At 55.7% G+C, this 71,114-nt stretch overlaps 1 protein-coding gene across 1 annotated transcript; it reads left to right on the plus strand.

Moving 5' to 3' along the window:
- The first annotated feature begins 11,537 nt into the window (after positions 1–11,537).
- SHOX (short stature homeobox) lies at positions 11,538–23,555 on the plus strand. Its single transcript, XM_054715383.1, has 5 exons — positions 11,538–11,853; positions 15,792–16,000; positions 21,375–21,432; positions 21,547–21,635; positions 23,310–23,555. Exons 1-5 carry the CDS (start codon positions 11,538–11,540, stop codon positions 23,553–23,555), a joined length of 918 nt encoding a protein of 305 aa, XP_054571358.1.
- Positions 23,556–71,114: the final 47,559 nt, after the last annotated feature.

The following is a 71,114-nucleotide window of genomic DNA, read 5'->3' on the forward strand; positions in this document are numbered from 1 at the left end:
GCGCCCCTCCCCTGCACAGTCCGCGCTGGAGCGGGGGTGGGGGGCGGGGGGGGGTGGTTGGGGGTGCGGAGCGCAGCGCAGAGGTGGGCTCCTGGCCTGTGTCCAGCTCAGCCCTCTAGCCCCAAGCTTCGCCTCAGGCCAGAGGCAGGCGCGGGTAGCCTTCCCTCCCTCCTCGCTCTGGGGGGGGGGGGGCACCCCCGCTCTCTGGCGGCGGGAGGGGGGGAGGAGTCTGCGCCGAGGCTCCCCAATTAACCTGCCCCCCACATCCCCCCAAACCTGCGTCCCACCTGCTCCTGCCTCCTCCCCGCTCCAGGCCTGCAGACAACCCATTCTTTGCCATCTCTGGCTACTCAGAGTGTTTAGGGCAGGGGGCACACTCCTGACCCCCCTCCCCCCCCCGCCCCCATACACTCACTATCAACCCTGGCCAGTCAGCGTCGATGCCTCATTAGTGGGGGGCGGGGCTTGAACGGGTCCCTGGAGAGAGGCCCTAAAGCCCCCTTATCACCAAGGCTCTGATGAATGACCCATACCCCTGTTTTATTTTTTTAGGGAGGGACCCATGGGGTAAGCGAGTCCTGTGGTTTGACAGTGAACTTGGGGGGGGGGGGGCGCGCTCGCAATGTGTGGGTGGCAGAGACAAGCTGTGACCTCCTGGTGCGCCCTGGGAGGCCGCTGAAGTGGGGGGGGGGGCAGGGGGCCTGGGCTTTCCGGGGTGGGGTGCTTGGGCCCCAAGCATTCTTAGCCCCCCCCTCCCCTCCCCAGCGCCCTGACGCTTGTGAAATCCCAGTCTGCTTCCTGAGGGGACGTTGGGGTCCAGGGCAGCCCCCCGAGGTGGAGGAGGGTGGACAGATGGCCCTTTCCTGGAATATTTTTTTTCTCTCTAAAGATATTGGCGCCTGGAAGTCAAGACACGGCGGCTGGAGAGCGCAGAGGGCGCGCGCCTGGCCCTTCAGCGTAACCATCGGGGCTTCCTTAAGTTGGGAGGGATCCCCTGCAAAGTTTGGGGAGGCGGGGGGGGGGAGCCCCGCAAGACTGCACAGAGAGAAGTTCAATATTCGTTGGCACGGGGGGGCGGGGGGGCGGGAAGGGGGGGGGCGCGCGCGGGCACCGTTCCAACACGGCCCGCGGGGACAGCGCCCTGGGCGCGCCGCGTGCGCACCGGGGAGACCCGCGACCCCCCGCTGTCAGCACCCCCGGGCCTGGCGGATGCCAGCTTCCCACCCGGGGGGGGGTGGGGGGCTCCGCTGTCCGAGGGAAGAAAGAAAAGTCTGGCCGGCTCGCTCTGGCTCGCTCGCGGGCGCGCGCGTCTGCGTCGCTTTCATTTGCATTTTGGAACCGGAGGGAGCGCTGGGGGGACTCTGTGCGCCCAGGGGAGGCCGATTTGGGGAGGTGCTGCGGGAAGAAGTTAGGACTGAGGCCTGGTGCCAGAGAGAGAGAGAGAGGGGGGGGAGAGAGAGAGAGAGAGATTCAAATCCAACCCCCCCCCCCACGCTGATGGAATTCCTCGGGACATTAATGACCGAGAAAATGCTCCCTGCGCGCGCGCGCGTGTCCGCGGGGAGAGGGCTGAATCGCTGGTTTAGCGCGGGACGGAGGGGGCCTCCAGAAAAATAATTTAAAAACCTAAAAAAAACCCCCAAAAAACACGACCCTTCCTTGAGGTGTCGTCCGCGCTCCACAGCCTGGCTCCCTGCAAAAAAAAAAAAAAATGTTTTTTCTTCAATAAAAGCGAAAGTGAGGGCCCCGTGGTTCCATGGGAAGCAGAGAAGTTTAAAGCCCGCCATACGTTCCCAAGAACAGGGGGCGAGGGAGGGGGAGAAGGGGGGGCAGGAACATTTCACAGAAAGCAAATCGCGTAGCTGCCCACGACGTATATTTTAATCATGTATTTTATTTTTATTTTATTTTTATCATGTATTTTATTTTATTTTATTTTATATTTATATTTTTATTTTATATTTTATTTTATTATTATTTTTATTTTATTTTTATTTTATATATTTTTATTTTTTATTTTATATTTTATTTTATATTTTATTGTATATTTTTATTTTATTTTATATTTTATTTTATTTTATATTTATATTTTATTTTATATTTTACTTTATTTCATTTCATTTTATATTTTATTTTATTATTTTATTATATTTTATATTTATATATTTTTTATTTTATTTTATTTTATTTTATTATTTTATTTTATTTTATTTTATATTTTATTTATTTTATTTTATTTTATTTTATTTTATTTTATTTTATTTTATTTTATTTTATTTTATTGGCATGGGTGGCCAGTGCAGGACCCCCCTCTCCCCTCCTACCCCCTCCTGACACACATCCATCCCGGGATTTCTGGCCAAAGTGAGTGAGACCCAATGAAAGAATAATAACCGTTCGTTTTTTGTGTTTTGTTTTTCTAGGCAAAGCCCACCCGCTAGCCAGACGCGGGCTGCGAGCCTGTCCCGTGAATATTACAGATACCGGCTGGCCGTGGCCCACAGCCTCCCTCTCACCCCTTCAGGACTAGGATACAGGGTCCCCCACAACCCCCGTTTGAAAACACGGATTTTTGGGGGTCATTGGATACCCAGCAAGACAAGACGGGTGACAAACGCAGGTTTTTTACACAGAAAAGAAAAGAAAAAAAAAATAAAATCAGGGAGGAGGGACGAGACGGAAGCCGCTTAGAAAAATATGTGGAGACTCTCTGTGAATTGCTGACCCGGATCGATGGGGATAAATATTTAATGGGCGGGGACGGCTGGGTGGTGATTGTTGTTAAAAAGGCTCATGGATCAGCAGGAAAAGAAAAAAAAAACACACACAAAAAACAAGCCCATTGGACATACACGCTCCTCTTTGTTGCTTTTTTATTAATAAGAAAAAGGGTCGTTGGAATTACAGGCTGCGAGCCAGGCCCTGGGGGGGAAGGGGTATTCCTGGGTATTTGTTTCCTGGATTTCTGGGGAAACGAGAGAGAGAGAGAGAGAGAGAGAGAGAGAGAATGTGGGGAGGGAGGGGGGTCCTGGTTGGGGACAGGGGTCTGAGTGGGTGGGGGTGCTGGGGGGACAGGGACTGGGCCGGGGACCCCCCCCCCACGCCCAGTCCTGTGGGATCAAATGCCTGCTGTTAGGAGCTCAGGGCGTGGGGTTCGAATGAAAGGAAGTACATTCCGGGTCAAGAGCAGCTTTTCGTTCCACTGGGCCGGACGGAGGAGGACGGAGGGAGGACGCTCATACGTGGCAGGAATGAAATAAAGCAAATGTTAAATATTGAAGTATTCCTTGCGTCTTTCTCTTAGCATTGTAAATAAGAGAGAGGGAGGGGGAGGGAGAGAGAGAGAGAGAGAGAGAGAGAGAGAGAGAGAGAAACAGAGACAGAGAGAGATGAAGAGATGAGAGAGAGAGACACACACAGAGAAAGAGAGAGAGAGAGAGAGAGAGAGACAGACAGACAGAGAGAGAGACAGAGAGAGAGAGACAGAGAGAGAGACAGACAGAGAGACAGAGAGAGAGAGACAGAGAGAGAGAGAGGAGACAGAGAGAGAGAAACAGAGACAGAGAGAGATGAAGAGATGAGAGAGAGACACACACACAGAGAAAGAGAGAGAGAGAGAGAGAGGGAGAGAGAGAGACAGAGAGACAGACAGAGAGACAGAGACAGAGAGAGAGAGAGAGAGAGGGAAGCAGTATTCATTAAAATTCCACCTAATCCCCATATCCAAAGCCAGATGGTTCTACAAAATCCCAAAAAACACGCCCATGTCCACTGCGTCTCCCCAACCCACGTCTGCCCCTTGGGGTGTGTCTCCCCTGCCCCCCGTGTGCCCCTCTCCCCGGGGGGGAGCCTGGGGGGGGGGTCTGGTGCCCTGGGGTCGGCCGTGCCCACAGTTTCCTGGGGATTTGATTTTAAAGGAAGAACATGTGAATCTCGTTCTGTTTTCCAGGGAGGAGGTCCCGTGAGTGTTGTGGCCCATTTCTCTCCTGCAGATGGGGACGAGCGGGGGGTGGGTGGGGGGGAACCCCCAAACGAAAGAGGGAAGGAGACCACCCCTTCCCCACCAGCAGCACCCGGGGCCCTGCCTGCCCTCACCGCTCCGGCCAGCGGGGTGCATCCGGGAATGGCCCCTTTAAGCCATTTTCAGGGGCTCCTGGGACCAGCATGGCCATGCCTTCTGGCCCTGCCCTGGGTCCTCGGGGTGAGGGGGTGGGGGCGCACGTCCAGCTTGGAAACAGCCAGCCTGACCAGGGCCTCATCTGAGCAAAGGTCTCCAGAATTTGGGGGGGTCGGGGGGGAGAGGGAGACTGAGCCAGGTTGGAGAAGGGGGGGCAGGTACCTGCGAGCAGTATGGATGGGGTGTCTGGAGTGACCTCCCTCCCCATTCCTGTGGGGCTGTGCTGGTCTCCGGCCTGGGGTGCACTCCATGAGGAGCCTCAGAACCTCATTCTGGTCCTGACTGATGTGGCTCAGTGGATAGAGCGTCGGGCTGCGGACTGAAGGGTCCCGGGTTCGATTCCGGTCAAGGGCATGGATCTTGGTTGCGGGCACATCCCCAGTGGGGGGCGTGCAGGAGGCAGCTGATGGATGTTTCGCTCTCATCGATGTTCCTAACTCTCTCTCTCTCTCCCTTCCTCTCTGTAAAAAATCAATTATATATATATATATATAATCTTTCTTTTTATTGCATTTTTTTGTGTGGCATCTCCACGGTGAAGCGTGCAGGCCTCAAGGACTCCACGTGTCTCTGGACAGGCAGTCGCGTCAAGGCCGGAACCTTAGCGTAAGTCCCCGCTGTGAACTCACAACCGGTACGAATTCCGGGTGTGTGTGTGCAAGGCAGTGTATTCCAGAAAGTAGACCCTGTGAATTAGTCTCTTCCCCCCTCTCTGCTCCCCAGAACGTCTTTCTAGGGTGGCGGGTGGTTTTGTTACCGAGAACCCCCCACCCCCAATTTGGGCTCGGGCCGCCTGTCGCTGTGTCTGATCATGAAGGTCGGGTTGCATCCTATCAGGTGTTTATTGAGGAGGCCAGCTCACCGAGAAGACAGGGCGCTTAAAGCATTCAAATCCTCTCTCCCAGCAAGGTGTGGGGGACAGGGTGAGAAAGGGGGAGGGGCTGGGGTGCCACATGCAGCCCTGGGGGTCCACAGATGCCAGCCACTGTCCTTGGTCCTCAGGCGATGAGATGATGTGGATGAGATGATGGTGTGGAGATGATGTGGACGAGATGATGTGGGTGAGATGATGTGGGTGAGATGATGTGGACGAGATGATGTGGATGAGATGATGTGGGTGAGATGATGTGGACGAGATGATGTGGACGAGATGATGTGGACGAGATGATGTGGGTGAGATGATGTGGACGAGATGATGTGGACGAGATGATGTGGATGAGATGATGTGGGTGAGATGATGTGGACGAGATGATGTGGATGAGATGATGTGGGTGAGATGATGTGGGTGAGATGATGTGGACGAGATGATGTGGGCGAGATGATGTGGACGAGATGATGTGGATGAGATGATGTGGGTGAGATGATGTGGGTGAGATGATGTGGACGAGATGATGTGGACGAGATGATGTGGATGAGATGATGTGGGTGAGATGATGTGGGTGAGATGATGTGGACGAGATGATGTGGGTGAGATGATGTGGGTGAGATGATGTGGACGAGATGATGTGGACGAGATGATGTGGATGAGATGATGTGGGTGAGATGATGTGGACGAGATGATGTGGACGAGATGATGTGGACGAGATGATGTGGGTGAGATGATGTGGACGAGATGATGTGGACGAGATGATGTGGATGAGATGATGTGGGTGAGATGATGTGGACGAGATGATGTGGACGAGATGATGTGGATGAGATGATGTGGGTGAGATGATGTGGACGAGATGATGTGGACGAGATGATGTGGACGAGATGATGTGGGTGAGATGATGTGGGTGAGATGATGTGGGTGAGATGATGTGGACGAGATGATGTGGACGAGATGATGTGGACGAGATGATGTGGACGAGATGATGTGGACGAGATGATGTGGACGAGATGATGTGGAAGAGATGATGTGGACGAGATGATGTGGACGAGATGATGTGGACGAGATGATGTGGACGAGATGATGTGGACGAGATGATGTGGACGAGATGATGTGGACGAGATGATGTGGACGAGATGATGTGGACGAGATGATGTGGGTGAGATGATGTGGACGAGATGATGTGGACGAGATGATGCGGACGAGATGATGCGGGTGAGATGATGCGGGTGAGATGATGCGGGTGAGATGATGCGGGTGAGATAATGCGGGTGAGATGATGCGGGTGAGATGATGTGGGTGAGATGAGATGATGTGGGTGAGATGATGTGGACGAGATGATGTGGATGAGATGATGTGGGTGAGATGATGTGGACGAGATGATGTGGGTGAGATGATGTGGGTGAGATGATGTGGGTGAGATGATGTGGGTGAGATGATGTGGACGAGATGATGTGGACGAGATGATGTGGGTGAGATGATGTGGGTGAGATGATGTGGGTGAGATGATGTGGACGAGATGATGTGGGTGAGATGATGTGGGTGAGATGATGTGGGTGAGATGATGTGGGTGAGATGATGTGGACGAGATGATGTGGGTGAGATGATGTGGGTGAGATGATGTGGGTGAGATGATGTGGACGAGATGATGTGGACGAGATGATGTGGGTGAGATGATGTGGACGAGATGATGTGGGTGAGATGATGTGGACGAGATGATGTGGGTGAGATGATGTGGGTGAGATGATGTGGGTGAGATGATGTGGGTGAGATGATGTGGATGAGATGATGTGGGTGAGATGATGTGGACGAGATGATGTGGATGAGATGATGTGGGTGAGATGATGTGGACGAGATGATGTGGATGAGATGATGTGGGTGAGATGATGTGGGTGAGATGATGTGGGTGAGATGATGTGGGTGAGATGATGTGGGTGAGATGATGTGGACGAGATGATGTGGGTGAGATGATGTGGGTGAGATGGTGTGGACGAGATGGTGTGGACGAGATGATGTGGACGAGATGATGTGGGTGAGATGATGTGGGTGAGATGATGTGGACGAGATGATGTGGACGAGATGATGTGGGTGAGATGATGTGGACGAGATGATGTGGACGAGATGATGTGGGTGAGATGATGTGGGTGAGATGATGTGGGTGAGATGATGTGGGTGAGATGATGTGGGTGAGATGATGTGGATGAGATGGTGTGGGTGAGATGATGTGGGTGAGATGGTGTGGGTGAGATGATGTGGACGAGATGATGTGGGTGAGATGATGTGGACGAGATGATGTGGACGAGATGATGTGGACGAGATGATGTGGACGAGATGATGTGGACGAGATGATGTGGACGAGATGATGTGGACGAGATGATGTGGGTGAGATGATGTGGACGAGATGATGTGGGTGAGATGATGTGGGTGAGATGATGTTTTGACTCCTGGTGGGTCGGCCTGACCTTGGGTATGAGTTCTCCTTGCTGGATTCACAGCTGGGTCACCTCCCCCATCGCTTCGCACAGGCCTGGGAAAGGAAACTTAAGAAAAACTCACCCCCCTCTTCCCAAATGCCAAACGTAACTCCCTCCCTCTTCACATACTAAGTACATGTGTTCTAAGATTTAAAATAGTGGATTTTTTCCCCCAGATTCATCCAGGGGCTCTGTCTATCAGATTATACGTCGATCATTTTGAGGAATCAAAGATGCTCTCATTTCAAGGCCCTGGAGACACCCCAGTGTCCACGTTCTCACCAGACCCTACGAGGTTGTGCATTGCTATCCTGGCCTCCATCCTGGTCCTTCCTCCCTGTCCCCAGAAGGGCCTGAGAAGTTCCAACAAACACCCCTTCTCCCTCCACCAGGGAGGGGTGTTTTCCCTTCCCCTCTCGCCTCGCCCCCCCCCCCCGTCCGCCCCCCACAAATGTACCCACCCGGTGACCTCAGGGAGCGCCTTCAATTAGCAAATCTAAGTGGCAGGGAGGGTCCCTGCTTGGGCTAAAATATAAAGAACATGAATAGTTGCCGTTTGGCGTCTGTCTTGATTTTTATTTGTTTATTTTTAGAAATATGTTATTTATTAATTTGGGATGGCAAACCCACTTCTGCTTTTATTTTATTTTTTAAAATATATCTTTATGGATTTCAGAGAGAGCAAGGGAGAGAGAGAGAGAGAGAGAGAGAATCATGGATCGGCTGCCCCCTGCACGCCCCCTACTGGCGATCGAGCGCCCTGACCGGGAATCGAACCATGACCTCCTGGTTCATCTAGGCTGACATTCAACCACTGAGCCACCCCAGCCGGGCGTGTGTCTGTCTTTAAAAGGGGGGTAAACTGGGGAAGCTTACACGCCACGGGCCCAGGAGAGGAGGAGGAGGATGTTAGGGGTTCGGGGGGCGGGGGGGTGTCCATCTGGCGCTGGTTGGGGAAGATTCCTGGAGGCGCCAGATCCAGGTCTGAGCAGGGTTCCCTAGTGAGTGTGGGTGGGGGTCGGGGCCAAGGTCGGGGTCCCCACCTCACGCCTGGCAGGGTCCAGGCCCTATGGCTCTCCAGGGAAGGCCGGGTCCCTGTAGTTTTTTTTTGGGGGGGGGAGGGGCAGCAGTTTGGGGGTTCACTCCCAGGTCCCTGGAGATCTGGCCTTTACCCCCTGAGGCTGGAGGGCAGGCTCGGTGCTGGGGAGAAAAGGAATCCTGCCCACTGAGCACCCCAGGAATTTGCCCTGGCCTAGAGTCCCCTGCCTAAGAGTTCTGTGTCCCCCAAAAAGAAGACCTCCCTTGCAGGAGGGTTCCCCAAGACTCCGTTGGGGCCCAAGTGGGGTGGCCAGGGTAGGAGACTCCCCGCCTGCCGCCGCCACGTGCCCGCCTCCCGCGCGCCCTGCCCGGCGCACCCCGCTCCGGAGGGAGGCATCGGCCTGGCGCGCGCGCCTCGGGGCGGCCCGCTCACCCGCCTGCATAATGGATGAGCGACGATTTGTAATTCCTTCTGATACCCCCGCGTGCCGCCTCCCTCGCTTTGATTCGCGGGGCCGCGGCGACAAAGACCTGTTTGTTCCGTCGTCTCCCCGGGTCTTTCAAGTCGGGGAGACGGCGGCCGTCTGCTCCCCCAATTCCCCCCGGCGGCTCCCTCCGTGCGCGCGCGCGCGCCCGCCCGTCGGTCCATCCGCAGCACGCGGGGCTGAGCAGCTGGGACCCAGAGCGCACACAGCGCTCCCGGAGCAAGGAAGAGGGCGGACGAGAGAGAGAGAGAGAGAGAGAGAGAGAGAGAGAGAGAGAGAGAGAGAGAGAGAGAGAGAGAGAGAAGGAGAGAGGGAGGAAGGAAAAGCGGAAAATTTAGGGTCTGTGCCTTCCATCCCTTGGCCCTCCTCCTTCCTCCCTCGCCTCTGGAGCGCGCGAAATCTCTTGGGGAGACCCTCCTGCCCCCGCTCCCCCGTCTCCCACCCCCGACCCCCGACCTCTCTCCACACTTGGCTGAGAGAAACTGGATCGGTGGGTCCAAAGAGCAAGGCGCCTCGGTATTTCCTCTCTTTGTAATAATAATAAAAAAGTATACATTGTAGCCGTTGCCAGCTGAGAAATGTAACCAATTTGTTGCCTGGGATGGATCGTTTGTGAATGGCCCGGTTCCTACAGCGGTACCCCCTCCCCACATCCACCCTACCCCCCTCCATGGGACCACCCCTGCCCAGTTTGGAAAACTCTCCTAATCCTGACTATTCCCCCTTTCCCCCAGATCAAGACACCCCCCCCACACACACACATACATGCACGCGACCCCCAGGCCCCGTGATATTCCGGAGAAATCAAATCCTTCCCTTTCCCTTCGCGAGTCTCGCCAAAAGGATACGATGTTTGGCTTCGGGAGGTGAGATGGCCCGGATGCTGGGTCTAAGGACACAGACCCGTCCCAACTTCAGAAAAGGCGAAAATCAAACTCTCCAAAGAAAACAAAAAACAAAATACACACCATCCCCCTTTTCCCCCAAAACCTCGTCCTACTTCCAGCGTGGGAATGGGGGGCGGAGGAGGGAGAAAGAGGAGGAGAAAGAAAGGGGGGGGGGGGGGGAGGGAAGAGAAAAAAAAAAAAAGAGGGAAAAGGAGAAAAAAAGTCAACTTTCTTTCCAGATGGAGTTTTGCGCCCCGACGAGCTTGGCTTGGGCTTTCGGCGACTGTTGAATGCATTTCTGTTTCGCCGGCCGTGGCGCGAAGTGGTTTCATCCGAAGCGCTTTGGAGAGGGTGGGGTGCGCGGGAAGGGGCTTGCCGGAGACAACCGTGACACAGCCCAAATGTTATATAAATATATATATATGTTTTCCCCCAAATAAATATCCGAGACACCAGTTTGACAGCTTTAAAGAAGGAGGCACCGGGTCCGGGCCGGCGGGATTGGACACGCGCGCGCGCGCGCGTGCCAGAACGATTCTCGTAGACAAATTAGTTGTGTGTTTTTTTCCCCCGCGACCGGCGGGCATGTCCACGTCTCCACAGAAGCGCCCCCAAAGCCGGTGGCTGGGCAGCAGCGGCCCCTGAGAAGCCACATCTCCCGGTAGAACGGGGAGGGGAAGGGGGCGTCTTTCTCTCCCGTTCGGGGGTCCCGCAATCACGCATCGCGCGCGCGCGCGCGCTCTCCACGGCTCCTCCGGTTCTCGCCTCGGCCAGCGCGGGCAGGTCCAGCCAGGCTTCCGCCCGCTTCATCGCCGCGTCCCCGCCGCCCGGAAGCCCTCGGTCTCTCTCCGCGTGGCTTCCTTCGCGCGGACCCAACCCCGCCTGGGTACCTCCTAGGCGCGCGCGCGCGCGCCGAGCTGCGCTCCAACCCGGGCCGGCCCGCTGGCTAGGACCTCCTCGCAACCATCCAGAAACTCCTCCTCGAGTTTCGTTTCCGCCAGCCGCGGAGAGGGAATGCGGGATACCTGTTTTTTTGGGGGGCCCCCCGCTGACGCCTGCGCCGGCCCGCCCGCCCGCTCTCTCGCTGGCTGGCTGGCGCGCGCGCGCCCTCTCTCTCTCTCTCTCCCTCCTCTCTCTCTCTCCCTCTCTCCCTTCCACAAATTCGATGCGTACCTCTGCGCACCGAGGTGCAACGAACGCCCAGCCCGTGATGAAATGAACAGAAAGCCAATTGCCGATGTGGAGGTGGGGGGTGGGGGGGTGGGGGGGGGGCGGATTGCGTCTCGGCGTGCGCCCCGCCGCCCCGGAGTCTTAATTGCTGCCGACAGGGGCGCGCGGGGAGGGGGGGCGGGAAGAAGGGGGGGGGGCCGGCTGGGCGGAGGTAGCCGCGTATAAATAGTGAGACCTCCAATGGAAAGGCATAAATCACCGCAGGAGGGACCTACTCTCACACGGATCCTCGGATCCTCGCCGTCGTCTCCGGCGCGCGCGGGGAGGTGAGCGCACGCCAGCCCCGGCTCCCAGCCAGAGCCCCGCCGCCGAGCCCCCCGCGGACCCCCGCCAGCGCCCCCCGCTCCCCCCCGCCACCACCCCCCCGCCTGGATCGCTATGGAGGAGCTTACGGCGTTCGTGTCCAAATCTTTTGACCAGAAGACGAAGGAGAGCGGAGGCGGCGGCGGAGGAGGAGGAGGCGGCGGCGGCGGCGGCGGCGGCGCCAAGAAAGACTCCATCACGTACCGGGAAGTTTTGGAGAGCGGACTGGCGCGCGCCCGGGAGTTGGGGGCCTCGGACTCCAACCTCCAGGACATGACGGAGGGCGGCGGCGGCGGCGGCCACTGCCCGGTGCACTTGTTCAGGGACCACGTGGATGGCGTGGACAAGGACAAGCTGAAGGAGTTTGGCGCCGCGGGGAGGATTTCCGAAGGTAAGATCCCCTGGGCCCCTCTCGGGGGGGGGGGGCGGGGGGGCCTCGCCTCCTCGCCGCCCCGGAGCCTGCACCGCCTGCCCCTTCGCTCCTCCGTGCGCGCGCGCGCGCGGAACCGCGGCTTCAGCTCTCCGTTCTTCCCCCGCAAACGGACAGCCACGGCTCGGATGGGAAGGATCTGGCTTTTTTTTTTTCCCCGTTCGAGAGAAAGAAAGAAAAAACAAAAACAAAAAAACGGGGGGTCCAGTGCGGAGGCGGAGAGGGAAGAGGCCAGGCCGAGGAGGGAGGCTGGGCAGGGGCCGGATCCCCGCGCGCCGCCCGCCGCCGCCCCGCTGGCGGACTCCCTTCTCCCGGCTGCCGGTGAACTTGCCCGGGATGGGGTCCATCAGAGAGGACGGGGTGTGTGTGTGTGCCTAAAACCCGAAATCAGCCCCCCCTTTCCCCCCCCCCCCCGCCCGGCTGCCAGTCTTCCTTCAATGCGGGCACCCTCGTGCGCACAGAGCGGAGATCCCCACGCGCGCCCTGCGCTCCGCGGCTGCCCGGAGCTAGAATCCGGCCATCCGCCTCCTTAAACCTCTCCGTAGTTTTCGCTCCGGAGGGAAAAAAAAAAAAAACTCTCTCCCTCGCCCCCCCCCCCCCTGCCCCCAACCCGCTCCCTTGAACCTGGAGATTGGATCCTGGCTGAGCCGGGCCTGGAAATTAAAACCACTCGTGCGCCCCGCAGGTGGCCAGCGTCTGGATGTGGCTTTGAAGGGCGCCCGGGGAAGCTGGCGGTGGCGGCAACGGGCGGGCGGCCCTACCCGAGGCTGTAAGAGCGCAGCCGGCCTGCCGTGCGCAGGCGAGAGATCTGCGCCCTGGGGTCGCGGCTCCCCCCCCCACCCGGTTGCTGAGTCCTGGGGGGAGAGGGGATGAGGGGAAAGGGGGCGCGCAAAAATCAGGATTAGGGGGGCTTTCCCAGAGGTGGTCCGGACAGCGCGCCCTCCGTTCCCGGCAACAAATTGGTTACATTGCGCAGCGAGCCTCTTTGCAAGCGGCCACAATGTTTCATTTTCGTGATGGTCACAATGTTTCATTTTTATGACCAAGGCAGGGAAGGGTGTAGGGCGTTTGCCATTTGAACACAGGGGTCTCCTTTCTCTCATTTGAGTGTTGAGAGAGGTCCGGGGTGGGGTGGGGGGTCTCCCTAAAAAGTGGTCCTTCCTCCCCCCCCCCTCGTTCCGCTTCTCCAACACCCACGTCTCTCTCTCTCCGGTTCCTTGGGACCCTTTCACGGTGGCGGCTGAGTTGAATGGTGCCCCGTGGCCTTGAAGTCCCAGGAGACCCTCTGTGCATGAGGGGCTTGACCTTCTAGAAAATAAGCCCCCCAATTACTGGCTTGCTTTGCCTCCGGGGTTTAGGTCTCCCACACCTGGCTCTGTAATTCATACAATGACTGTTCGCTTTGACGAGGGGGAGAGAGAGAGAGAGAGCTGCTGGCTGAGCAAACTAAGGGCTGACGGTTCATTTTTTTTTGGGTGGGGGGGGCTCCTGGCTGGCTCCCCCACTTCTTCCGAGACTCCAACCCCCCCCTCTTGTCCCAGGAAAGCCGAGCCGGCACCCCAGGAATATTTGCCAACACAGCCGAGTGCAACTGTCCAGGGCCTTTCCGAAAAGCGAGAGGGACATTTAAGAGCGGTTTCGTAGGAAAGAGAGAGAAGCAGAGGACAGATGGAATCTATGTTCCCTCTTGCACCTTTCCCCCCTCCTCCTCAGCTTGGGGGTGCAGACCCCCACCAGGCTGAGGTTCCCCCCTCCAGGCTGGTATTCGGAGGGAGGTCAGGGCACCCTTGGGCTCCCCGAGAAACCCGGAGGTCGCTCAGTCGGTCCTGGGCGCTAAAGCCGTGTGCCCGCCGCTGGCCGGCCGGGTCCGTGTCTGTGTGTGTGTTTCGCTGCTACCCTCGCTGGCTTGAAAGCACTGGGGAAGCCAGGGCGTCTCAGCTGGGATCCATCCTGGGAGGTTCAGAGTTCAGAGGCATAAAATTCAGCATGTGGTCTCCTCCTCCGGGAAGGGGAAGGAATTTTTACTGCCTGCCGGGGGAAGGGACCGGGAGCTCGCTCGGAAAGACCTGCTGTTTTCTGGGTTAAAAAAAAAAAAAAAAAAAGAAAGAAACTTGGGGTTTAGCATCGACCTAGGAACCGGGAGGGCGGTTGTGGTTTGATCCCGGGTGCGAGGAGCGTGCAGGGGGCAACCGGTCTGTGATTCTCTCTCATCGTTGGTGTTTCTATCTCTCTCTCTCTCCCTTCCTCTCCGAAATCAATAATAAAAATGCATTTAAAGAGAATAAAATGCAGGTGTGGGGAGCGTGCAGGGGGCAGCCGGTCCGTGATTCTCTCTCCTCCTTGGTGTTTCTCTCTCTCTCTCTCTCTCTTCCTCTCTTTCTCTCTCTCTCCCTTCCTCTCCAAAATCAAGAATAAAAAAAATGTATTGGAAGAAAATAAAATGCAGCACGCTTGACGGGGAGACGCTCGGGCAGGGTCCAGAATGGGCGTCTGGTGTCCAGCTCACGGAGCCGGGGGCGGGGGGGGGGGTGGTCCCCACTTCTCCTCTCCCCACAGAAGTCCTGAACCCCCCCTCCCCCACCCCACCCCCTCATTTGAAAGTTTCTGACTTGATGAGTTGATGGTGCTTATTCGAGATGGTTCCGGAATTGGTAGAACGCGGGAGTGTCTGGAAAGTCAGTATCTTTAAAAAAAAAACAAACAAACCCCACACACACACACACACACACCAAAACGATTAATTTCAGAGAGAGAAAGAGAGAGAGATAGAAACATCCACGATGAGAGAGAATCATGGACCGGCTGCCTCCCGCACGCCCCTCACTGGGGATGGAGCCCGCCACCCTGGCCTGTGACCTCCTGGTTCACAGGTCGATGCTCAACCACTGAGCCACGCAGGCCGGGCCAGGCCGGAAGCTCACCATCTTGTCCTTGGCCCCCCCAGGGGACATACGGGGCTCAGCCACCCCAAGATGGGGAGCAGAGGGGAAGGGACATGTTGGGGACACAGCTCACGGCAGTGTTGAGTGGATTTTAAATCCCTGAGCTTGGCAAGAAAGGGCTCCATTTCCAAAAAAGTGAGGCGAAGTGTCTGCTTGAGACGCTCCTAAAAGCTGACTGAATTGCCCCGGGGACACAGACCTTCCCTCGCGCCCCCCCCCCGACCCCCTCCCCAGCCACTCACTCTTCCCAGCAAATACAGACGCTGCCATAATTTTTTGGAAATAAGAAAATGCCACGCTTGGCGCCCTACTGGGGCGTGTTCCGGACCCGCGTGGGTGCGAAAGAGAGAGAGAGAGAGAGAGAGAGAGAAGCTGAGGGGCTGATGCGCATGGAGACCAGGGTGGGGGGTCGTGCCCCCAGGTTCATGGTGTGCGGAGGGAGGGAGTCTCCGGCTCCTAGGGCTGGGCTGGCGCTTAAGGAGAGAGCGAACGAGAGAGAGAGAGAGAGAGAGAGAGAGAGAGAGAGAGAGAGAGAGAGACAGGCTATGTTCATCTGTCAACAGATACAAAGTAAAAAAATTAAGGGAACCATTTGGCGATCCGCGCCTCCCCCCCGCGGCCAGGGCCTGAGTTGTTACAAAATAGCGAGTCTTCCCCCCCTGAGTTGCTTTTATCGACTTTGACCCAGACTTTGCGTCCAAGGCGCGCGTGGATGCCAAGGCCCCGCGCGCGCACACGCTTCCGGGGGGACGCAAAAGCGTCCACCCGCCCCGCGCGCCGGCGCGCGAGCGCGTGGGCCATCCGTCAGGGGCCCAGGGCGCACGGGCCCCCGGAGGCACCCAAGCGGTGGGTGGTGGAGGGATTCCGGGGGCGGGCGGCCCAGGGAGTTGGTGGTGGTGGTGGTGGCGACTCGGGGAGGCCCCAGCTCTGAGCCCTGCGCGCCCGCCCGCCCAGCAGGTATCTACGACTGCAAGGAGAAGCGCGAGGACGTCAAGTCGGAGGACGAGGACGGACAGACGAAGCTGAAGCAAAGGCGCAGCCGCACCAACTTCACGCTGGAGCAGCTCAACGAGCTGGAGAGGCTCTTCGACGAGACGCACTACCCGGACGCCTTCATGCGCGAGGAACTCAGCCAGCGCCTGGGGCTCTCCGAGGCGCGCGTGCAGGTAGGACCTCACCACCGCGCCCCCTCGCCTCCGGGCCCCTGGGGGCGCACCAGGGCGCCTGGGCACCTTCAAGGAGCTCGGGGCGGGGGGACCCTGGAGGCCGGGCTGGAACCAGGCCCTTTTGGAGATGCCCCGGGTCCTGGCGCGCGCGCACCGGGGGGGGCGCACGGTTCGCGCGCACGAACGGAGGCCCAGAGAGAGAGAGAGAGAGAGAGAGAGAGAGAGAGAGAGAACTATCTTACTCTGTCTAAGCGATCTTCATATGTCCAGATTGTCAGGAATTTGGATCCTTTTTTCCCCTTTTCTTCCTCCTCTTCTTCTTCTTCCTCTTGGCCAGCCTCCTCGCTCCATTCCAGGGAACAGAAAGATGGGGAGGGGGGGGGATTTGGGGAGCGAGGGTTTGCACATCCGGCATGTGGATGAGCTGGGTGGCTGCCCGCGCGGGGGCCCGGATTAGCCCCAGCGCGCTCGCTCGCTCGCTCGCTGGCTCCCGGGGCTCCAGGAGGGAGGAGGAGGGAGGGGGGGGGGGGAACCGGGCCAAAGTCGGGTGCCCCATCTGGCGAGCCACTGTCGGAGGCGCCCTGGGTGTTCGGCGCAGCACGTGCGAGGAGGAGGAGGAGGAGGAGGAGGAGGAGGGCGCCTGAGCGAGCGAGCCTTTCCGGGGGTATTGCGAACGCGAAATTAATAAGTAATAATTTATGGATGAGGGCAGGCGAGCCAAGATCCGGTCCCTTTGCGCGTGAGCGGGGCTGACCCCGCCCCCCCCCGCCCCGCGCCCCCAGGAGGTCGGCCTTCCGTCTGTCCCTCGGTCCGTCCTGTTGTGACCGTTCCGAGAAAGACAGGAGGGCCGGGGAGCGGAGGGCAGGATCCGGGGGGCCTCTGGGGACTGGTTTTACATACACGGAATTAATTTTGCCGACCGGGGAAGCAGGCGGCTTTAAAGGGGCCGCCGCCGCCGTCTTATTGGTCTTATTGGGGGGTGTCGTCCGCTCCCCAGAACCGAACTTTGTCCCGAATGTTTGTGTTCCGAACGAAAAACCATCAAATGCGTGTGTTTTTTTTTTTTAATAGAGGGAGGGTGTTGTCCGAAAATCTGCCAATCCAAGAAAGCGTGTATATGTCTATTTATTCTTTTATTTTTAAAATATGTTTTTATTTGATTTCAGAGAGGAAGGGAGAAGGGAGAGAGAGAGATAGAAACATCCACGAGGAGGGAGAAATCATGGATTCCGCTGCCTCCTGCACGCCCCACACTGGGGATGGGGCCCCCCAAAAAACCCGGGCTTGTGCCCTGACCTGGAATCGAACCCAGGACCTCCTGGTTCCTAGGCCGATGCTCAATCACCGAGCCACGCCAGCTGGAGTATATATATATTTATATATATTTTTATTCTTTTGCTCCCAACCGTGTTCCATTTTTTTTCTTTTTTTGGACTTCGGAAAGCGAGGGTGACTTAAGATGAAACGCATCCAATGGACCGTCTTCTGTCGGTTTTCAGAACCATCGGTGCCACCCCAATGGGCAGAGGCGGTCTGGGGACCCTCTTCCTTTTTGGGGTGTCTCCGGGGGAGAAGGCTTTTTTTTTTTCTTTTTCTTTTTGCCGGCCACCCTTCTCCGGGAAGATGAATTGGGCTGCGCCCTATAAATTAATGAAAAGATTAAACTTTGGCCGAAGGGGACATCAACTCTTATGTCATTTCCCCCCCCCCCCGCCCCCGCGCGTGTGTGTCTGTCTATGTGTCTCTCCGAGCCCGGCCTCGGTAATATCTCTCAGGCCTTGATGTAGTGTTTCGATAAAAATAAATTACTTGTAATTGAATTCCGCACTATTTCACTCCGAAGTCTATTACTCCCAGGCCGGGCCGCGGAGAGCACAGCCGAAGCGCACAGCCACGCGCGCGCGCGCGCGCGCCGCGGAAGGTGGGGGGGGGGGGCGGACAATTGCTGGGTGGGGTGCCCGCAGACCTTCCCAAAACGCCCCTTCTCCCCCCCCCATCCCCCTCCTCCCCCCCCAGGGAGTCAATTATTTACAGCCGTTACTTTGTTACTAGGCAGGCAGGCGAGTTACAATGTAACAACTGTAGGAGTTACAAGGTAACGACTGTTAAATAACAATAAAAAACGAGCGCGCGCCGTCACCCAAAAGCCGTGCGTCTGGGCACGCAGGGACGAGGCCCGCGTGGCACAGGAGGTGGAAATCGGTTCAATGGAAACGCGTAGGTCTCGCGCGTGTGCAAAAATCACGGATTGGGGGGGGGTGGCAGGGGGAGAAATAAACAAAACAAAACAAAAAAAACCAAAAAAAAACGGGGAAGGGGGAGAGGCGAATAACAGGAGATGGATTTCTCCTCCAGCCTCGGCCCCGCAGCGCGCGCGCGCGCGCGCCTAGCCGTCCGCCGGTGCGCGCCGTTCCAAGCTCCAGCTTCCATTTCGTTGGGGGTGGTGGGGGTGGTGGTGGTGGTTGGTGGTGGGGGGACCGGGATTTGTTCTAAATAAATTGCGGCTCCGACGACGAAGCTGTTGCTGATTAACCTTTTATTTCGGAGTGTTGTCTCCGGCTCCCAGCTGCCAGGGTTTGTAAATGGAAAGTTATGAGACCGGCGCGCGGGAGGAACGGGGGGGGGAGGGGGGGCGGTAATTTAATTACCAACAAATCTCTTCTCCGGGTGGATGGCGGGCGGGCGAGAGCGGCTAAATTAAATGTCATTATTCACTGTCGCTAATGGAAATCAAAAAGGAAATCCGATTACGGGTGTTTGGGAGGAAGATGGGTGACTGGGCGCGCCCCCCCTCCTCCCCCCCCCCAACTCCGCCTAAATGAAGAAGTAAGTGTCTAACGCAGTGTCGGCCGCGTTACTTAGCATTTTCACGACTAATTGGAATTGATCGAAAGTTACCCCAAGCTTGATGGATGGCCTCGCGCCCCGGCTAATTCATCACTTTTATTCCTCATAATGTTTTTGTGTTGTGTGTGTTTTTTTTTTCTTCCCCCTCTACCCCCCGCCCAACCTTCCCCCTTCCTTGCTGCCCTTGAAGGGTACGAAGTAAGCTTGGCTTTTCCTGGATTTAACTAGGATGGTGCTTTTTGGAAATTGCGCTCGCGGGGTTGCAGGGCCCCCGGGGAGGAAGGGAGGGGGCGCGCGCGCGCGTTGGGAATGGGCCCTCCTTCAGATGAATTTATGCTCCCCCAGAACAGGGGGTGTGGGGAACCCCCTCCCCAGGAGAGGGGGGCGCCCCAGCCGGTGAGAAATGTCCAGGCCACCCGAACGAACGAGGGGCAAGAGCAAGAGGAATTCGATCCATCCCAAACCCAAACAGGCAGCCACAATGGGGAGACAAAGAAACAGACCCCCCCCCCCACACACACACCTCCCCTAAAGGAAAGAACCAGAGAACTCTCCAGAAGAAGAGAGAGAGGCAATGGCGATCGATCAGACCTGTGTGTGCATCGGGATCGGATACAGAGTTGAGAATAACGAATGTCCAAGTTGCTCCACAGCCGGAGAAAAAGATAACGGTAGCCACGAACGCGGAACTAAAGGGTGACCGAGCACAGATAGAAAACACTGGAAGGAATACAAACGAGTAGGTTGGGAAAGGATGGGGGGGAGGGTCCTTTTTTTAGGGGAGGGGATGGATTTTCAGCAGAACTATGCACATTTTTTGTTTCCTCCCCCCTTGCCTCCCTGCAGCCTGGCGAGATGAATTTTTGGAAACTTGTGGAAAGCCAGTTCCCACCAGGGGGTGGCATGGGGTGGGGAGGTGGGGGGCGGGGATGGCGCGGCCCCGGGTGGAAATCTTGTTTGTGAAAAGCCTTAGCGTGGAGAAGTTCAGATTTCAAAGACTTTCAGGTGCTTCCAACCCGCCGGGTTTCGCCCAGGGGTCCGGGGTTCGGGGTGGGCGCGTGGAATAGGACGCACGCACGTGCGCGCGCGCGCGCCCAGCGCAGGGTCCCCGCGAGCCACCCGGGCCGAGTGGGGGGCGGGGAGGGGACAATTCCTTTGTGTCCTGGTCTCCCGTGGCGTGGAAACTAGTTAAAAAAGGAATTAACTAACTGGGAACTTTTTTTTTCTGGGGGTGGGGGTTGTCCAGATTTGTCTGCGCGCCTGAGGGCCTCCAGTTGACCGATTGGGGGGTGTGTGTGTGCTGTGCAGCGCAGGGGAGGGGGCTTTGGGGAGTTGGATGCTGAAGATTTTTGCCTTTGACCAGCGAACCCAGCTGGGCGAGGCCTGCCTCCCACCGCCCTTCTCCCCCCACCCCACTCTTCACCAGGCACCCCAAGAATTAGGCGTCTTTGGAGAAGCTAAGCCCCTGCAGAGGGCAAAACGTGCGTTTGAGGGGCGCCCACCCGCCGGGTCCCCACAGATCCAGGAGGTTCAGGACTCTGTAATATTTAAAAAAAAACAAATTTGTAGCCCTGACCAGTGTGGCTCAGTGGATAGAGCGCCGGCCTGCGGACTGAAGGGTCTCGGGTTCGATTCCGGTCAAGGGCATGTACCTTGGTTGCGGGCACATCCCCAGGTGGGGGGCGTGCAGGAGGCAGCTGATGGATGTTTCTCTCCCATCGATGTTTCTAACTCTCTCTCCCTCTTCCTCTCTGTAAAAAAAAAAAATCAATAAAATATATTTAAAAAATACCTTTGTGTTGATTCAGACAGAAAGGGAGAGGGAGAGAGAGAAACATCCATGAGGAGAGAGAATCATGGATCGGCTGCCTCCTGCACGCCCCCCACTGGAGATGGAGCCCCCAACCCTGGCAAGTGCGCTGACCTGGAATCGAACCCGGGACCCTTCAGTCCGCAGGCCGACGCTCTATCCACTGAGCCACACCGGCCAGGGCAGGACTCCGTAGTATCAACTGGACATGGAACTTGATCCAGCCTCGGCCTGCGGACTGAAGGGTCCTGGGTTCGATTCCCGGTCAAGGGCACATGCCGGGGTTGCGGGCTCCATCCCCAGTAGGGGGCGTGCACGAGGCAGCCGATCCATGGTTCCCTCTCATCATGGATGTTTCTCTCTCCTTCTCCCTTCCCCGTCTGAAATCAATAAAAATATATTAAAAAGTAAATCAATGTTTGAACGCCCACGATCCTCTCTCGGGCCCAGAGTGAGCTTGGCGAACCCCACCCTAGGGAGCGGGGCGGGGGGGGGGGGGAGAGCCAGTTTGGAGCGTGTGGTTAGGGCAGGGGATTAGATGCGGGTAGTAGGGGCCTCGCCCTGGGCGGGCGCTCCACGCCAGAGCGCGTGGTGGAGCGAGGAGGTGGTGAAGGGTGGGTGGGGGTGGTGGAGACGCCCTCCGTCTCCCTGGTTCACCAGATTCTCTTCTCTCTCTCTCTCTCTCTCTCTCTCTCTCTCTCTCTCTCTCTCTCTCAGGTCTGGTTCCAGAACAGGAGAGCTAAGTGCCGCAAACAGGAGAATCAGATGCATAAAGGTAGGTGCGCGCGCGCACGCGGGCGCACGGGTGGCGGCGGGGGCGCGCGCCGAGGCGCAGACGCGCGCGCGCACACGCTCGGCCTGTTCACGCCTCCCCCGTCTTCCCTCGCAGGGGTGATCCTGGGCACCGCCAGCCACCTGGACGCCTGCAGGGTGGCCCCCTACGTGAACATGGGCGCCTTGCGGATGCCTTTCCAACAGGTAGCGGGTGTTTTTCCTTTCCTTTTTCTTCTCGCTCGGCCCTCGCCTCCGCCTCCGCCTCCGCCTCCTCCTCCCCGTCCCGCTCCCTTCCCCTCGGCTCCTCCCGCCCCCCCTCCCCGCGCGCAAGAAAGGAGGCCGCTTCTACAAAAGCGCATTTATAGACCCGTTGGCACGCATTAAATTCACGCCGTAAAAACTCCCAAGGTTCACCTTCGGGGGAGGCCCAGGCCATAAACTTAAGCACCAGAGTTACCAAAATCGGAGAGCGGGGGGCGGAAAACAAAATCCCACCTACCCAAGGAGCCACCCACAGACTCACCTCCAGGAGCCTGGGGGCGGGGAGGGGGGGGAGCGGAGGGTTGGCGGGCACTTGAGTGTGAGGGCGGGGTCGACGCCCCAACCGTACCCCCCCCCCCTTCTCGCGCGCTAAGGGCCCAGGCTAGAGTTGTCTGCCGGGCCGCTGGACCCAGCCTTGCCCCACACCTCGGAGTTGGTTGGGGGAGGCCCAGCTCCGAACACTGTCCGGAGCGCGCAGAGCGCAGCTTGTCCTACATGGACAGGGAGCGGCCGCGGGGTTGAAGGGCGCACGGAGTCGTAGTGTCCAAAGGGCCTACGTCCGGTTCGGTTCGGTTCGGGACCAGAGCTGGGTATAGGGTGGGGGGTATCCTGAGAACGCAGCGCCCCCCCGCTCCCCAACCCTGCGCCCTACCTCGCGTGCGCGCAAAACCAACTTGGCACCCGGTTGGAGCCCCCACGTTGGGGGGGTCGCGGGGAGTGTGCGCACTGGAATAACTTGGGTGCCCTGGGCCGAGCAGAGGCGTGGCCACGACGCAAACCTGTTTTGCCCCAAAGATGCGGCCCCAAGGTTATATTGGGACCAGTGTTTGCTTGGGGGCAGGGGCAGAGGTCCGGGGGGGTCTGGCCTGGGTCCTGGCTGGTCAGCTAGGACGCGGGTGTTGGGGGAGGTGTAACGGGACGCCTGGGAGACGGATGAGGGGCGAGTTGCCTGATTTCAGGGTTAACCTGCCCAAGGCCCGAAGGACCTCCAGGGCCACGGAGCTGGGCGTGGGGTGCACAGACATGGGTGTGGGGGGTTCAAGCCCCCCCCCCCTTGCCTGAGCTTCTCACAGCTCAGCCTCTCTTCCCCAGGACAGACAGGGTGGCCCCTCAGCCTCCCGGGTACCCCGACGTGGGGTCAGCCACGAGGCCCTGATGAAATGAGCCTGAGGATTTGGCTGTGCGCCCCACGGATTTGGGAGGTCCCTGGGGAGGGTTGTGTGTGGCGGGGGTGGTGGAGAGAGACCTCTGTCAAAACCCAGTGGAGCCTGATTCTGGGACTCGTGTGAGGTCAAAGAGAGAATTTGGGGGGGGGCTCTGGTGAGGAGGGGGTGGCCCAGCTGTCGACACCCCAATGTTGGAAAGGACTTGAGAGTGGGTATCACCCAGCTCGGGGTTGGGAGGGGGCGTGGAGATCTGGGGGGTTCCCCAGTTCAGGATGGGGCGCACACGGTGAGGAGAAGACAGCCCCGAATCCCCCAGCGGAGTGGGTGGGGGTCCCCAGGAGTGGTGGGGGGGGGCAAGGGGGAGAGGAGAGAAGCAGTCCTTGGGGTTCATTTGGGTAGAAAAATCCCGGAGCCCTAACGCGCCCGACTCGCCCCTCTCCCCACCCCGCAGGTCCAGGCGCAGCTGCAGCTGGAAGGCGTGGCTCACGCCCACCCGCACCTGCACCCGCACCTGGCGGCGCACGCGCCCTACCTGATGTTCCCGCCGCCGCCCTTCGGCCTACCCATCGCGTCGCTGGCCGAGTCCGCGTCGGCCGCCGCCGTCGTGGCCGCCGCCGCCAAGAGCAACAGTAAAAACTCCAGCATCGCCGACCTCCGGCTCAAGGCGCGCAAACACGCCGAGGCCTTAGGGCTCTGACCCGCCGCGCGCGCCCCCCCTCCCCGCGCGCCCGCGCCCGGCCCCGCACCCCGCCGCCGCCGCCCGCCCACGCTGCGTCCTGCACTCGACCCCCCTGCGCGCGCCCCCCTCGGCCACACGGACTCCGGACCCGGCCCTGGCGCAGCGGCCTCCCCACCTCTTCCTCGCCAGGGGCGGGGGGGACCCCACGCTTGGCTTGGAGAGGGGGCCTCCCGGGGGAACGCACGACCCCGCCAGACCCATCGCAGAAACTGGGCAGAGACCTGGTGACTGGGAGACCCTCCGACCGACCCAGCGAGCCCTCGGACCTGGAACCCTTGGCCACGGGGCGCGCTCGGACACGCTTCTGTCTTCCTGGCGCGCGCGCGCGCGCGCGCCTGAACCCCGTGCATGCGGCCTCCTCCATCCACACCTGTTCGAAGATTTTGAACCTATTAAGAGTCTCTTTCACCCACAAAAAAAGAAAGACTGGGGCTGGTCTCCGCGGAAGATGCGCGTTTTTCTCGGTCTGCAACGATCTGGGACTCACGGGCCGGACACTTGCTTCTCTATCCATCCCAAGAGCCGGCTGGAAACCGTGTGGATTTCAGGGTGGACACGGGTCGCCTCCGAAGCTGGGAAGGTGCGCCCCGCCCCCCGCCCCCCCCCCCCCCCCCCCCGCCGCCGGCAGCAATAACCCAGCGCACCTGGTGACCTCGCCAAGGTGGGGGCGGGGAGGACCCGATCTTCCGGTTCAGGTGGGCACCCTCCCCCAACCCCCAACTCCCCCGCCCCCCTCCCCCCCAGCGCCGAGTTTAGGATGTTCCTTGCGCAACTGTGTAACCTTGTTGCCACGGTCTCTAATGTTTCCAGAAGAGGGAAAACTGTAACGTTTTCAGACTCTGTCTCCCCAGCCATGGACACTCTTTGCAGGCGCGCGCGCGCGCGAGGAGAGACCCAGGGGCGCGCGCGCGCGCGCGCGCGGGGGTGGGGTTTGAACGCAACCACCACCGAGGTCAGAAGGAAGCCTAGGGGGTCGGGGGTCGGCGGGAAGTGGGGGGGGGGGGCGGGGGACAAATGCAATGAAATCAGCGAAGTGCAATACTGTAAATACGATAGATTTTAAAAGAAAAAAAAAAAAATTAGCCGTGCATTCTGGACCGGTCTGTCTCTCGGATGTAGGAGGGCGTGGGTGATGGGTGGTGACGCCTGCATGCTGTCTGTCCAAGGGAAGGGAGGGAGGGGTTCAGGGTGCACCGGATTGGGTGCAAATGGGGGTGCGTGGCGGCGTGGGATGGAGGGGGGCAGGATGGGGGTGCCCGGAGGTGACCCCGTGGCGGAGCTGGTTCTGGGGACTGGGAGAGTCGTGCAAACACCCGTTTTTGTAGGCCAGGCGGTTTTTTCCAACTTTTTGTTCTTCTGTTTTTTGGTGGTTTCCCCCCCCCCCTCTTTCTTTTCTTCTCTATTCTTTTATGGCTCCTAGCCCAGTGGTCGGCAAACTCATGCGTCCACGGAGCCAAATACCAACAGGACGACGATTGAAATTTCTCTGGGGAGCCCCATTTTTTAAACGTAAACCTCTTCGAACGCCACTTCTTCAACACAGACTCGCCCGGGCCGTGGTGTTTTGTGGAAGAGCCACCCTCCGGGGGCCAGAGAGCCGCCCGTGGCTCGCGAGCCGCCGCTGTGACCTAGCCGGTCGCCCAACGGCAGGGGACGCGGGGAGGGACCGTCCGTGACAAAATCGTCCCCCAAGGGTTGGGGTTCACCATGACCCACCTGCCTTTGGGGGTGTTGGTTGTAGTAGCAGGTGCTGTGTGTGTGTGTGTGTGTGTGTGTGTGGGGGGGGATTTGGGGGGCCTGAGGCCTCGGTGCCCGGCTCCTGTCCTGTGTCACGGAGGCCTGGCGGGTCCGAACCGCCTTCTCCATCCTTTTCGTCTCCCCTACCCGGACTGTCCAGCTCGCATTGTCCGATGGATGGCTGTTCTTTCTCCATTTATCGGTGGCCATCTCCTTCCCTTATTCCCGTCGCCCCCCGACCCCCTGCTCCGGCCCAAGGTGGGTATTTTTAAGGGGTATTTTCTCCTCCAAGACACACACACACAATTCCTTTTCTGGCTCACGCCTCACTTAAGTGTCTCTAACATCCCGATGCCCCCTACTCCACCGTGACATAGAATTCTTTTTTTTTTAAAAATATATATATTTTATTGATTTTTTTACAGAGAGGAAGGGAGAGGGAGAGAGAGTTAGAAACATCCACGATGAGAGAGAAACATCCATCAGCTGCCTCCTGCACGCCCCCCGCCTGGGGATGTGCCCGCCACCGAGGTCCAGGCCCTTGACGGGAATCGAACCCGGGACCCTTCGGTGTGCAGGCCGGCGCTCTGTCCGCTGAGCCCCACCGGTCAGGGCTAGAATGCTTAGTATCCAAAAAAGGCAAACTCCGCTTCACTCGGTCTACCCTCGCGTCCAACGAACACGGCACACGGGAAAGAGAGAGAGAGAGAGAGAGAGAGAGAGAAGAGAAAAAAAAAACAACCCAAAAGAATGAAAGGACGTGGAGATATGGAGGAAGAAATCACTAAGACACTGTTTTAAAAAAAATAATAAATAATCGTACGAAGGGATAAAGGGGGGAAAAAAATAGCAAAGAAAACGTAGACCGGAGAACCGAAATGCATACACGTATGTCAGGCCACGGAGTTACATCCTGGGTCGGAGACCCGCAGCCCGGCGGTCGGCGAAGGCATGAGCCCACAGGGCCAAATACTGACATGTCCTCGGAGAGCCGAATCTCTCAAACCTAAACGCCTCCGAACGCCACGTCGTCAGCACAGACGCGCCCGGGGCCGTGGAATTTTGTGGGAGAGCCACCCTCCGGGGGCCGGAGAGCCGCCTGTGGCTCGTGAGCCACGGTTTGCCGACCGCAGGGGCCCTCGAACCCTAAGAAATGCCCCCAGATTCCCCTGCATAACTCGTTCTCCAACGCCCTTCCCCCTTAAAAATCAAACTGCACCCCCCTCCACCCCGTGGGCACCCCTCGTCCACGGGGAACGGAATGTGGATCTCTGGGGCCGGATCGTCGACGTGTGTTCGGACCGTGTTCCTTCGTCTCGTCTGAAACTCCTTCTCGGAATCAAAAGACGCTTTCACCTTTTTTTCTTTTTCTTTTTCTTTCTTCTTTCTTTCTCTTTCTTTCTCTCTCTCTTTCTTTCTCTCTCTCTCTCTCTCTCTCTCTCTCTCTCTCTCTCTCTCCCTCTCTCTCCTCTCTTTCTTTCTTTCTTTCTTTCTTTCTTTCTTTCTTTCTTTCTCTTTCTTTCTCTCTTTCTCTTTTTCTTTCTTTCTCTCTCTCTTTCTCTCTCTCCTCTCTTTCTTTCTTTCTTTCTCTTTCTTTCTTTCTCTCTCTCTTTCTTTCTCTCTCTCTCCCTCTCTCTCCTCTCTTTCTCTCTCTTTCTTCTTTCTTTCTTTCTTTCTCTCTCTCTTTCTCTTTCTTTCTTTCTTTCTTTTTCTTTCTTTCTTTCTCTCTCTCTCTCTCTCTCTCTCTCTCCCTCTCTCTCTCTCTTTCTCTCTCTTTCTTTCTTTCTTTCTTTCTTTCTTTCTTTCTTTCTTTCTTTCTTTCTTCTTTCTTTCTCTCCCTTGTTTCCTGGTTGAAATGTTAGTCAAAGCTCTAAAATGACAGAGAGAGGAGAGACAGACAGAGAGAGAGACAGAGAGAGAGCCGGGTCCGTGTTTTCAAAGCCCTCGCCGCCTCCCCCCCCCCCCCAGACGATCACGGTTGCCCGTGAGCTTTTCAGCAGCTGTGGGGCGCAGACAAGCGGATCCTGTGTCTGTTCGAAGGCAAAAAAAAAAAAAAAAGCAAAGGGAAAAAAATCTTTTGGCCCCTTTTACGAGTAGCTGCGTTGATCTGAAATTTTAACACTCGGCTGACGTGGGAGGGAAATGTATGTCCCCTCGTTCCCACACCCCCCTCCGCCCGCCCGCCCGCCCTCTCTCTCTCTCTCTCCGTCTCTCTCTCTCTTTTTTTTTTCCCTCTAAAAGGTTTATGATACTTTTTATCGAGACACGGCCGTCTGTCACCACCCGCTCCCCGGCTAACAAAAAACTCACTCAGCGTGAGCACGAATCCGGCGGGCCCGGATTCTGCAGAAGCCGAGGTTTCGAATCACAGCTTGGGGCCGTCAGCGTCAACGCCGGTGGCTCCAAGCCCGCCTGCCGGGTTAGAGGGGGGTGCCGAGGGGGGGATGCAGGCGTTCCCCAAATCTTGCTTTAAAAAAATATATATATATCTATATACACGGAGGGGCCAGATGATGATGATCTCTGGATGCATAATAATCTGGCCACTCCGTGTGTGTATATATATATATATTTATTTTAGAGGCCCGGTGCATGAATCCGTGCATGGGTGGGGTCCGGCCAGCCTGGCCAGGGCGAGGGGACGTGGGCGGTCGGCCGGCCTGCCTGCCGGTCGAACTCCCGGTCGAGGGGACCATTTGCATATGAGCCTTTTATTCTATAGGATCGACACGGAGTGGCCGGATGGTTATGCGTTCAGAGATCATCATCATCTGGCCATTTTAAATCATATTTTAAAAAATGGATTTCAGCGAGGAAGGGAGAGGGCGAGAGAGAGAGAGACAGAAACATCCATGAGGAGAGAGAATCACGGACCGGCTGCCTCCCGCACGCCCCCTGCTGGGGATCGAGCCCACAACCCGGGCCTGTGCCCTTGACCGGGAATCGAACCCGGGACCCGTCAGTCCGCAGGCCGACGCTCTGTCCGCTGAGCCACACCGGCCAGGGCAACATGCAACGTGAGCAAGCCAGAGGTAGCTGGACACCCCCAAACGGTGTGAGTGGCCAGGCCACGGGGCCGAGCCGGCTTTGCTTCCTTCTTGGGAGCCAATTCTACAAGAGACCCAGCCCCCGGGTCCCCCCCGGACACCCCAGGACGGACGTGAGGGAGAATCCGGCCTCTGCTGTCACGTTGGGTGGCCTGAGATATTTTTTTTTTTCTCTCCACGTCGTCTCTGCTCTCGGGCTGTGAGCTGGGGTGCTGGGTGCTGGGGGTGGGGGGTGGCCTTGCATATGCATGGTCTGTGGGTCTTGCTTCCCCAGGGGGGGGGCACGGGGGTCCCCATTACCTTCCCACCAACAGCAGTGGGGATGGCCCAGGCTCCCCGAGGCGTCCGACGTGACCCGGGGGGGACGGACGCCTGCCTGTCGGCCGCCTCCTCCCCAACACGGGACCCTTTTCAACTCCCTGCGTGTGGTTTCCACGTGGCGTTTTGGGGAGCGAGCCGGGGAGGTCGGAGGTCAGCTGGGAACGGCGGCGGGGGGGGGACCCGTGGGCCCGGACGGCCCGGCGTGCTGGCCGGGGTGCGGCTGATTTCTCGAGATTTGTTTCAACCCCGACACACGGAAAAGCTTTTCCCTTTTTTTTTCTTTTTCTGGGAATCTACCCGCTTTGGGACACCCATTTCTTCTCTCCTCTCTCTCTCTCTCTCTCTCTCTCTCTCTCTCTCTCTCTCTCTCTCTCTCTTTTTTTAAACAGGAAGGTTTTTTAAAAATATTTATATTTTATTGATTTTTTACAGAGAGGAAGGGAGAGGGAGAGAGAGTCAGAAACATCGATGAGAGAGAAACATCCATCAGCTGCCTCCTGCACGCCCCCCACTGGGGATGTGCCCGCCACCAAGGTCCGTGCCCTTGATCGGAATCGAACCCGGGACCCTCCAGTCCGCAGGCCGACGCTCTATCCACTGAGCCACACCGGTGAGGGCTCTTCCGTCTCTTTCTCAATCCCATTCGCCTCTCCCCCGCCCCCCAATTGGGGAAGGTTTTGGGAGGATCCGGGATCTCAAACCCCGTACTCGGAATTGCTAAGAGTTCCAAGATCGGGGCGGGGGGCGGGGGGAGGAGGACAGGGCTGTGTGTGCAGGGTCTGGTTTATTTTTAATTTTTAATTTTTATTTTAAATATAGTTTTATGGGTGTCAGAGAGAGGAAGGGAGAGAGAGAGAGAAACAGCCATGAGGAGAGAGAATCATGGACCGGCTGCCTCCTGCACACCCCCGACTGGGGATGGAGCCCGCAACCCGGGCCTGTGCCCTCGACCGGGAATCGAACCCTGACCTCCTGGTTCCTAGGTCGACGCTCCACCCCGGAGGCGCGTGCCCTCGGCGTCCACCGTGGGGAGTCTGGACAACGTGGGGGGAAAAAAAATCTAGATTTTTTTATTTTTATTTTTTTTTGCGCCGTCCGGAGCTCACACACACGCCCAACCCTCTCATGAAGGTTCCCACCCTGAGGGCCGAAAAATCCCCTTTTTCCTCTGCTTTTTTGTGTTTTTTTTTTGCCTCCGAAACGGGGACCCTGGGAGATAGTGAGGCAAACACAAGGAGACACGTTTTTAAGGCACTTTTTAATTTAATTTTATTTTTTTACTTGTTTCCGTCCGAACGTGGGAGGCCGGGCCGGGGGACATATTTGACATTTGAAAAATAAAAACACACAATCACACACACAGACACACACACACACACACATACAGACACACGGACACACACACACAGACACAGACACACACACATACACACACACACGGACACACATACACACGGACACACACACACACAGACACACACACACAGACACACACACACAGACACACGGACACACACACACACAGACAGATACACACACGGACACATGGACACACACACGGACACACACACAGACACACACGGACACACACACAGACAGGTACACACACGGACACATGGACACACACACACACACGGACACACACACAGACACACACACAGACACACAGACACACACACACAGACACACACACAGACACACACGGACTCACAGACACACACACACACACACACGGACACACACACAGACACACACACAGACACACACACGGACACACACACGGACACACACACACACGGACACACACACGGACACACACACACAGACACACACACGTACACACACACAGACACACACAGACACACACACGGACACACACACAGACACACACACGGACACACACACAGACACAGACACACACACACAGACACACACACACAGACACACACAGACACACACACGGACACACACACACACACGGACACACACACACACAGACACACACACAGACACACACGGACACACACACACGGACACACACACACACAGACACACACACAGACACACGGACACACACGGACACACACACACACACGGACACACACAGACACACACACACACACACACATGGACACACACGGACACACACACACAGACACACACACACACACAGACACACACAAATCCCCCCCAAAACCGGTGCCTAATTTATTAGGAACGAGCTGAAAGGGATTTGCTGGTGTTTGTTGGTTATTTTGGTTGTTTTTTGGGTTTTATTTTGTGGGTTTTTTCTTCGATTCACGCGAGGACGGGTGGCCGAGGACGGATGTTTTGTGGAGACGGGATTTTCAGGGGGAAGGCCCCCCCCCCCCCCGAGGGAATGTGTGAAAGTCCTCGGGTTTCCAGGCGCGAGAAGGGAGACGGGACGCATTCATTTATTGAAAATCGATCCTTTTGTGAACCCCAGTTCCCTGCCTCCCCCCTCCCAGCCCCCCGTCCCCCCCGACCGTCTGCGTGTCCCTCGTCCCGGGTGTGTGTGTGCGGGGACTCGGCTGCCGGCCTCTCTCGGCTCCTTCCCCGTGTGCATATGTATTATTTCCATCGTTATTATTATTATTCATCATGATTATTATTTTTTAAAATTTCCTGTTTTGTCTGGGGGGGTCCAGGGCGGCCGGGGGTGTAAATTTGACACGGTTGTGGGTTTATTTTTTCTATTTGGGGACCCTTGTTGCTTTGACGCCTGCCACCCTCTCTCTCCCCCCCCCCCCCTGCGCCCCTCGATTTACGAGCAGCGAGGATGATTTACGATGCACGTTGGGGGGGGGTGATGCTTGCACACACGTGTGTGTGTGTGTGTGTGTGTGTGTGTGTGTGTGTGTCTGGAGTTCCAGACGCGTCCAGGGCTTCTGTGTTCCCGAAATCACACCTCCTGCCGCCCCCCCAAAACCGGAAAAATCCCTCCCGTGGGCTCCCGTCGGTGGGTCTGTCGTTTTGGGGGGGCGGTTGAGGGACCCAGGCCGGGCAGCCGGCGGGGGGAAGGGGGTCCCAGACACCCCCAGCGACCCCCTGCCTCTTCGTTCTGGTCCCAACATGCAATTTGCTGGGATCCAGCCTCTGAATGGACACCCTTGTCCCCACGGAGATAAAAATAAACGTACAAATATTTGTAGTCAGGTGTGAAAAGAGGGGAGGAGGGAAAAAAAAACACCCCAAAAAAACCACCCCTCAGCTCTCACCCCCCCCCCACCCCCCTCCTGTCTCCCAGGAGCAGATCAGGGAGGGGAATTAAAAAGGGATTTCGTCCCCCATCGAAGGCAGAGGGACGTGTCGGGGTCCACGGGGTGCGAGGTCCGTGTTTTGGGGGGTTCCTCCCCTCGCCCCCATCCAGAGTGTGCGCCTCGGACGCGTCCCCGCAAATGTCCTTTTAATTGAGGGGGGTTGCTGTCTGGGTCCCGTTCACCCCCCCCAAAAAAAGGGGGGACAGTGAGACAGACAAGCATCAGCGTTTCGGGGGGCGTTGGCGAGGAAAAGCCCAAAACGCTTTCGTTTTACGTGTTTTATTTTTAATTTTGTTTTCTCTCTCTCTCTCTCTCTCTCTCTCTCTCTCTCTCTCTCTCTCTTTCTTTTTTGGGGGTGACAGAATGAATTCCCCACCACAATGCTTGAGCCATTTGGACCAAAAAAAAAAAAAAAGAAAAAGAAAGAAAGAATAAATGGGGGGAAAAAAAATCCACTTTTTGAAATCGAGAATGTCTGTGGCATTTGCTCTCTCTCTCTCTCTCTCTCTCTCTCTCTCTCTCTCTCTCTCTCTGTGGAGAGTGAAGTTAATGGGCTGGTGGAGCCGCTGGGCTGACAGCGTCCGGGCCTCCATCAAAACCACATGTCGGGGAGGGGGTGGCGGGCCTGGCCGGTGTGGCTCAGTGGATAGAGCGTCGGCCTGCAGACGGAAGGGTCCCGGGTTCGATTCCCGGTCAAGGGCACAGGCCCGGGTTGCAGGCTCGATCCCCAGGGCGGGGCGTGCAGGAGGCAGCCGGTCCGTGATTCTCTCTCATCCTGGATGTTTCTCTTTCTCTCTCTCTTCTCTCTTTCTCTCTCTCTTTTTTCTTTCTCTCTCTGTCTTTCTGTTCCCTCTCTCTCTCTCTCCCTTCCTTTTTTTTTTTTTTTTGCATTTTTTAACCATAAAGGTCTATTTATTTTATTATTAAAAAGGAGCATCCTCTAGCTCTGCCGGCGTGCTCAGTGGTTGAGCGTCAACCTAGAACCAGGAGGTCAGGGTTCGATTCCCGGTCCAGGGCACACGCCCGGCGAGCGGGCTCCATCCCCGGTGTGAGCTGGTGCAGGAGGCAGCCGGTCCGCGATTCTCTCTCCTCATGGATGTTTCTACCTCCCCCCGCGCAACCACCTTTCTGTCTCCCTCCCTTCCTCTCTGACATCAAAATATATTTAAAAAAATAAAATAAAAGGAACATCGTCCCAGTGTGCAAAATTCCCACGCCCGGTCGGGGCACCTACAAGAATTCACCCTCATCCGCGGAACCACAAACCCATGTGTGTCTCTCTCTCTCTCCCTCTCTTTTCTAAAAATCAATTAAAAAAAAATAAAATTAAAAAAGAAGGAAAGGCATCGAGATACCCCGAACGGGAATCCCACAGGCGTGTTTCTCTCCCACGAACAGGGAGAGCGATTTCCTTTCTCTTCGGACTCGGTGCCCCGGGGACAAGGCCCCCCCCCCCTCACCCAGCCGGTGAGCAACCCCCCCCCTTGCAGGACGGAAATGATGGATATTTGTCAGGTGCACGGGGAGGGGTTCGGGGTCACGGAATAAGGAGATTCCCCGTAAGCGGCCCCAGCTGGCCGGCCGCCTCGGGCTGGCCTGTGATTCTCTCGTCTCCATCTCCCGAGAGCCCTGTCGTTTCGGGCACTTTTCAGTCCTGTGGCTTTTGCAACAATGTATCCGCCGACATCACGTTGCAACAATGTATCTGCTGACACTACGTTTGCAACAATGTATCCACTGACATCGCGTTGCAACAATGTATCTGCTGGCGTTACCTAGCAACAACGTATCCGCTGACAACATGTTGCAACAATGTATCTGCTGATACCACGTTGCAACAATGTATCCGCCGACATCACGTTGCAACAATGTATCTGCTGATATTACGTTGCAACAATGTATCCACTGATGTTGCCTAGCGACAATGTAACTGTTGACGTTGCCTAGCAACACTGTAACATCTGACGTGACGTGGCGACAATGTAACTGTTGACGTTGCCTAGCAACACTGTAACATCTGACGTGACGTGGCGAGCTGTTACTTTGTGGGTAACTTGTCTCCAATCCTCTTACACCCAGGTCTGTATTGCTGGACCCCAAACGTGATTCTGCCCTGGCCGGTGTGGCTCAGTGGATAGAGCGTCCGCCTGCAGACAGACGGAAGGGTCCCGGGTTCGATTCCCGGCCAAGGGCACATGCCCGGGTTGCGGGCTCCATCCCCAGTAGGGGGCGTGCAGGAGGCAGCCGACCCATGATTCTCTCTCCTCACGGATGCTTCTATCTCTCTCTCTCCCTCTCCCTTCCTCTCTGAAATCAATAAAAAAATATATATATTTAAAGAAACAACAGCAAAAATCCCCCCAAAACATAATGCTCTCACTCCGAATTTATTTTATTTTTATTTTCGTTAATCCTCACCTGAGGATTTTTTTTCCCCGTTGATTTTTAGAGCGAGTGGAAGAGAGAGGCAAAGACGGAGAGAAACATGGATGTAAGAGAGACACATCGATGGGTTGCCTCCTGCACCGAGTCACCCTAAATTTCTTGCTGATTTTTTTTTTACGGCTCGGGCTTGCCAACGTTGCTTTTTTTTTTTTCCTTTGTGGCTCTTTTTAATTTTTAAAATTTTTTATTTATTGATTTTTCGAGAGCGAGAGAGAGATTGGAGCAGTGTCCCACCGATTCATGCATTCCTTGGCTAATTCTTGCATGCGCCCCGGCCAGGGTTCGAACCCACAACCTTGGCGTATCGGGATTTTTGCTGCTCCCCCCAACTCTGCTACCCAGCCAGGGCCTTAGTTTTTTTTTTTTTTTAAAGGATTTTCACAGCCCCAGCCGGTGTGGCTCCGTGGATAGAGCGTCCGCCTGTGGACTGAAGGGTCCCGGGTTCGATTCCCGGTCAAGGGCACCTGCCCGGGTTGCGGGCTCCATCCCCAGCCCAGGGGGGCGTGCAGGAGGCAGCCAATCCGTGATTCTCTCTCCTCATGGATGTTTCTCTCTCTCTCTCTCTCTCTCTCTCTCTCTCTCTCTCTCTCTCTCTGCCCTCTCCCTTCCTCTCTCTGACATCCATAAAAAATTATATTTAAAAAAAATAAAATAAAAGGATTTTTATGGTCATAGGAAGCTGGGGTGTATCCGTGACTGCGTGCCCCCCGGGGGGACCTATAGGGGCCGAGAGAGAGGCGGACGCAGGACAAACAAAACCACAGCCCGGCCGGCCGGGAGCTCAGCTCTGCATGTAACGCACGGGGCCAGCCTTGGAGAGAATGGCCTTATTTTCAATCTCACACCATTTCTCTTTTCCCTTCCCCGATGACGAGACAGAGCCGGGGAGAGCCGAACCCATATTCTCTTTTTTCCCCGAGTCTCAGACCCTTAAAAAAAAAAAAAAAAGACATTTATTTCGTGTCCACACGGATTTCTCAGCACGAAGGCCGACTCCGCGTGTGCATTGCCGATTAGCATGCATTTTTGCTCACGAACACCCACGATTTTTTCCTTTTTCTTTCTCTCTTTTTCTCTTTTTCTTTTTTTGCTTCTTCTTTCCAGCGGATCCAAGTCAGATGAGTCTTTTCTTGGGAGTCGATCTCTCCCCACAGCCCTTGACCCCCGAATCACCCAGAATTCGCCGAGGACGCTAGCGTGTCCCCACGTCGCCCACTTTCACGGGAATAAAAATATTTTTGGGGGGGAAATAAACCCTCCCCCCCGGTCCGTCCGGGCGGAGCGGATGGGATGAAACACACACACACACACACACAGCAAACGTATAGTCTACCGTCGGCTTGCCACGGAGCGCCTTTTTAAAGAAACAGACGTGTTTTTATGGATTTTTTTCAGAGGGAGGAAGAGAAAGGGTAATATTTGTATTTCAAAAAAAAGGGGATCACACCGAGGGCGGCTCAGGGGTTGAGCGTCGACCTGTGAACCAGGAGGTCACGGGTTCGATTCCCGGTCAAGGGCACAGGCCCGGGTTGTGGGCTCCATCCCCAGTAGGGGGCGTGCAGGAGGCAGCCGGTCCGTGATTCTCTCTCCTCATGGATGTTTCTCTCTCCCTCTCCCTTCCTCTCTGAAATCAATAAAAACATATATTTTAAAAAATACAAATACACTCAGCAAGGCCTGGCCGGTGTGGCTCAGTGGACAGAGCGTCAGCCTGCGGACCCAAGGGTCCCGGGTTCGATTCCGGTCAAGGGCATGGACCTTGGTGGCGGGCACATCCCCAGTGGGGGGCGTGCAGGAGGCAGCTGACGGATGTTTCTCTCTCATCATCGATGTTTCTGACTCTCTCTCCCTCTCCCTTCCTCTCTGTAAAAAATCAATAAAATATATTAAAAAAACAACAAATAAATCTATAATAATAAAAGCATAATATGCTAATTAGACCGGACAGCCAAACGACCTTCCGGACGACCTTCCGGACGACCTTCCGGACGAAGCTGGGGCCGGGAGGGCCGAGCGCCCCTTTGCACGAATTTCGTGCGTCTGGCCTCCAGTAAAAACTAAAAGGGGGAGGGTTGAGGGTGTCATTGGAGAAAACACACACACACACACACACACACACACGCACACACACGCACACGCCGGGGGCAGGAGCGTTCAGCCGGTTGCGATGACGTCGCCGTGGGCTCAGGAAGTTATATGGGGTGTGACCGGGCGCCCCGCTGAGTTACTGAGCTCGTAAAGCGGGGGGTGGATGGAAATTGCCCTGGACGGCCCGACGGGTCCCCCCCGACCCCCGACCGACCACACCGATTACCTCGAACATTTCCTCTGCCCCAGGTGGTCTCGGGAGCAGGTATCGGAGAGAACGGGGACCCCCCACCCCCCACCCCGACCGACCGACCGGGGGAGCCAGGACCACACGTGTCGAGTGAGACGCGTGAACAGAATAAGAACGGGCAGCAGCCGGCCCTGGCCCGTGTGGCTCAGTGGATAGAGCGTCGGCCTGCGGACGGAAGGGTCCCGGGTTCGATTCCCGGTCAAGGGCATGGACCTTGGTTGCGGGCACATCCCCAGGTGGGGGGCGTGCAGGAGGCAGCTGATGGATGTGTCTCTCTCATTGATGTTTCTGACTCTCTCTCCCTCTCCCTTCCTCTCTGTAAAAAAAATATCAATAAAATGTATTTTTTTTTTAAAAGAAATGCATATTTTTTTGGAGACGGGGGGGGGGGGTCCGTCCGACCCTCCACGCCCCCACCTCCCACCTCCACCGGCCAGGACCTCCCAGGCTCCGCTCTGGGTCTGAGCAGTGTCTCGCCCGCCCGCCGGCCGGCCCAGCGAGGAAAAGGAATGGAATGTTGAGGAATTCCAAAGGCCCTCAGCATCCCACCAGCTGCTCGGGGCTGGATGGTGTGTGTGCATGTGTGTGTGCATGTGTGTGTGCATGTGTGTGCGTGCGTGTGTGCATGTGTGTGCGTGTGCATGTGTGTGCATGCATGTGTGCGTGTGCATGTGTGTGTGCATGTGTGCATGCATGTGTGTGTGCATGTGTGCATGTGTGCGTGTGCATGTGTGTGCATGTGTGTATGTGTGTCTGCATGCCTCAGGGAGCCGGCCAGGGTCATCTCCGCCCCGGAGAGAACAGACAGAAAGAATCCCCCGAGGTTTCGGGGCCTCAGAGGCTGTGAGGCGGGAAGGAACGGGGGCCTTCTCGGCCGCCCCGTCTTGTCCGTGTGGAATCCGATGCCCGGACACGTCCACGTCCACGCGGGACCGGAGGGCGCCCCCTTATTTTTCCATGGCTTCTCCCGGCGATGGGCTAACCCGGGGGTCGGCAAACCCATCCGTCCACGGAGCCAGACATCAGCAGGACAACGATCGAAATTTCTCTGGAGAGCCACGTTTTTTACACGTAAGCGTCTTCGAACGCCACGTCTTCAACACGGGGACGCGCCCGGGGCCGTGGTGTTTTGTGGAAGAGCCACCCTCCGGGGGCCGGAGAGCCGCCCGTGGCTCGCGGGCCGCGGTTTGCCGGACCACGGGGCTAAGGCTTTGTCCCTTTCTCAGATCCTCCTGATAATCATCTCTCCTCCTTTCTCTCTCTCTCGCTCTCAAATGCATGAAAACCTGCCCTCAGATGAGATGAGGATTAAGAAAAAGAAGGCCAGTGTGGCTCAGTGGTGAGCGTCGACCTAGGAACCAGGAGGTCCCGGGTTCGATTCCCCGTCAAGGGCACAGGCCCGGGTTGCGGGCTCGATCCCCAGTAGGGGGCGTGCAGGAGGCGGCCGATCCGTGATTCTCTCTCATCAGACACTAGAGGCCCGGTGCACGAAATTCATGCACTGGGGAAGGGGGGGGTCCCTCAGCCCGGATGGCGAGAGGGGGCAGGCCAGGCCGAGGGACCCCACGGGTGCACGATCGGGGCCGGGGAGGGACGCGGGAGGTGGGCCAGCCGGGGAGGGACCGCGGGAGGGCTCCAGGGCGTGTCCGGCCCGTCTCGCTCAGTCCCGATCGGCCGGACCCCAGCAGCAAGCTCACCTACCAGTCGGAGCGTCTGCCCCCTGGTGGTCAGTGCACGTCATAGCGAGCGGTTGAGCGGCCTTAGCATATCATTAGCATATTTTGCTGTGATTGGCTGAACGGACGACCGGACGACCGGACACTTAGCATATGAGGCTTTTATGATATTGGATTTCTCTCTCTCTCTCTCTCTCTCTCTCTCTCTCTTTCTTTCTTTCTCTCTTCCTCTCCCTTCCTCTCTGAAATCAATAAAAAATATATTTTTAAAAAGAAGGTCAAACCCTAGTTGGTTTTGCTCAGTGGGTAGAGCGTCGGCCTGCGGACTGAAGGGTCCCGGGTTCGATTCCCGGTCAAGGGCATGGACCTCGGTTGCGGGCACATCCCCAGTGGGGGGCGTGCAGGAGGCAGCTGATGGATGTTTCTCTCCCATCATCGATGTTTCTCTCTCTATTCCTCTCCCTTCCTCTCTGTAAAAAAATCAATAAAAAAAAATATATATATTTTTTTAAAAAGTGAAAAGCAACAGGCTTACAACCCAGACGCTCGTGTCGGCTCCATGGGGATTTGAGAGAGAAAAACACACACACATTCACACTCACACACACACACAAAAAGGCATCGAAAGCTGACCCAGGCCCCCAACCCACGTATGTCCTTGGAGGACGATTGGAAAAACACCAAGTTCAGTTCCTCTCTCGAGGCCTGGGGGACCGGGCGCTGTTTTTTGGGGGGCAGGGCAGGGCGGGCGGGGAGGGCGGACTCCCGAAGACAGATTTCACATGTATGATGGGGCGAGGTGTGTGTGTAAGGGGGGGAGTGGCAGGGGCGGGTGGGGGGGAGATGGGACATATGGGATGTGTCCTGTCAACTCCACTCGGAACCCCAGGGGGCCTTGACCCTTGACCTCGGGGGGTTTGGGCTCACAGCATCCTGACAACCCGCTGACGGAGCGGGGGAGGCCTGGGGTGGGCGGTGAAACCCCATCTTCCCCTCGGACGTCACCACCCCTGACAGCTCTGGGGCCGTGTCCCGTTTCGGGGACACGGACGGGGCCACGTGAGAGGCGAGCCCCGAGGGGTTACGGAGAACGGCGGCGGGCTAATGAGGGCTTAAGGACCTCACCCCCGCCACCGGCTCAGACGGGGAGGTCCCCGGCATCTGTCAATTCCCCCAAAATGTTTTTCCATGACAGTTTGCATTCGATATTATTTTATTTTTATTTAAAATACATTTTTTTTCCCCCTTGATTTCAGAGAGGAAGGGAGAGAGAGAAACATCCATGAGGAGAGAGAATCACGGACCGGCTGCTTCCTGCACGCCCCCGACTGGGGATGGAGCCTGCAACCCGGGCATGTGCCCTTGACCGGGAATCGAACCCGGGACCTCCTGGTTCCTAGGTCGACGCTCAACCACTGAGCCACACTGGCCGGGCTAAAATTCATTTTTTTTTCTTGATTTCAGAGAGGGAGAGAGAGAGAAACATCCATGAGGAGAGAGAATCACGGATCGGCCGCCTCCTGCACGCCCCCTACTGGGGATGGAGCCCGCAACCAAGGCATGTGCCCTTGACTGGGAATCGAACCCGGGACCCTTCCGTCTGCAGGCCGACGCTCTAACCCCTGAGCCACACCGGCCAGGGCCAAAAATGTTTTTCAATGTCAGTTTACATTCAATGTTATTTTTTTTCTTCCTTTTTTTCCCCCAGATTTTTTTTTAAAAATTTTTCTTTATTGATTAAGGTATTACCTACAATATTATTATTATTTTTTTAATTTAAAATGCAGTTTTATTGATTTCAGAGGGAGGAAGGGAGAGGGAGAGAGAGAGAGAGAGACATCCATGAGGAGAGAGAATCATGGACCGGCTGCCTCCTGCACACCCCCTGCTGGGGATGGAGCCCGCAACCCGGGCATGTGCCCTTGACCGGGACTCGAACCCGGGACCTCCTGGTTCCTAGGTCCTGAGCCACGCCGGCCGGGCTGGACTCTTTGATTCCATCCTGCACCCGCGTTCCCAAGCCTGATGTGAACACACACACACACGGCCCCCCCGATGCCAGGCCAAACACGGGGAGAGAGAGAGAGAGAGAGAGAGAGAGAGAGAGAGAGAGAGAGAAAAATCCGTAAGCGCCCGCATGCCGTTCTAATAAAAATTCATTAAAAATCGGTTAGAAGGGATGAAGCCGGGCCCTCGAGCTCAGCACACGGGGCCAGGCCTGGCTTTGAAGTTTCACCCCTAAATGCAAAGCAAACATCGGCTCGGCCTGGACCTGCCCCCCGACTCCCCGCCCCCCCTCCCCCAGGACAAAGGGCCTCAGGGTCCCCCCCCCCCCCCCCCCGTCCTGTAAGCAGCTAATGAGAAGTCCGTACCTCCCGGGCCGGCGGGCTGGCCCACATGCTTTCTGTCTTTTTTAATTTATTTTTTCAATCTGTTTTGTTAAAAGTATTACCTATATCCCCCCCATTCCCCCCCCATGGGTCCCCTCCAGCCGTCTCCCGTCCCCCCAAATCCCAGGCCTGCACCCCCCTCCTTGTCTGTGTCCACGGGTGATGCATCGAAGCGTATAAGGTCATTGGTTCATCTCTCTCCCCACCCACCCGCCCTCCCCCGCCTTCCCTCTGAGGCTGGACCGTGTCCGTTCGATGCGTCTACGCCTCTGGGTCTGTTCGGTCCATCCGTGTATGTGGTTCCTTCGCGTCCACGTAGGAGTGAGGACACGGGACACGTGTCTGTCTCTGACCGGCTTACGTCCCTCAGCATCACGCTCTCCAGGGCCCTCCGTGCCGTCTCAGAGGGTAAAAGACCCTCCTTTTTCAGGGCTGCGTAGTATTCCACGGCTGTTTCATCCACGCGTCCGCGGATGTGCACTCGGGCCGCGTCCAGATCTGAGCTGTCTTCTATCTGTAGACACGGAGGGGCCAGATGACGATGATCTCTGAACACATAATAACCTGGCCACTCCATGTGTGTATATATATATATATTAGAGGCCCGGTGCATGAATCCGTGCATGGGTGGGGTCCGGCCAGCCTGGCCAGGGGGAGGGGACGTGGGCGGTTGGCCGGCCTGCCTGCTGGTCGAACTCCCGGTCGAGGGGACCATTTGCATATTAGCCTTTTATTCTATAGGACAGACACGGAGCGGCCAGATGGTTATGTGTTCAGAGATCATCATCATCTGGCCGCTCCGTGTATATAAAAGCCGACGCGATCGAACGAACAGTAGCTGTGACACTCTCTGGCCACCAGGGGGCAGACGCTCAAGGCAGGAGCTGCCCCCTGGTGGTCAGTGCACGCCCACAGCCAGTCCCTCGGGGGTCCCTCACCCCCGGCCGGCCCGCGCCGATGGCCCTGATCAGGACTGGGGGAGACGGCTCTCGGGGTCCCTCCCCCCAATCGCCGGCCAGGCCGAGGGACCACACCCGTGCATGAATTCGTGCACCGGGCCTCTAGGATATACACGGAGCGGCCAGATGATGAGGATCTCTGAACGCATAACCATCCGGCCGCTCCGTGTCGATCCTGTAGAATAAAAGGCTCATATGCAAATGGTCCCCTCGACCGGGAGTTCGACCAGCAGGCAGGCCGGCCGACCGCCCACGTCCCCTCCCCCTGGCCAGGCTGGCCGGACCCCACCCATGCACGGATTCATGCACCGGGCCTCTAATATATATATACACACACACACACACACACACACACACACGGAGTGGGCAGATTATTATGTGTCCAGAGATCATCACCATCTGGCCGCTCCGTGTATATAAAAGGCCAATATGCAAAGCGTCCCCTCGAGAGTCCGATCGCTCGCTATGACGTGCGCTGGCCACCAGGGGGCGGCGTGGAACGAAGGAAGGACCCCGATTGGCCCTGATCGCCCGCCAGGCCTAGGAACCCGGCCTCTCTCCTTGTAGATAACGCTGCTACGAGCGTAGGGTTTTTTTTTCTTTCGATCTTTATTGTTGAACGGATTCCCTATGCCCCCCCCCATTTCCTCCCATGAACCCCTTCTCACCGGCTCCCATCCCTCCCTCCCATCCCCCGGCCCTCACCACCCTAGTGTGTGTGTGTGTGTGTCCGTGCGATGAAGCCACAAATAAAACAGGCAAACCTCCTCCGTTCCATCGAAACCTGAAGAGACGATGGAGCCAGCCCTGGCCGGTGTGGCTCAGTGGATAGAGCGTCGGCCTGCGGACCGCAGGGTCCCGGGTTCGATTCCCGGTCAAGGGCATGTACCTTGGTTGCGGGCACATCCCCAGTGGGGGGCGTGCAGGAGGCAACTGATGGATGTTTCTCTCTCATCGATGTTTCTGACTCTCTCTCCCTCTCCCTTCCTCTCTGTAAAAAAATCAATAAAATATATTTTTTAAAAATAGTGATCTATTCCATCGTTTAAATATATATATATCTATATATCTATATATCTATATATCTATATATCTATATATCTATATATCTATATATAAATATATAGATATATATATATATATATATCCATCCATCCACAGGTAAGGATGAACACAAAATAAAAAATTTAAAAAAAAACCCAACACATGTTGCTTCACAAAACAGCCTGTGTGAGTGGAGTCGATGGGCCTGATCCATTTGTGCAAAGTGGAACCGAATGTCCCCCATCCCCGCCCCCCCCAGGGTCCCCCCCCAGACAGGACCGGCCAGGGGCGGGGGGGGGGACGCATTTCCACGTGTCCAGCGACCCCCGTGTGCTGCGTGTAAAGAGCCACGGTTTTGCGTAACAGGAGAGGGGCGCGCGGGAGATCAAAGACCTCCCCGGGCGGGTTTTATGGGGGGAAATCTGCAGAAACCTCAACGGGGACATAAATCTTTCCAGCGCCCCCTCCCCCCTCTCCCCCGTCCCTCCCCCCGTCCCTCCTCCTCCCCCCACGGCCGCTCCGGGCTCAGACACAGGGCAGCTTCAGGGAGCAACCCAGAGGGGCTTCATGGAGGAGGCGTGGCTGGAGGAAGTGAGAGAGAGAGAGACAGAGCTGGGGCCCGGCCGGCCGGCGTGGCTCAGGGGTTGAGCATTGACCTAGGAGCCAGGAGGTCCCGGGTTCGATTCCCGGTCAAGGGCACAGGCCCGGGTTGCGGGCTCCATCCCCAGCAGCGGGTGTGCAGGAGGCAGCCGATCGATGATTCTCTCTCCTCATGGATGTTTCTATCTCTCTCTGCCTCTCCCTTCCTCTCTGAAATCAATAAAAATATACACTGAGTGGCCAGATGATGATGATCTCTGAACGCATAATAACCTGGCCACTCCGTGTGTGTATGTATATATCACCTATATCTATATCTATATCTATATCTATATCTATATCTATCTATATCTATATCTATATCTCTATCTCTATCTCTATCTCCATCTCCATATCTATATCACCAATATCTATATCTATATCTATATCTATATCTATATCTATATCTATATCTATATCTATATCTATTTCTATATCATCTATATCTATACCTATACCTATATCTATATCTATATCTATATCTATATCTATATCTATATCTATATCTATATCTATATCATCTATCTCTATCTCTATCTCTATCTCTATCTATATCTCTATCTCTATCTCTATATCTATATCTATATCTATATCTATATCTATACCTATATCTATATCTATTTCTACATAATGTATATCTATATCTATCTATATCTATATCTATATCTATATCTATATCTATATCTATATCTATATATCATCTATATCTATATCATCTATATCTATCTCTATCTCTATCTCTATCTCTATCTCTATCTCTATCTCTATCTCTATCTCTATCTCTATATCTATATATATATTAGAGGCCCGGTGCATGAATTCGTGCATGGGTGGGGTCCGGCCAGCCTGGCCAGGGGGGAGGGGACGTGGGCGGTTGGCCGGCCTGCCTGCTGGTCGAACTCCCGGTCGAGGGGACCATTTGCATATGAGCCTTTTATTCTATAGGACAGACACGGAGCGGCCGGAGGATCATGCGTTCAGAGATCATCGTCATCATCTGGCCGCTCCGTGTATTTTTAAAAAATCAATGGGGAAAATCCTTGGGTAAAGACGAACACGCACGCACACGCACACGCACACACACAGCCCCTCCGTGTGGGAGCCGTGCCATCACAGCTGTTCTCGTCCGTCTAGGGAACAGGGGGGGCCAGGCAAGGGGATCCCAGTGACCCCCCCACACTGACACGGCCCACGCCCAGCCATCCCCGCTCCTCGGCTCACGCCCCTGACATGTGACCGGCTCGGAGCGGCCGGGGGGGGGGGGGGGTCAGGGACAATCGATGCCGTAATAACCGGCCGGGGCTGCCTTCTTTATCTCTCCCCCTGGACGGCCAGTTACCGACGCCCGGGACGCGTGGCAGAATGAATCGCGGTGATAGCCCCGCGAGATGAAGGCCTATCCGTCTCCGGACGGGGGTCGGAGTTCAAGGCGGTGAGTGGGGTCCTCAGTCATCCGGGGGGGGGGGGCGCGGGGACAGGAGGGGGTCCCGCCGGGCACGTGGGCTCGGCCGGATGGACGGCGGCGTGCTGACCGGGGGAGGTGGGTGGGGGCTCCGAACAGGCCTGTTCCTGCACCTCCCTCACCTGAGCCGCCTTCCCAGGGGCACGGGGGGCGGGGGTACCGTGAGGCGTGTGGATACACTGGTCAGTGGCAGGTCCCGACCCCTAAAACCCTTTGCACACATGTCGGTACCTACAGATTCTATGCACATACATACATGTGTACAGGTGACCGGGCATGAGCGATTCTATGCACATACATACATGTGTACAGGTGACCGGGCGTGTGCAATTCTATGCACATACATACATGTGTACATGTGACCGGGCATGAGCGATTCTATGCACATACATACATGTTTACAGGTGACCGGGCACGAGCGATTCTATGCACATACATACATGTGTACAGGTGACTGGGCGTGAGCGATTCTATGCACATACATACATGTGTACAGGTGACCGGGCATGAGCAATTCTATGCACATACATACATGTGTACAGGTGACCGGGCATGAGCGATTCTATGCACATACATACATGTGTACAGGTGACCGGGCATGAGCGATTCTATGCACATACATACATGTGTACAGGTGACCGGGCGTGAGCGATTCTATGCACATACATACATGTGTACAGGTGACCTGGCATGAGTGATTCTATGCACATACATACATGTGTACAGGTGACCTGTGTGTGAGCAGACACCTGTAGATTCTATGCACATATGTAGATACTTACAGCTGACCTGAGTGCGTACATATATCTATAGATTCTATGCACATATGAAGATAATTACATGTGACCTGTGTGTGAGCTGACTCCTGTAGATTCTATGCACAAATGTAGGTTCTATTCTACATATGTGCATGGAATCTACAGGTGTCTATACACACCCAGGGACCTTGATCTTTAGCGAGCGAGGAAGAGAGAGGGAGAGACGGAGAGAAACATCGACGTGAGAGAGACACATCGATCGGTTGCCTCCTGCACGCGCCCCGACCAGGGCCCGGGCCGGGGAGGAGCCCGCAACCGAGGTCTGTGCCCTTGACCAGGAATCGAACCCGGGACCCTTCGGTCCGCAGGCCGACGCTCTATCCACTGAGCCATGCCGGCCGGGGCATATTTATTTATTATTATTGCAATTTCTAGAAACACAGGCTGTAAATTGACTTTTCCGACGGGGGTTCTGTGCGGCCCTGGATGTGAGTAATTACGGAGGTGTGTTTGGAAAAGCGTGGCTCGGCGGGCAGCCGGCGATTGATTTACAGAGTGTGTGCACGCGACTTCCGTCCACAGCTGTGAGTCCACACCCGGCGGACGCCTTCGAGCCGGAGGCTGGAAACGGGTTTTAGCCAAAGCCCTCGTGTTTGGGGCCCTCATGAGCTTAAAAAAAAATTATATATATATATACACACACACACACACACACACACACACACACGGAGTGGCCAGATGACGATGATCTCTGAACGCATAATCATCTGGCCACTCCATGTCGATCCTATAGAATAAAAGGCTAATATGCAAATGGTCCCCTCGACCAGGAGTTCGACCAGCAGGCAGGCCGGCCAACCGCCCACGTCCCCTCCCCCTGGCCAGGCTGGCCGGACCCCACCCATGCATGGATTCATGCACCGGGCCTCTAATATATATATATATATAGATATATATATATATATATAGATACACACACTGAGTGGCCAGATTAGTATGCGTTCAGAGATCATCATAATCTGGCCACTCAGTGTGTGTGTGTGTGTGTGTGTGTACATATATGTATACTAGAGGCCCGGTGCATGAAATTTGTGCATGGAGGTGGGGGTGTCCCTCAGCCCGGCCTGCACCCTCTCCAATCTGGGACCCCTTGGGGGATGTCCGACTGCCGGGATCGGGCCTAAACAGGCAGTCGGATATCCCTCTCACAATCCAGGACTGCTGGCTACGAATCGCTCCCCTGCAGGCCTGGTCGCTCCCCAACTGCCCTCCCCTGCCTGCCTGATCGCCCCCAACTGCCCTCCCCTGCTGGCCTGATCTCACCCCCAACTGCCCTCCCTTGCAGGCCTGGTCCCTCCCAACTGCCCTCCCTTGCAGACCTGATCGCCCCCAACTGCCCTCCCCTGCCAACCTGATCGCCCCCAACTGCCCTCCCCTGCAGGCCTGATCACCCCCAACTGCCCTCCCCAGCCGGCCTGATCTCACCCCCAACTGCCCTCCCTTGCAGACCTGATCGCCCCCAACTGCCCTCCCCTGCCGGCCTGATCGCCCCCAACTGCCCTCCCCTGCCGGCCTGATCTCACCCCAACTGCCCTCCCCTGCCGGCCCGATCTCGCCCCCAACTGCCCTCCCCTGCCGGCCATCTTGTGGTGGCCATCTTGTGACGACGTGAGGGCGTCGTGCGAGGGTGCGCGGACCACTTTGGCTTTTGTTAGTATAGATGCATATATATTATTGATTTCAGAGAGAAAGGGAGAGAGAGAGAGAGAGAAACATCCATGATGAGAGAGAATCATGGATCGGCTGCCTCCTGCACGCCCCCTACTGGGGATCGAGCCCGCAACCCGGGCATGTGCCCTTGACCGGGAATCGAACCCAGGACCTCCTGGTTCCCAGGTCGACGCTCAACCACTGAGCCACGCCGGCCGGGCAACTCACTCCCTTTTCATTCCTTTCCAGGGTTAACTGATTAGAAATCACGGGGGAAGCCAGGCTAAGCTTCGAACAAAGAACGTTTATCCAAAAGAGGCCACCACACGTTCTATTTTCTTAATGGGGCCACATAAACCGTGAAGTTTACGGCATAAAACCGGCAACACTCCATGAAGGGAGCCTCGGCCTGCGGACTGAAGGGTCCCGGGTTCGATTCCCGGTCAAGGGCACATGCCCGGGTTGCGGGCTCCATCCCCCAGTAGGGGGCGTGCAGGAGGCAGCCGGTCCGTGATTCTCTCTCCTCATGGATGTTTCTCTCTCTCTCTCTCCCTCTCCCTTCTTCTCTGAAATCAATAAAAATTTATTTAAAAAAAACTGAAATAGCACTTGCATTTTTTATGTATAAATAATAAAGTGTGCGTTTCTTTTATTGCTTAAAAAAAAAAGCAGGTGTTGGCATATATACACGGAGTGGCCAGACGATGATGATCTCTGAACGCATAATAACCTGGCCACTCTGTGTGTGTATATATATTAGAGGCCCGGTGCATGAATCCGTGCACGGGTGGGGTCCGGCCAGCCTGGCCAGGGGGAGGGGACGTGGGCGGTTGGCCGGCCTGCCTGCTGGTCGAACTCCCGGTCGAGGGGACCGTTTGCATATTAGCCTTTTATTCTATAGGACCGACACGGAGCGGCCAGATGATTATGCGTTCAGAGATCATCCTCATCTGGCCACTCGGTGTATATATATATATATATATATATATATATATATATATATAATATATATGTATATATATATATTTCTGTAGATTCTTTTACATTTTTAAAACGAACTGTATGTTCATAAACACGGCCTTTATCATCATTCGAAGTGCGTACACACATTTTTTTTTGGGGGGGGGAGGGGTCGGACACCCTGTCCATTCAAGGCGCCAAGAAGAGCGAGGTGGAGACGGATAATAAAAAGGGGGCAGGTGGGCGCATGGCGGGGGGGGCGGGTGTTTGAATGTCGGGAAAATGTTTCCATGTGTCCAAACGCGCGCCAGGGAGAAGGGAGATTTCTGGATAGATAGAGGCCTTGGGTGCCCATGTTTGGGAAACTGTACCCCGAGTCCCCCCCCCTCCCCTGTCCCCCAATAGATGGGAAAAACGCCCGCCCACGCGGAGCGACTCCAGGCGGATTGCGCTGGAACGCGAGGCGCACGTGCGTGCGCGCAATTTGGCGCGCGTCCTTGGCACGGACCCCGGAGCGCAAGGCGCGGGGGGCGGGGGGCGCGCGCGCGCGCCTCTCAAACTCGCCCCGAACCCCCGGGGGCGGTTTTGGGGGGACTTGTAAAAGCCGCTGGTTGACTTAACCAACATTTATGGGGGATTTATTCCTACTTAGTGCCCGGTTTTATAAGAGCCACGGTTTCGCCGTTGGAATCTGTGTTTTTTTTTTTTTTTTTTTCCTCTCTCTCCAACCCCATTAAACATAAAATTAAGAGGCTTAACTTCTTTTCGGAGCCACGGGAGGATTGGGGGGCGGGGGGCGGGGGCGGGGGGAGAGGGGAATGAGGAGAAAGGGCTGGGTTTTTCCTGAGACGCACGTGTGTGCGTGCGTGCGCGTGTGCGTGCGTGCGCGTGTGCGTGCGTGTTGGTGGGATACATTGTTGCAATCTCAGAGGCAACATGGATACATTGTAACGGACGAAACATACACAATGTATCCATCTCTCTCTCTCTCTCTCTCTCTCTCTCTCTCTCTCTCTCTCTCTCTCTCTCTCTCTCCATCGTCTGCTGGCAAACCCCATGCACAGGTTCCGTGAAATAGCGTAATTGCCCTGAAGACTACCTGGGTCCCACGGACATGCTTTATATTTTAATTTAATTTAATTTTTTTATGCCCGGACGGCAGGGCTCGGTGCTTGAGCGCGGAGCTAGGAACCAGGAGGTCACGGTTGGATTCCCAGTCCAGGGCACATGCCTGGGTTGCGGGCTCCATCCCCAGTAGGGGGCGTGCAGGAGGCGGCCGGTCCGTGATTCTCTCTCCTCATGGATGTTTCTCTCTCTCTCCCTCTCTCTCTCTCTCTCTCTCTCTTCCTTCTCTCTGAAATCCATAAAAACGTGTTTAAAACTAGCAGCCCCGTGCGTGAAATCCGTGCACGGGTAGGGTCCCTAGGGCTGGCCGGTGATCAGGGACGATCGGGGTCTTCCGGCTGCCGGCCGCCCCCTGGTGGTCAGCGCACGTCATAGCGAGCGATCGAACTCCCGGTCTCCCGGTCGAACTCCCGCGGGGACACTTTGCATATTAGCCTTTTATATATAGAGATTGATTTTTTTTTTTCTTTTTAGAGAGAGAGGAAGGGAGAGGAAGAGAGAGAGAGAAACGCCCATGATGAAAGCAAATCATGGGTCGGCTGCCTCCTGCACGCCCCCTATTGGGGATGGAGCCCACAACCCGGGCCTGTGCCCTTGACCGGGAATCGAACCCGGGACCCTTCAGTCTGCAGGCCGACGCTCTATCCACTGAGCCAAACCAGCTAGGGCAGTATTTTATTTTTTACAAAATATATCTTTATTGATTGCAGAGAGGAAGGGGAGAGAGAGAGAGAGAGAGAGAGAGAGAGAGAGAAACATCCACGCTGAGAGAGAATCACGGATCGGCTGCCTCCTGCACGCCCCCTGACTGGGGATCGAGCCCACAACCCGGGCCTGTGCCCTTGACCGGGAATCGAACCCGGGACCCTTCCGTCCGCAGGCCGGCGCTCTACCCACTGAGCCACACCGGCTGGGGCAAACGAATCCATTTCCCGGGAACCGTGTGTGGGTGTGGGAGGCGGGAGGACACATGCCTAAACCTCCTCTCGTCTGGGAAAAATCATTGCTAATTGCATTTGCTACTTTGTATAATTCTTTTCATTTTTATTATTATTTTTTTTTTTAAAACACAGGAGCCGCCCGGCCGTCTCCAGGCAGCGAGCTGTTTGTCTTCGGTGAACGAGCTTCCGACCGATAACTCCGCCGGGCGGAGGGATGGGGATCAAAGAGGGGACTGCGCTCTGTGGGGGGGGGGGGGGGCGGGCGCGTGTGTAGGCTGAGCCGTGACGTACAGACCACAAAGGCCGCCCGGGCGTCTGCAGGCTGGTTCCGACACGCGTGGGCATTATTTCTCCCGTGGATTTGAAGGAGGAGGGGGCACGTGGGAGATTAGACCCCCCTCCCTGCCGTCAACGCCACGCCCCGAACCCCGACGGAGGCTGCAGAATGAAAAAAGCATCCTGGGGATGAAAAGGAGAGGAGCCGCGTCCGGCCGGCGTGGCTCCGTGGTTGAGCGTCGGCCTAGGAACCAGGAGGTCCCGGGTTCGATTCCCAGTCAAGGGCACAGGCCCGGGTGGTGGGCTGCATCCCCAGTAGGGGGCGTGCAGGAGGCAGCCGGTCCGTGATTCTCTCTCATCATGGATGTTTCTCTCTCTCTCTCTCTCTCTCTCTCTCTCTCTCTCTCCCAAATCAATAAAAACATATTTACAGACCTGGCCGATGTGCCTCAGTGGATAGAGCATCAGCCTGCGGACTGAAGGGTCCCGGGTTCGATTCCAGTCAAGGGCATGGACCTTGGTTGCAGGCACCTCCCCAGTCCGGGCCCTGGTCGGGGCACGTGCAGGAGGCAACCCATCGATGTGTCTCTCTCACATCAATATTTCTCTGTCTTTCTCTCTCTCTTCCACTCTCTCTCTAAAAATCCATGGAAAAATATCCTTGCGTGAGGATTTAAAAAAAAACCACACACACACACACACACACACACACACACACACACTAGAGGCCTGGGGCACAAATTCATGCACCAGTGGGGTCCCTCGGCCTGGCCTGTGGGGATCGGGCCGTAACTGGCTCCCCAACACCCCCCGAGGGGTCCCAGATGGCGAGAGGGCGCAGGCCAGGCCGAGGGACCCCACCGGTGCACGATCGGGGCCGGGGAGGGACGCGGGAGGTGGGCCAGCCGGGGAGGGACCACGGGAGGGCTCCAGGGCGTGTCCGGCCCATCTCGCTCAGTCCCGATCGGCCGGACCCCAGCAGCAAGCTGACCTACCGGTCGGAGCGTCTGCCCCCTGGTGGTCAGTGCACGTCATAGCGAGCGATTGAGCGGCCTTAGCATATCATTAGCATATCACGCTCTGATTGGTTGAACGGCCGACCGGGAGCTTAACCTACGACACTTTTCCTTCTCGGACGTTCTGGGAGCCGTGCGTCCAAGATCGAGCCACGTGCCCGGTGATTCATCGTCCGGTTACAGCTCGCTTCCTGGGTCCAAGGTGGCTGGGGCCTCACGGTGCCCTCACGAGGTAGAAGGGGGGTGGGGTGGTGCCCTTTCAGAAGGGAACGGATCCCTTGCGCCTGCCTGTCGGCAGTTTAATTTGCGGGCCCCCGGCACCGCACCTAAGAGGTTGTACGGCTGTCCTCGTGACCTGCACAGGTCATCATTTTGGGGGTGGGGGGAGCTTTGGGCTTTTGTACATCCTTTCCTTCCGAGGATGTGAATCCAGTCGGGTCTGAGACGCTGGAAATCCGAATTCTCGGGGCCCCCCTGATGCCCCCCCCCCCCTTGGCCAAAACATGGGAAGGGTTTGGCTGGCGTTCAGCCATAAGGACCCGGGCTCCCCAGGAGCCATATCGTCGGGGTCAGAGGGTGACTCAGCCGTGGAACCGAGACGCGGGCTGGGTTGGTGGTGGTCGGCGTGTGGCTGTCTGTCCGGCCGGCCCTGGTGACAGACCTGGGGGGGGGAGGGTCGGGGAGGAGGCTCAGAGGAGAGGAGGGAGGGGAGGGGAGGGGAAGGGAGAGGGAGGCTCTTAAGTGCAGAAGGAAGCCGGTGATTTTCCTCCGCTAATGGCCACGCAGATGGCATTTATGGGCCTAATTTACGGGGCGTCGGCCGTGGCCGCGATGGGGGTAAATCAGGGCGATATGAGGATTTATGGTCCGGGGGGGCCAAGGACTAATTTCCGTGAGGCATTTGCCGAATCCATCTTGTCGCTGTGATTCGGAGGGACCTCGGGGGGGGGGCGGGGCCTGACCCCTCCCCACACGGACCCTCTCTCTCTCTCTCTCTCTCTTCCTTCCTTCCTTTCTCTTTCTCTTTCTTTTTCTTTCTTCTTTCTTCTTTCTCCTTTCTCTCTGCCTGCCTTCCTTTCTACCCCTCTCTCTGTGTGTTTCTCTGTTTTCTATGCATCTATCATCTATCTATCTATCTATCTATCTATCTATCTATCTAATCTATCTATCTATCATCTATATCTATCTATCTATCTATCTCTCTATCATCTATATCTATCTATCTATCATCTATCTATCTATCTATCTCTCTATCTATCTATCTAATCTATCTATCTATCTATCATCTCTCTCTCTCTCTCTCTATCTATCTATCTATCATCTCTCTATCATCTATATTTATCTATCTATCATCTATCTATCTATCTATCTATCTATCTATCTATCTATCTATATATTAGAGGCCCGGTGCATGAATCCATGCATGGGTGGGGTCCGGCCAGCCTGGCCAGGGGGCGGGGACGTGGGCGGTTGGCCGGCCTGCCTGCTGGTCGAACTCCCGGTCGAGGGGGCCATTTGCATATTAGCCTTTTATTCTATAGGACAGACACGGAGCGGCCGGATGGTTATGGGTTCAGAGATCGTCATCATCTGGCCACTCCGTGTATATTTTTATTGATTTCAGAGAGGAAGGGAGCGGGAGAGAGAGAGAGAAACACCCATGAGGAGAGAGAATCATGGACCGGCTGCCTCCTGCACGCCCCCTACTGGGGATGGAGCCCACAACCCGGGCCTGTGCCCTTGACCGGGAATCGAACCCGTGACCTCCTGGTTCCTAGGTCGACGCTCAACCACTGAGCTAACCCAGCCGGGCATCCCCCATTGATTTTCAGAGAGAGCGGAAGGAAAGAGGGAGAGAGAGAGAGACAGAGAGAAACATCGATGTGAGAGACACACATCCATTGCTGGCTTCCCGCACGCACCCCGACTGGGGCCGGGGAATCGAACCTGCGACCCAGGGACGTGCCCCCCTGACCGGGAATCGAGCCCGGCACGCAGGCCGGCGCTCTAACCACTGAGCCACACCAGCCAGGCCGCCCGTGTGCAGATGGAAGGACGGTGCCCGGCCGCCCTGGACGCGTGCAGTTTTTGTTTCTTTTTGGGGGGGGGAGGGGGCGGGTCTGTAGCATCAATCACCCCCCCCTGGTTCTTTCTCCCGGAGGCAAAGCCCGAGAATCAGACATGGCGGGGGGGGGGGGGGGTGTCGTTGAAAGCCCAGCTGGTTTACACGTGGGTCACGGTTCTCTCCCATCATGGGAGGTGTCCATTCCCAGTTAGCGACGCCCCAAATGTTAATGGAGCCCCGGCCGGCGTGGCCCAGTGGTTAGAGCGTCGGCCCGCGGACCGACGGGTCCCCGGGTTCGGTTCTCGGCCAAGGGCACGTGCCCGGGTTGCGGGCCCCACCCCCTGGCCCTGGCCGGAGGCATTCGGGAGGCAGCCGATCCACGTGCCGCGCTCTCACGTCGCTGTCTCTCTCTGTCCTTCTCTCTTCCACTCGGTCTAAAAAAAATCAATGGGAAACGTATCCTTGGGTGAGGATGAACAGCAAGAAATCTGTACGAATAAAAGCGTGATATGCTAATGAGACCGGACAGCCGGACGGCCTTCCGGACGAAGCTGCGGTGGTGGGGGCCGAGGCAGAGTGGTTAGGGGCGATCAGGCAGGCAGGCAGAGTGGTTAGGGGCGATCAGGCAGGCAGGCAGAGTGGTTAGGGGCGATCAGGCAGGCAGGGGAGTGGTTAGGGGCGATCAGGCAGGCAGGCAGAGTGGTTAGGGGTGATCAGGCAGGCAGAGTGGTTAGGGGCGATCAGGCAGGCAGGCAGAGTGGTTAGGGGTGATCAGGCAGGCAGAGTGGTTAGGGGCGATCAGGCAGGCAGAGTGGTTAGGGGCGATCAGGCAGGCAGGTGAGTGGTTAGGGGCGATCAGGCAGGCAGAGTGGTTAGGGGTGATCAGGCAGGCAGGCAGAGTGGTTAGGGGCGATCAGGCAGGCAGAGTGGTTAGGGGTGATCAGGCAGGCAGGCAGAGTGGTTAGGGGCGATCAGGCAGGCAGAGTGGTTAGGGGCGATCAGGCAGGCAGAGTGGTTAGGGGCGATCAGGCAGGCAGAGTGGTTAGGGGCGATCAGGCAGGCAGAGTGGTTAGGGGCGATCAGGCAGGCAGAGTGCTTAGGGGCGATCAGGCAGGCAGGCAGAGTGGTTAGGGGCGATCAGGCAGGCAGAGTGGTTAGGGGCGATCAGGCAGGCAGAGTGGTTAGGGGCGATCAGGCAAGCAGAGTGGTTAAGGGCGATCAGGCAGGCAGAGTGGTTAGGGGAGATCAGGCAGGCAGAGTGGTTAGGGGTGATCAGGCAAGCAGAGTGGTTAGGGGCGATCAGGCAAGCAGAGTGGTTAAGGGCGATCAGGCAGGCAGAGTGGTTAAGGGCGATTAGGCAGGCAGAGTAGTTAGGGGAGATCAGGCAGGCAGAGTGGTTAGGGGAGATCAGGCAGGCAGAGTGGTTAAGGGCGATTAGGCAGGCAGAGTAGTTAGGGGAGATCAGGCAGGCAGAGTGGTTAGGGGCGATCAGGCAGGCAGGCAGAGTGGTTAGGGGCGATCAGGCACGCAGAGTGGTTAGGGGCGATCAGGCAGGCAGAGTGGTTAAGGGCGATCAGGCAGGCGGGCAGAGTGGTTAGGGGCCATCAGGCAGGCAGGCAGAGTGGTTAGGGGCGATCAGGCAGGCAGAGTGGTTAGGGGTGATCAGGCAGGCAGAGTGGTTAGGGGCGATCAGGCAGGCGAGTGGTTAGGAGCCAGCCGTCCCGGATTGCGAGAGGGTGCAGGCCGGGCTGGGGGACCCCACCCCCTGTGCACGAATTTCATGCACCGGGCCTCTAGTGTGTGTATACATATAAATTGAGACTCCTTCTGCCAGGCCCGTATGGTGAGAGAGAAGAAAAGAAAGAAAAACCTAAGAATTCCCACCCCCGGCTGGCGTGGCTCAGCGGTTGAGCGTCGACCTAGGAACCAGGAGGTCAGGGTTCGATTCCCGGTCAAGGGCACACGCCCGGGTTGCAGGCTCCATCCCCAGGAGGGGGCGTGCAGGAGGCGGCCGATCCGTGATTCTCTCTCCTCATGGATGTTTCTCTCTCTCTCTCTCTCCCTCTCCCTTCCTCTCTGACATCAATAAAAAAATTATATATATTTTTATAAAAGGAAGTTGCGTGCGTTTAACCCAAGAGGACGGCGAGGGACTATCGCTCGGAGGAGGAGGAGGAGGAGGAGGAGGAGGAGAAGGAGGAGGAGGAGGAGGAGCGGAGGGGGGAGGGGCCGTCGCTCACGGCTCACGGCTGAGAGGACTCGCAGGCCCGTTATCCAAGCTCCATTTATTCAATTAACGGAGCGCGTCGAGGCCGCCGGAATCAAGCGCCGTTATTCATGCTGTTTACCCAGCGAGGGTCCCCCCTGGGGAGCGCTCATTTGGGGAGGATAAATGCATCAGGCCCGCGGCAGACACGGCGGGGACGGCCGCCGCCTCTCGGAGCAGACGTGGATTAATTGATTTGTAAGACGGCCCAGGAGCGGGGTTACCCTGACCAGCTTGGGGGGGGGGTTGGGGGAGAGACACAGGCCCCCACTCACCAAACACCCCCGTCCGCCCGGCCGGCGTGGCTCAGGGGTGGAGCGTCGACCTAGGAACCAGGAGGTCAGGGTTCGATTCCCGGTCAAGGGCACAGGCCCGGGTTGCGGGTTCGATCCCCAGTAGGGGGCGTGCAGGAGGCAGCCGATCCGTGATTCTCTCTCCTCTTGAATGTTCCTCCTCTCTCCCTCTCCCTTCCTCTCTGAAATCAACAAAACTATATATATATTTCATAAATGGACGGCCATTTTTAGTCTTTTTAAAAAATATATATATTTTATTGATTTTTTTCACAGAGAGGAAGGGAGAGGGAGAGAGAGTGAGAAACATCAATGATGAGAGAGAAACATCCATCAGCCGCCTCCTGCACGCCCCCTACTGGGGATGTGCCCGCAACCAAGGTCCATGCCCTTGACCGGAATCGAACCCGGGACCCTTCCGTCCGCAGGCCGACGCTCTGTCCACTGAGCCACACCGGTCAGGGCTATCTATCTATCCTAATTAAAGGGCAATATGCTAATTGGATGGGAGACCTTCCGGGAAACCGTCCGGACGTCCTTCCGGACAAAGCCATGGTGTCGGGGCTGAGGCAGAGGTGGTTGGGGGCGATCAGGCCAGCTGGGGAGGGCAGTTGGGGGCGATCAGGCAGGCAGGGGAGGACAGTTGGGGGCGATCAGGCCAGCAGGCAGAGCGGTTAGGGGCGATCAGGCAGGCAGGCAGGTGAGAGATTAGGAGCCAGCGGTCCCGGATTGCGAGAGGGATGTCCGACGGCCGGTGTAGGCCCGATCCCTGTGAGATGGGGCCTAAACCAGCAGTCAGACATCCCCTGAGGGGGTCCCAGATTGGAGAGGGTGCAGGCCAGGCTGAGGGACACCCCCCTCCCCATCCTGTGCATGAATTTCATGCACCGGGCCACTCGTATATATATTTTTATTTTTTTAAATAAAGAAGTAGAAACAAAACGGAAAGCAGTCCAAAGTCCTCTAATCCAGCGTCTCCCCGTCCCCTCCCCCCCCCACCTCCAGCTCTGGGGACCCCAGCGGGAGCCGCGGGGAGACCTCACCTGCGGGAACCAAACCGGGAAAATCGTGGCTTCACACCCGTGTGGAACGACGTCACCCCGCAAAACAGGGCGGGTGCCGGCAAAAAAGGACTCAGACCCTCCCGGTAGGATTATGTGGCCGGCTGAACCTCACACACCCCCTCCACAGAAAGAACAACAAAAAAAAGACCCCCCCAGACCCCCCCAGGCCCCCCCAAATAAAAGCCACACACACACACACACACACGCACACACGCACACATGCACAGACGCACACGTGGCTCTCTGACCAACATGTCCTATTTCCGTAGAATCCGACCCAGGGAGACATCCAAAGGGCTTACGGACGGGGCTCGGTTTGGGGGTGGCCGTCGGGACATGGGGCGTGTGTGTGTGTCTTGTCTAACGGCCGGTGGCCCCGCACCCCCTTTCCCTCTGGATCCCCCCAAAACCGCGTTTGAAGTCCTTGGCTCCGTCCGACCGCACGGCTCCCTATGTGACTCATATTTTCGAAGTAAAATTTTATTTGATTTGGAACGGGGCTGAAATATAGATATTTTCCCCCCCTCCCTGCGGGCAGAGGAGCAGGAAAAAAAAATGCTTAGACAACCTTTTTTGGGGGGTCTGGATGATTATTATTTTTTGCAATTTTTTTTTTAATGGCCCTGGAGACACCCACATTTTTTTTTTTTTTTTTGTCTGTGGTTCCAGCTTCTAAGACGAGGCTCCGACTCTCAACCTGTCCCCCCCTCCTCCAGCTCCAGGCAGCTCCAATGCCTCTTCTCCCCACCCCCCCCACCCCCGCCACCCCCATAACCAGAATTCCTAAATTCCCTAAATCGTGGAGAAACCCTCGACCTCCACGCCCGCATCCTGAGGGAGAAAGGAACTGGAGCGCAGATGAGGTTAAGAGAAATAAAACTCTCACCTCGACCTCCTGGGGGACGTGGGCCGGGAGAGATGCAATTAACCCCACAGCTCTGGACGATTTAAACGTCTAAAGCAATCGTCTCTCTGCCCCCCGCCCCCCCCCCCCCATCCCCAGACCCCTCATTCCTCCCTGGCAACCCCTCCTTCTCCCCCTTGTTTTTTTTTTTTTTTTCTTGTTTCGTTTCCTTTTGCAGCGATGAAGGAGCGAGGTTGAAACCACTTGAGCAGAACAAGCAGGAAAAGTCGGATGTCGGAACAAGCAATTAGCAAGCCCATCGGCCGCCGCCACTTAGCGGAATCCGAGGCAGCCCGGGGTTCGAGCATCCCCCAATGAGCGGGATGGACCAGGAGGTCAAAAAAAAAAAAAAAATCAGTGACATCTCATGGATCCCAATGGAACGTGGTTTTTTTTTTATTTGTATTTTTATTTTTTCTTTCCACGCCGTGGGAAAGTGATTCTGATCTTATGGGGCCTGGCGGGGGTGGGGACAAATTTTGCAACAACGTAATTATCGTCATCGAGAGCTTGAACGGCGCCCTGGCCGGTGTGGCTCAGTGGACAGAGCGTCGGCCTGCGGACTGAAGGGTCCCGGGTTCGATTCCCGGTCAAGGGCATGGACCTTGGTTGTGGGCACATCCCCAGGTGGGGGGCGTGCAGGAGGCAGCTGATGGATGTTTCTCTCTCATCGATGTTTCTGACTCTCTCTCCCTCTCCCTTCCTCTCTGTAAAAATCAATAAAAATATATTTTTTAAAAAATAAATGAAGCCCTGGCCGGTGTGGCTCAGTGGATAGAGTGTCGGCCTGCAGACTGAAGGGTCCCGGGTTCGATTCCCGGTCCAGGGCACAGGCCCGGGTTGTGGGCTCCATCCCCAGTAGGGGGCGTGCAGGAGGCAGATGATCCATGATTCTCTCTCATCATAGATGTTTCTCTCTCTCCCTCTCCCTCTTCCTCTCTGAAATAATTGTTTTATTTTTATTTGTTTTTTGTTTTTTTTTTTAGAAAGAAAGAAAGAAAAAAAAAAACACCCCAAAGCCATAAAACATCTCAGGCACATTCAGTTATTTCTCGTTGGGTTCCCGAAAATGTCCTCATGATTTGAGTGTTCATGCTTTTAAAAAAAAAAAAAATTATTGATCTCAGAGAGGAAGGGAGAGGGAGAGAGAGAGAAACATCCATGAGGAGAGAGAATCACGGACCGGCCGCCTCCTGCACGCCCCCACCCTGGGGATCGAGCCTGCAAACCCGGGCCTGTGCCCTTGACCGGGATTCGAACCCGTGACCTCCTGGTTCCTAGGTCGACGCTCAGCCACGGAGGGAGAGCGACACGTCCATGTGGCTGCCTCCTACACGTGCCCCCACCAGGCCCCGGGGATGGAACCGGCAACCCCGGGAACCGGAGCCCTTGAACCCAGGAATGGAACCCGGGACCCTTCAGCCCGCAGGCCGACTGCTCTAACCACTGAGCCACAGCGGGTTCCAGCGGAGCCCCTGACCCCTGGGGGCCGATTCCATGATGCAACTGCGCTCCCCCCGGGGCGAGCTGTCTGGACACCCCGAGACACCCCGCCCGCCCCCCCTCCGCCCAGCTCTCCCATCAGCCTGACTGATGTAGCCACACGCACCCCCAATTCCTCTGACCGCCCCCCCCACCCACCACCACCACCTCCACTCCGAGTCTTTCCCCAACGCGTCGCCAAGGAGAAGCGCGCGCAACAATGTAACAGGCACAACAATGTAACACCTTGCAACAATGTAGCAAGCGTTGCCAAGGAGACGCGTGCAACATTGTAACACTTTGCAACAATGTAGCAAGCGTTGCAAAGGAGACGCGCGCAACAATGTAGCACTTTGCAACAATGTAGCAAGTGTTGCCAAGGAAACGCGCGCAACAATGTAGCAAATTATCTGCTGAAAAGACTCCCCCTCGCCCCCCGGCTCCCCCCTCCCACCCCGTGTTCCGATGCGTCCATTTCTGGGGACCCTCAGCCCCCCCCCCCACGTTACCTGAAAAGGAAGCCAGCCAGCAACTCGGGGGGGGGGGGGGGGGGGCTTTGGTCGTGGGGTTCTGGCAATAGACGCGGCTCATGAAAAATGCATGGGGTGTGGGTCTTAGACGCAGGCAGACGATGGCTTCTAATTGCTCCGCGTGCCTCCTTCTGAGCGGGGCGGCCGCATAAAAGCCTCCCCGCCCCCCCCCATCTCACCCCCCTAAACCTCCCCCCTCCCCCCCACATCCGGGGCAGCCCTAATGAATCAGAGACAATTGAGCCCCCAAATGCCTTTTATCTGCGCCCACATGTGCGGGGCACGGAGATGAGAGAATGCAGGGTTTTTTTTTAAATTTATTTTTTATTTATTTTATTTTTTTTGCAAACAGCTGGCTGGCACCGTGGAAAAATTAGGCCCGGTGTTGCATCGGGGCTGATTGCAAAGTGCATTTTCCCCCTCTCCCCCCTCCCCCCTCCCCACCGGTAATTAGATTTTATTAAAGGCAGACCCCAGCCCGGCCCGGGGCCCAGGAAGAGAAAAAATATTAAAAATATTTTGGGTAGGAGGACCCCGCCCCGGGCTGGCCTGGGGAACAGGGTCACGCAGTTGTCCGGTCCCAGGTTACCCTCCGTGTGCTCCTTCTAGTCGGGAACATTATTTTTAAATTTATTTTATTTTATTTAATATATTATATTTATTATATTATTTTATTTATTTTTATTTATTTATTTTATTTATTATATTATATTATTTTATATTTTATTTATTTATTTATATATTTTATTTATTTATTTATTTTATTTATTTATTTATTTTATATTTTATTTATTTATTTTATTTATTTATTTTATTTTATATTATTATATTTATTTTATATTTTATTTATTTATTTTATATTTTATATATTATATTATATTAATTTATTTATTATTTTATTTTATATTTTATTTAATGTATTGAATTTATTATATTATATTATTTTTATTTATTTTATTTTATATTTTATTTATTATATTATATTATTTTATATTTTATATTATTTTATATTTTATTTATTTATTTATTATTTTATTTCATTTCATTTTATTATTTTAAAAATATTTTTATTGATTTCAGAGAGGAAAGGTGAGAGAGAGAGAGAGAAACATCAGTGATGAGAGAGAATCACGGATCAGCTGCCTCCTGCACGCCCCCTACTGGGGATGGAGCCCACAACCCGGGCCTGTGCCCTTGACCGGGAATCGAACCCTGACCTCCTGGTTCCTAGGTGGACGCTCAACCACGGAGCCACGCGGGCTGGGCCAGCCCCCCGCCCCCCACCTTTTTAAATGGTCCGGTCCTGTGATCGCTGCTCCGAGTGCCTGCTCAGACCCCCACGCTCGCCAGGACGTACGAAAAAGGCTCATTTTTGCTAAACTCCCGTCCTTGAGTCGATATTTGGATTCAGCCAGGTGAGCATTTCTCACATCGATTCCCGACACATCTATTCGCATCGGACTTTCCTCGAACTCACCCACCTCCTGGCCTTTCCCCCAAGGAGGGCTGTTCCCAGCTGCTGGTCACCAGTTTGGGCTCAGCTCCTGCAGCCATGAGCGTGTGGCGTGTTGCATGTATGAGTGTGTGGGGTGTTGCATGTATGAGTGTGTGGGGTGTTGCATGTATGAGGGTGTGGGGTGTTGCATGTAAGAGTGTGTGGGGTGTTGCATGTGTGAGTGTGTGGGGTGTTGCATGTATGAGTGCGTGGGGTCTTGCATGTATGAGTGCATGGGGTGTTGCATGTATGAGTGTGTGGGGTGTTGCATGTATGAGTGTGTGGGGTGTTGCATGTATGAGTGTGTGGGGTGTTGCATGTATGAGTGTGTGGGGTGTTGCATGTATGAATGTGCTGGGTGTTGCATGTGTGAGTGTGTGGCGTGTTGCATATATGACTGTGTGGGTATTGCATGTATGAGTGTGCGGGGTGTCACATGTATGAATGTGCGGGGTGTTGCATATATGAGTGTGTGGCGTGTTGCATGTATGAGTGTGTGGCGTGTTGCATGTATGAGTGCGTGTGGTGTTGCATATACACGGAGCGGCCAGATGATGGTGACCTCTGAACGCATAATCATCTGGCCACTCCGTGTCTGTCCTATAGAATAAAAGGCTAATATGCAAATGGTCCCCTCGACCGGGAGTTCGACCAGCAGGCAGGCTGGCCGACCGCCCACGTCCCCTCCCCCTGGCCAGGCTGGCCGGACCCCACCCATGCACGGATTCATGCACCGGGCCTCTAATATACACACATACACACACACACACACACTGAGTGGCCAGGTTATGATGCGCTCAGAGATCGTAGTAATCTGGCCACTCAGTGTATGAGTGTGTGGCTAACCCTAACCCTAACCCTAACACTAACCCTAACCCGTACCCTAGACCTAACCCTAATCCTAACCCTAACCCTAACCCTAATCCTAACCCTAACCCTAACCCTGACCCTGACCCGACCCTGACCCTGACCCTGACCCTGACTCTGACCCTGACCCTGACCCTGACCCTAACCCTAACCGTAACCCTGACCCTGACCCTGACCCTGACCCTAACCCTAACCCTAACCCTAACACTAACCCTAACCCTTACCCTAGACCTAACCCTAATCCTAACCCTAACCCTAACCCTAACTGTAACCCTAACCCTAACCCTAACCCTGACCCGACCCTGACCCTGACCCTGACCCTGACTCTGACCCTGACCCTGACCCTGACCCTGACCCTGACTCTGACCCTGACCCTGACCCTGACCCTAACCGTAACCCTAACCCTGACCCTGACCCTGACCCTGACCCTAACCCTAACCCTAACCCTAACCGTAACCCTGACCCTGACCCTGACCCTGACCCTGACCCTAACCCTAACCCTAACCCTAACCGTAACCCTGACCCTGACCCTGACCCTGACCCTGACCCTAACCCTAATCCTAACCCTAACCTGTACCATAACCCTAACCCTAACCCTGACCCTGACCCTGACCCTGACCCTAACCCTAACCCTGACCCTGACCCTGACCCTCCTGGCCCAAACCCGTCCCTCAGGCGGGTTTCCCACCTCATCCCCTCACCGCTCCTGGGTCTGTTCGTCTCCATCAGCCGACCATCTCCTCCTCCTCCTAGAATCTGTCTCGGCTGCTCAACCCAAAACACAGCCCCCTCTGATGGTGGCTGACCTGGTCTCCAAGCTCCCGCTGACCCCCCAGAACCTGCAAATGCCCCCTCACCCCCCCAATTCCAGGACCCATCTCCATGCCAGACAGACGGCCTCATGCTCAGGGGGGCAGACAGGGGTGTCTCTCTGGGGCATGAGGTCCCGGATCCCTGTCCCTGTCTCCGTGGCCTTTGGAATTGACATCTGAGGTCCCTTTGCAAAGGGGGTGCAGGAAACGGGGTGCAGACAGGGGCGTCCCTCCCAGGAGGGCCCTGAGGGAGCCCCCCGGTCTGGAGGAACTGGGCTCTGCACGCGGCTTCCTCTCCCGTCTTCTCTGCCCCCCTCTCGCTCGGAATAAACGAAAGATTCGCCTCCTTGTGACAGATGCTCGTGGCTCCGGGGAGCTCTGAGGGCCGGGGGTGGGGGTGCGGGTGGGGGTGAGAGGGGGACTCCCACGTAACGGAACATCACGCACTCGCCATCGCTACCCGGGGCCTCCACGGACGGATCGCTGATCATCGAATCCTCGTGAGAAGCGCCCGGGCCGTGATTGTCTCCGGGGTCCCCGAGCACGAGGGATCGATACGTTTTGCACAATAAAGTATCTGTTGGGTGAGAACTAATAAAGGGAAGGCACGCAGACTCGGTGGGCTGCGGCGAGTGCTTTGTATTTTTATTTTTTTTTATTTTATTATTTTATATTTTATTTTATATTATTTTATTCCCCCCACCCCCAAGTAGCAAACACTCATCAGAAAGCCATTTGCTTGTGAGTCCCTCTCTCCCTCCCCCTCCCCCTCCCCCTCCCCCTCCCCCGCCCCCGACCAGCCAGAGAAATCAATGCTGAGGATGCTGGTTAAAAACTCCGACACACACTTGGCCCAGGGGTTGGGCGTCGACCTAGGAACCAGGAGGTCAGGGTTCGATTCCCGGTCAAGGGCACAGGCCCGGGTTGCAGGTCCCATCCCCAACCAGTAGGGGGCGAGCAGGAGGCAGCCGGTCCATGATTCTCTCTCAACATGGATGTTTCTCTCTCTCTCCCTCTCCCTTACTCTCTCTGAAATCAATAAAAACATATTTTTTAAAAAAAAAATCAATGGAAAAATATCCTCGGGCAAGGATTTAAAAATAATAATAACAGCCCTCACCGGTGTGGCTCAGTGGATAGAGCGTCGGCCTGCGGACTGAAGGGTCCCGGGTTCGATTCCGGTCAAGGGCATGGACCTTGGTTGCGGGCACATCCCCAGTGGGGGGCGTGCAGGAGGCAGCTGATCCGATGTTTCTCTCTCATCATCGATGTTTCTAACTCTCTCTCCCTCTCCCTTCCTCTCTGTAAGAAAAAAATCAATAAAATATATTTATTAAAAAATAAATAAAAATAAGAATAACAGCTCTCTCGTTGGCATTAGGAGAGAGGAACGTTTTAAACATTAATTTTGCTTCTTTAACAAGCCTTTTCGGTTCGGTTCGCAACAAAACCCCGCGTCGGGGGGGGGGGCAGGAACGGAGAGGGAAAAGTTTTTAGGGGAATCGATGCCACGTCTTCAGCTCCGGGGAGTTCCGGCCAAGTTCACGGCGACAGGTTTTCATCCCGTGAAAAAATTCAGCGTCTAAAATTAACCGGGTCTCAGGAGGGGCTCTCCCCTATGGCATGTGTATTGATCGTTACCGAGCATCACCCGGAAAAAAAAAAAACAGGGTCGGCCGTGGTATTTTTAACGCCGGACCCGGGAGACGGGGCATAATGTGGCCGCAGATGTCAAACCGGGAACAGCTCGCTCCCCGGTTTGAGCTGATTAAAAGCAATGAGATCTTCCCGGACGCAGGGAGAGACGGGGAGAAGGAAAGAAAAAAGAGAAAAAAAAAATGTGATTGAGGTGTGAAGGCAGAATCAGGCATCTGCTTCTTTTTCTATTTCTTATTTTATTTTTTAAATGGTTTTTTAAAAAAAATATATATATATTTTATTGATTTTTTTTACAGAGAGGAAGGGAGAGGGAGAGAGAGTCGGAAACATCGATGATGAGAGAGAAACATCCATCAGCTGCCTCCTGCACGCCCCCCACTGGGGATGTGCCCGCAACCCAGGTCCATGCCCTTGACCGGAATCGAACCCGGGACCCTTGAGTCCGCAGGCCGACGCTCTATCCACTGAGCCACACCGGTTAGGGCCATTTGCTTCTTCTTTTAAAAAAAAAATGTATATTTTTATGGATTTCAGAGAGGAAGGGAGAGGGAGAGAGAGAGAGAGAGAAACATCCATGAGGAGAGAGAATCATGGACCGGCTGCCTCCTGCACGCCCCCTACTGGGGATGGAGCCTGCAACCCGGGCCTGTGCCCTTGACCGGGAATCGAACCCGGGACCCCTCAGTCCGCAGGCCGATGCTCTATCCACTGAGCCACACCGGCCAGGGCTAATTTTTAGAAAAATATTTATTATGGAAAGAAAAACATGCTATTCTTTTAAAAAAATGCACTAATATTGATTTCAGAGAGGAGGGAGAGGGAGAGAGAGAGAGAGAAATATCCATGAGGAGAGAGAATCATGGATCGGCTGCCTCCTGCACGCCCCCTGCAACCCGGGCGTGTGCCCTTGACCAGGAATCGAACCCGGGACCCTTCAGTCTGCAGTCCGACGCTCTATCCACTGAGCCACACCGGCCGGGGCGGGCCAGGCCTCTTCGTCTTTAGACTCAGACACTTCGGCTAAAATCTACCCCAGGACGATGCTGGTTGGGTGGGAGGCTGTAGGGTGCCGAGTTGAAGGACATTTGGGGAGGAATGGGGTGTGTGTCGGGGGGGGGGGGGTCCCTGGCAGAGTTCGGGGGTCGTCCTGGATGTTGTAGGTGCTGCAAACGCCGTCTGCGAGGGAGACACGCCCATATGTCAGGCCCTGGCCCGTGCGGCCCCCGGCTCGTGGTTTTTCGATAAAGTTTTATTGAGACACAGCGGCGAGCGTTGGTGGGCCTCTATCCGGGGGCCGCGAGCGCTCCCACTCGGTGGGAAGGTTGAGTTGTTCCAAGAGACAATTTTGCAACAAAATAAAGTGTTGAAAGCCGAATTATCGATACACAGTTTGCCCGCTCTGGTTTAAAAAGGTTTGTGTGTGTGTGTGTGTGTGTGTGTGTGTGTTTAAATATACACGGAGCGGCCAGATGATGGTGATCTCTGAACGCATAATCATCCGGCCACTCCGTGTCCGTCCTATAGAATAAAAGGCTAATATGCAAATGGTCCCCTCGACCGGGAGTTCGACCAGCAGGCAGGCCGGCCGACCGCCCACGTCCCCTCCCCCTGGCCAGGCTGGCCGGACCCACCCATGCACGGATTCATGCACCGGGCCTCTAATATATATATATATACACACACACTGAGTGGCCAGATTATTATGCATTCAGAGATCATCATCATCTGGCCACTCCGTGTATATTTTTTAAAAAAACAAAGCATGTTTTTCTTTCAATAATAAAGATTTTTTTAAAAATGACTGACAAATATGAAGGAAAAAAAACCCCAGAATAACATGTTTTCCCCGGCCGGCGTGGCTCAGGGGTTGAGCGTCGACCTAGGAACCAGGAGGTCAGGGTTCGATTCCCGGTCAAGGGCACACGCCTGGGTTGCAGGTTCCATCCACAACCAGCAGGGGGCGTGCAGGAGGCAGCCGATCCCTGATTCTCTCTCCTCACTGATGTTTCTCTCTCTCTCTCCCTCTCCCTTCTCGCTCTGAAATCAATAAAAAAAAATCTATTCTTAAAAAAATGCACCTAAACCTTAACCAATAAAGGAATTAAAAAATAAAAATAAAATAAAAAGTGGTAAAAAATAAATGCACCTAAAAGAACGATAGCAGGATGAAATTAACATGTAAAGATGCAACTCAGAGGCGTCCCCGGTTCTTTTAATAAACAAGGAATGTCCCTCCATCCGCCCACGTTGACAGACAGACGTCTGGGGAGAGGGAGAGGGGGCCAGAGGTCGCTCCTCATTAATATTCCGGGGCCATTGGGGTGTCCTGGGCGCATCGTGGGGACCCCCCACGGGCCCGGGGCCTCCTCCTCCGAGCGTGCCACGGAGACCATTAATTTTTCATGGTTCTCTCTCTCCCCCGGCGGGGACCCCGGGCCCATGAATAAATGATGTCCACGTGCAGGAATTCCTCCAGGCCTGCCCCATCCACACATCCCCTCCCCTCTCTCCGCCTTTCCTGGATCCTCTCCCGTCCGGAATACAAAGCATGCCATTCTTTAAAAAAAAAAAAAATTAAAATAATATGTTTGTATTGATTGCAGAGAGAGGAAGGGAGAGGGAGGGAGAGAGAGAGAGAAATATGAGTGGTGTGAATCATGGACCGGCCGACTCCTGCACGCCCCCTGCTGGTTGGAGGTGGAACCTGCAACCCGGGCATGTGCCCTTGAGCGGGAATCGAACCCGTGACCTCCTGGTTCCTAGGTCGATGCTCAACCACTGAGCCACACCAGCCGGGAAAAACATACTATCTTTTAAAAAAAAAAAAAAATATATATATATATATATATATATATGCACAGAGTGGCCAGATTACGATGATCTCTGAACGCATAACAATCTGGCCACTCCGTGTGTGTGTATATATATATATAGAGGCCCGGTGCATGAATCCGTGCATGGGTGGGGTCCGGCCAGCCTGGCCAGGGGGAGGGGACGTGGGCGGTCGGCCGGCCTGCCTGCTGGTCGAACTCCCGGTCGAGGGGACCATTTGCATATTAGCCTTTTATTCTATAGGACAGACACGGAGCGGCCGGATGGTGATGCGTTCAGAGATCATCCTCATCTGGCCGCTCCGTGTATATATTTTTATTGATGTCAGAGAGGAAGGGAGAGAGAGAGAGGAGAGAGAATCATGGACCGGCTGCCTCCTGCACGCCCCCTATGGGGATCAAGCCCGCAACCCAGGCATATGATCTTGACCGGGAATCGAACCCGGACCCTTCCGTCCACAGGCTGACGCTCTATCCACTGAGCCACACCGGCCAGGGCTAATTTTTAGAAAAATATTTATTATGGAAAGAAAAACATGCTATTCTTTTAAAAAAATGCACTAATATTGATTTCAGAGAGGATGGAGAGGGAGAGAGAGAGAGAAACATCCATGAGGAGAGAGAATCGTGGACCGGCTGCCTCCTGCACCCGGGCATGTGCCCTTGACCGGGAATCGAACCCTGACCTCCTGGTTCACAGGTCGGCGCGCTAACCACTGACCCACACTGTCCGGCAGCACCTGCTCTGCTTTAGCTTTTAAAAACTTCCTGACCCCCTTTTCCTGCCCGTGGGGGACGTGGGTGCCCGTCCCAGGAATGAAGACATTCCCCTACGTGGCCACGCGTGTGTATGGAGGATACAGGGGGCTCATCTGTTTTTTGTTCAGTCCTGGGCACCCCCCACCCCCCCCAAAAAAAATCTCATTCCTTCTTAACCCTTTTAGCATCCAGTCACAGAGTGACACCCCATGAAATACCTTTTTGTGCAGCTCATTAAAAAAAAAAAAAAAAAAAAACAGGCCCTGGCCGGTGTGGCTCGGTGGACAGAGCGTCGGCCTGTGGACTGAAGGGTCCCGGGTTCGATTCCGGTCAAGGACACAGGCCCGGGTTGTGGGCTCGATCCCCAGTAGGGGGCGTGCAGGAGGCAGCCGATCCATGATTCTCTCTCCTCATGGATGTTTCTCTCTCTCTCTCTCTCTCTCTCTCGCTCTCCCTTCCTCTCTGAAATAAACAAAAATATACTTAAAACATAAATAAAAATAGCCCTAGCCGGTGTGGCTCAGTGGATAGAGCGTCGGCCTGCGGACCGAAGGGTCCCGGGTTCGATTCCGGTCAAGGGCATGGACCTTGGTTGTGGGCACATCCCCAGTGGGGGGCGTGCAGGAGGCAGCTGATGGATGTTTCTCTCTCATCATCGATGTTTCTGACTCTCTCTCCCTCTCCCTTCCTCTCTGTAAAAAAATCAATAAAATATGTTTTAAATAAATAAAAATATATTTTTTAAAAAAACAGGACGTTTGGGGGTGTCTCCATGAATCCCCCCGACGTCCCATCTGCCTTCGAGGATCCACTCCACGGCTTTGCTTTTATGTCCGACGTGGCCCGGTTTTGAACACACACACACACACACACACACACACACACACACACACACACACGCTGTATGTACAACCCTCTAGATTCTAAACGTGTATATATATATATATTTTTTTCATTTTTCTCTCTCCTTGTGCAGAGAGAGCAGGGGGGCGGGGAAAAAATACCCTTAGCCTTTTAATGGGGTGTCAGATGCGTCCCCCCCAAAAAAAAAAAAATCCCTCTCAAAGGTTATCGTACCTGCCACAGCGGCCAGTGTTATTCCGGAATCAATGGGACGTCTGTTCGCAGGGACCATTCATTCCCCTCCTCCCTCCCTCACAGGAAAAGTTAATTTTGCCCTTTTTTTTTAAATTTAAAAAAGAATTTTCTTTTTTTTTTTTTTTTGCAGAGTGGAGGGGAGGGGGGCGTGGGGGCCCCCCGTCTGTGGTTAAATGTCTGCACATGCCGTCCAGGCGGGCCGGGGCCTCGCACGTACTAAATAACCCTCCCGCCGGCCCCCCGGCCCCGGCCCCGGCCCCGTGGCTGTGGGCTGAGGGGGGGGGGTCAGGGCGCTAGGGGTGTCCGGTCCAATTAGGGACGTCGTAAACCTGTGGGCCTCGAGCAACACCGGGCGGGCGGGGCGGGCGGCTGTGTCCGGTTCGACCCCGGGGAAGGAATGTTCTCTGGTTTCCGGGCGTGAAAGTGGGGTTTGTGGGCCCCGGGGGGCGGGCGGGCGGGCGGGCGGGCGGGGAGGGGTCCGGGAGGGTCGGTGTCGGGGGCTAACGTGGTCATTTATTTATATGTACGTAATCGAGAAAGAATTTTATACATATATAAATAAAAGAGAATTATAGATATAGATAGATAGATAGATAGATAGATAGATAGATAGATAGATATGTAGATATATAGATGGATAGAGATCCATACTAATAAAAGGGTAAATATGCTAATTAGACCGGGTCGACCGGCCATCTTCCGGACGCCCGACTTCCTTCTGGACAAAGCCATGGTGGTGGGGGCCGGGGCAGAGGCCGTTAGGGGCGATCAGGTCAGCAAGGGAGGGCAGTTGGGGGTGAGATCAGGCCGGCAGGGGAGAGCAGTTAGGGGTGATCAGGCCGGCAGGGGAGGGCAGTTAGGGGTGATCAGGCCAGCAGGGGAGGGCAGTTGGGGGCGATCAGGCCGGCAGGGGAGGGCAGTTAGGGGTGATCAGGCCGGCAGGGGAGGGCAGTTAGGGGCAATCAGGCTGGCAGGGGAGCAGTTAGGGGCGATCAGGCTGGCAGGGGAGCAGGTAGGAGGAGATCAGGCCATCAGGGGAGCAGTTAGGGGCGATCAGGCCGGCAGGGGAGCAGTTAGGGACGATCAGGCCGGCAGGGAGGCACGTGAGCAGTTAGGAGCCAGCCGTCCCAGATTGTGAGAGGGACGTCCGACTGCCGGTTTAGGCCGGATCCCAGAGGGACCCAGATTGGAGAGGGTGCAGGCCAGGCTGAGGGACCCCCCGACACACACACAGTCCACTGGGCACAAATGTTGTGCACCAGGCCTC

Source organism: Eptesicus fuscus, chromosome 1 (genome assembly GCF_027574615.1).
Source record: "Eptesicus fuscus isolate TK198812 chromosome 1, DD_ASM_mEF_20220401, whole genome shotgun sequence".
Taxonomy (NCBI): Eukaryota; Metazoa; Chordata; class Mammalia; order Chiroptera; family Vespertilionidae; genus Eptesicus; species Eptesicus fuscus.

Excerpts from the sequence above, each read along its gene's own strand:
- SHOX (XM_054715383.1), top strand. The coding sequence starts at position 11,538 with ATGGAGGAGCTTACGGCGTTCGTGTCCAAATCTTTTGACCAGAAGACG. Across the intron at positions 16,001-21,374 it reads TCTCCGAGGCGCGCGTGCAG|GTCTGGTTCCAGAACAGGAG; the intron begins GTAGGACCTCAC and ends TCTCTCTCTCAG. Across the intron at positions 21,636-23,309 it reads TGCGGATGCCTTTCCAACAG|GTCCAGGCGCAGCTGCAGCT; the intron begins GTAGCGGGTGTT and ends CCCACCCCGCAG.